The sequence below is a fragment of the Ranitomeya imitator genome, chromosome 4 (assembly GCF_032444005.1).
Source record: "Ranitomeya imitator isolate aRanImi1 chromosome 4, aRanImi1.pri, whole genome shotgun sequence".
NCBI classification, from domain to species: Eukaryota; Metazoa; Chordata; class Amphibia; order Anura; family Dendrobatidae; genus Ranitomeya; species Ranitomeya imitator.
Window position 1 is genome coordinate 454,264,915 of NC_091285.1, and position 72,089 is coordinate 454,337,003.

Genomic DNA, 72,089 nt, shown 5'->3' on the forward strand with positions numbered 1-72,089 from the left:
TTTATATCACATGTAATATACTGGCGGCGTTATATAAATGACGTTTTTCTCATTTGGACCGGCGACATTGAGACCCTTCTTGCCTTCCACAAAGATCTCAACTCCAGTTTACCAGGTTTGACATTTTCAATATCCTATGTCCTCACTTCTATGAACTTTTTGGATACCATAGTTATTATTAATGATGATAGAAATATTGAGACTGATCTATATGTCAAACCCACCGATAGAAATAGTCTCTTAATGTATGACAGTTGTCACCCCCAACATGTCAAAAAAGCTCTTCCCATGTTAAGGACTGGCGGAACGCACCAAGTATAGAAGATATGAAACTAGGCGCGTTCGCAGTCCGAGGTCCACCGTGCAGGTAAAAACCCTGCTGCTAGTAAGACGGACTATATGGCGGTACTATAAGTATACACGCACGGGTTAACTTCACCCTGCGTGAAGGAAGCGATCCTGTTGAGTCACAGGACCGCGGTACCGCACATAGAACGCGAGCAAGAAGTCAGCGAACACAACCCCAACACAGGATTGAAGTCCGATTAGACCACTTGCTAGCACAATACCGCAACTGGGTGTGTAAGGAAACTATAAAAATAGAATATAAAGGCACGAGAGTGCATGCAGTGCCGCACTGACGGACGCCACTAACCACCCAGGCTTGGGTAAGGAAAGCGCAGAGGAAGCGCACGGCGCCGTACAGGCGGTCACAGCAACTAGACACTGTTATGTGTGTAACGTGCTGTTGGATAAGTCGGGCGCTAGATAGCAAACCTACACCTTCCGCGAACAGTCATCCAATAGGGAGGGTACTTTAAAGAGCGACTCTCACTCACAACACACACACATATTATCAAGACAATACTAGCGCATGGCCGTGCTGTCATGCGCAGTTTATATAGTTGCAGCACAGGAAACAGCTACAGAAGTTTTGCCCTTTCAGGACCTGCCAAAAGGACCAATGGGATGTGCTGCAGTACCTGAGCATGTGACCCTCGATCTCCAATGGGAGATCTTGCCCTGGGCATGCTCAGTGTGTGCAAATAAGGACTTAGTCCCAGGGAAGCCCGCTCGCCGCAGATCAGTGCAGGGTACAACAGGAGAGCCGGAAAAGGCAGCAGTAACCCTTTGCACAGAATCAGTCCCAGTGAGACGCTGGGAGCGACGCCTCTGCTGAGCAGAGCCCACTGCGGCTGAAGCAGAATGGGAGATCGCAGCAGACACGGATCAAGATTCCCCCTGTGCAGCAGAGGAAACTCGACTCCTAACATCACCCCCCCTCCTTGGGCCTCGCTACGTTCGAAGGCAGCAATAAGCTGCGGAGCCCGAATGTGCTCAGCAGGCTCCCAGGACCTATCCTCAGGGCCGTAACCCTTCCAGTCCACCCCAAAAAATTTTTTGCCACGTACCACCTTGCACCCCAAGATAGCGTTCACCTCGAAATCGTCCGTAGACAAACCCGATGTCTCGGCAGATGACTCAGAAAACCGGGACATGTATACGGGCTTAAGGAGGGACACATGAAAGGTGTCGGTGATACCAAGGCATGGAGGAAGGGCCAGACGGTAGACCACAGGATTAACCTGTTCGAGGACCTTGAAGGGACCCAAGTAGCGAGGAGCAAACTTAGTGGACTCAACTCGCAGCCTGATGTTACGGGAGGAGAGCCACACCAAGTCGCCAGGAGCAAAGGTCGGAGCGGTGCGCCGATGAGCATCGGCGGAGGACCTCATTCTCTCCTTAGAGGCCCGAATGGCATCCTGAGTGCGGTCCCAAATATCCCGTGCCTCCACAGCCCAGTCTGCCACCCTGGAGTCTGCGGAAGACACGGGCATAGGCACAGGTACCCGTGGATGCTGACCATAGTTGAGAAGGAATGGGGTTTGTCCAGTGGAGTCGGCTACGGCGTTGTTCAGCGCAAACTCTGCCCACAATAGCAAGGATGCCCAGTCATCCTGCCTGGCTGAAACAAAATGTCGCAGGTATGTGACCAAGGTCTGGTTGGCCCTCTCTACCAACCCATTCGTCTCGGGATGATAAGCGGAAAAGAGATTCAACTCAATACTGAGAAGACGACAAAGCTCTCTCCAGAACCGAGACGCAAACTGGGGACCCCGGTCACTGACAATTTTGTCAGGCATACCATGTAGGCGGAAGATGTGTTTAATGAACAACGCTGCCAAGGCCCGTGCAGAAGGTAACCGTGGTAGCGGCACCAAATGCACCATTTTTGAGAAATGATCGGTGATGACCCAAATGATGGTACAGCCGCAAGATTTGGGTAAACCCACGACAAAGTCCATCCCGACCATCTCCCAGGGCCTATCTGCCTACGGCAAGGGATAGACGAACCCAGCTGGCCTTTGCCGCGGAGATTTATTTTTGGCGCAGGAGACACACGCCAGAATATAATGCCTGACATCCCGGACCATATGCGGCCACCAGTACGTCCTCGCCAGTAGTTCAGATGTCCTCTTTGTCCCAAAGTGTCCACCCACCCTGGACGAATGAGCCCAAGAGAGAACCTCCGGTCGCAAATTAATGGGCACAAAAGTCTTGCCCGGAGGCACAGACTCCAGCGAAACCGGCGCTACGGATTTCGGGCTCTCAGAAGGGACAATAAGCCGAGGCTCCTCTTCCTCCTCTTCAGTTGACATAAGGGAGCGAGAGAGAGCGTCAGCACGAATATTCTTCTCCCCGGCGAGAAAATGAAGGGAAAAGTGGAACCGGGAAAAGAACAAGGACCATCTGGCTTGGCGAGAATTTAGCCGCTGGGCTGTTTGCAAGTAGACCACAGTAGACCGTGTAAACTTGGAAGGGAAACCGCGCACCTTCCAGAAGGTGTCTCCACTCTGAAAAGGCCAATTTCATTGCTAGCAACTCCCTATCCCCGATGGAGTAGTTTCTCTCCGCTGGCGTGAAGGTCTTAGAGAAGAAGAAGCATGGATGCTTCCGACCTTGAGCATCCTTTTGATAGAGGACTGCTTCAGCACCAACGGATGAGGCATCCACCTCCATTAGGAATGGCTTATCCACATCAGGACGATGTAAGATGGGAGCGCTAGCAAAGTGGGACTTAATAGAAGTGAAGGCCTTGGAGACCTCTTCCGACCACAATTTGGGATTTGCTCCCTTCTTGGTGAGGGCTACCAAGGGAGCTACCAGAGTTGAGAAGTGGGGAATTTAACTGGCGGTAATAGTTAATGAACCCCATAAAGCGCTGCACCGCTTTAAGAGAATGGGGCTCTTGCCAGTCCATCACAGCCTGTAGTTTGGCAGGATCCATAGCCAATCCCTGGGCGGAGATGATATAGCCCAGGAACGGTAAAGACTCCTGCTCAAACATACACTTCTCCAACTTAGCATAAAGAGAGTTTGCCCGTAGGAGGTCGAAGACTCTGCCAACATCTCTCCGGTGGGAGTCTATATCTGGAGAAAAGATGAGAATATCATCCAGATAGACTACAACTGAGGTGGAAAGCATATCCCGGAAGATGTCGTTGACAAAGTCTTGGAAAACGGCTGGGGCATTACAGAGCCCGAAGGGCATCACCAGATACTCATAGTGCCCATCTCTGGTGTTAAACGCCGTTTTCCATTCGTCCCCCTCACGGATGCGAATCAGGTTATAAGCACCCCGCGGATCTAATTTAGTAAACACTCTAGCTCCCCAAAGCCTATCGAAGAGCTCGGATATCAAGGGCAAAGGATACTTGTTCTTAACGGTGATAGCGTTAAGACCCCTGTAGTCTATGCATGGACGTAGTTCCCCATTCTTCTTCTGCACGAAGAAGAACCCTGCCCCAGCAGGTGACACTGACTTCCTGATAAACCCTCTTGCCAGATTCTCTTGAATGTACTGAGACATGGCCTCCGTCTCCGGGAGAGATAATGGATAGACTCGACCCCGGGGAGGCTCCGCACCAGGCAAGAGATCGATAGGACAGTCATAGGGGCGATGGGGCGGAAGGGTCTCCGCCGCCTTTTTGGAGAACACGTCTGCGTAAGACCAATATTGCTTGGGGAGAGAGGATAGATCTGCGGGTACCTCAGTAGTAGCAACCTGAACGCACTCTCGGTGACACCTACCCCCACATGATTCACCCCATCCCAGAATTCTGCCTGAGGACCACTCAATGTGAGGAGAGTGGTACCGTAACCAAGGTATCCCCAACAGGACCTCATCAATCCCCTCAGGAATGATGAGCAGAGATATAATCTCCTGATGGGATGGTGACATGGACAGAGTAAAAGGGATGGTCTGATGTGTTATCTGTGCGGGGAGTGTCGACCCATTCACCACTCGTACCGTTACTGGTTGAGGTAGCATAACCAGGGGTATTGCGTGACGTTGGGCGAAAGCAGAAGACATAAAATTGCCCTCCGCCCCAGAATCCACGCAGAGCTCTACCAAGTGGGAGGATGAGCCAAAAGTAATTGTCCCCTTAAAGGACAATTTGGAGGCAAACGTCGCAGTGTCTAGTGCACCTCCACCTACTACCACTAGACGCTGACGTTTCCTCGACCGCTGATGACATCTGGTGGCAAGATGTCCTGACTGTTGGCATACATGGCAAACCTGGGATGCACGAGCGGTCCGGGACTTAGATCCCGCTCGTGACACTACCTTAGGTTCATGGGGCTCAGGAGCCTGGACTGGAGATTCCAAAGGTTTGGCGAAGGTGGGAGCCAGCCGAAACCTCTGCCTACACTGGGCTCGCTCTAACCTCCGCTCGTGAAAACGGAGGTCAATACGAGTAGATACTGTTATTAATTCTTCCAGTGTGGCGGGAATCTCCCTAGTGGCCAGGGCGTCCTTAACGTGGTCAGCCAGCCCCCTCCAAAATATAGGGATAAGGGCTTTATCCGACCACTCCAGCTCAGATGCTATAGTGCAGAAGTGGACGGCAAAAAGGCTGACCATGGATGAGCCCTGAGTCAATGCCAACAGTTGGAGCGACCATATCATGGGTGACACGAGGTCCTAAAAAGACCTGTTTCAGAGTGCTTAGGAATAACGGAGCACTCTGCACCACATGATCGCCACGCTCCCACAGCGGCGTAGCCCACTGCAACGCCCTGTCCGACAATAAGGATATGATAAAGCCCACCTTAGCCCGCTCTGTAGGGAAACGAGAGGCCAGAAGCTCGAGATGTATTGAGCACTGACTCACGAAACCCCTACAGGACTTACTGTCACCAGAAAATTTCTCGGGTAGCGGGAGGCGAGATAGTGTCGGTACAGGGGCGGCGGTGGACAAGGTAGCTGCAGCCACACTTGCAGCCTGAACAGCAACAGCAGTAACATCCACAGCTGAGGTTGAACGCTCTAGAGCCGCCAACCTTCCCTCCAGCTGCTGGATGTACCGCTGTAAACGCTGATCGTCCATCATTACTAGCCAGACCTTGGCACTAGTATTATGTTAAGGACTGGCGGAACGCACCAAGTATAGAAGATATGAAACTAGGTGCGTTCGCAGTCCGAGGTCCACCGTGCAGGTAGAAACCCTGCTGCTAGTAAGACGGACTATATGGCGGTACTATAAGTATACACGCACGGGTTAACTTCACCCTGCGTGAAGGAAGCGATCCTGTTGAGTCACAGGACCGCGGTACCGCACATAGAACGCGAGCAAGAAGTCAGCGAACACAACCCCAACACAGGATTGAAGTCCGATTAGACCACTTGCTGGCACAACACCGGAACTGGGTGTGTAAGGAAACTATAAAAATAGTATATAAAGGCACGAGAATGCATGCAGTGCCGCACTGACGGACGCCACTAACCACCCAGGCTTGGGTAAGGAAAGCGCAGAGGAAGCGCACGGCGCCGTACAGGCGGTCACAGCAACTAGACGCTGTTATGTGTGTAACGTGCTGTTGGATAAGTCGGGCGCTAGATAGCAAACATACACCTTCCGCGAACAGTCATCCAATAGGGAGGGTACTTTAAAGAGCGACTCTCACTCACAACACACACACATATTATCAAGACAATACTAGCGCATGGCCGTGCGGTCATGCGCAGTTTATATAGTTGCAGCACAGGAAACAGCTACAGAAGTTTTGCCCTTTCAGGACCTGCCAAAAGGACCAATGGGATGTGCTGCAGTACCTAAGCATGTGATCCTCGATCTCCAACGGGAGATCTTGCCCTGGGCATGCTCAGTGTGTGCAAATAAGGACTTAGTCCCAGGGAAGCCCGCTCGCCGCAGATCAGTGCAGGGTACAACAGGAGAGCCGGAAAAGGCAGCAGTAACCCTTTGCACAGAATCAGTCCCAGTGAGACGCTGGGAGCGACGCCTCTGCTGAGCAGAGCCCACTGCGGCTGAAGCAGAATGGGAGACCGCAGCAGACACGGATCGAGATTCCCCCTGTGCAGCAGAGGAAACTCGACTCCTAACATTCCCAAATCCCAACACGAGTAGATAGAATAGTTTCCAATCCTAATACAGGCCATATCAGACATCAAGAAATGAACACTAAGTTTCAGAATAGAGGATACACTAATCATATTCTTTTCGCAAAGGGAGACACAGCAAGGTCTAACACATGCCAGAAAATACCCCGCTTGGCCTTTGTCAACACATTTCACCCCTTTAACTATCTTATTAACAAATGTGTTCTTCAACATTGGGACATCATTAAGAAAGCGTATCCACAGGTCATAGAGTTTACCTCTAAACCAATCATTTGCAACAAGAGGTGTCCAAATATTAGGGATCATCTAGTTAGGTTTGATGTGGGCCCCTGTTGTGAATTCTGTTGTCGAACTCCCTCCTGTGGTCATGAATGGTACTTCGGCGAGTTCTGTCTATGGGCTCCCTCTGGTGGCTGTGAGTGAAGCTGCTGCTTCTGAGGTTCCTTACACAGGTGACGTGGTTTATCCTTTGGTTGACTGCTCTATTTAACTCCTCTCAGATCGTTACTCCATGCCAGCTGTCAATGTTTTTGCATTGGTTCAGTTCGCTCCTGGATCTCTCTGGTGACCTGCCTTCTCCTGCAGAAGTTAAGTTCCTGATAGTCATTATTTGTTCATTGTTTTCTTGTCCAGCTGGTTTTCATGATTTTGTCTTGCTAGCTGGAAGCTCTGGGATGCAGAGTGGCCCCTCCGCACCGTGAGTCGGTGCGGAGGTCTTTTTTGCACACTCTGCGTGGTCTTTTGTAGGTTTTTGTACTGATCGCAAAGTTACCTTTCCTATCCTCTGTCTATTTAGTAAGTCTGGCCTCTCTTTGCTGAAACCTGTTTCATTTCTGCGTTTGTGACTTTCATCTTTACTCACAGTCAATATATGTGGGGGGCTTCCTTTACCTTTGGGGAATTTCTCTGAGGCAAGGTAGGCTTTATTTTCTATCTCTAGGGCTAGATAGTTCTTAGGCTGTGATGAGGCGCCTAGGTCTGGTCAGGAGCGCTCCACGGCTATTTCTAGTGTGTGTGATAGGATTAGGGCTTGCGGTCAGCAGAGCTCCCACATTCCAGAGCTCGTCCTGTATGAGGTTTAACTATCAGGTCATTCCTGGTGCTCCTAACCACCAGGTCATAACAGTACAGCTGGCCCAAAGTATTAATGCATCTCAATAGAGGGATAAGAGAACTTCTGAGACCATTTTTTTTTCTTTGCACTGTGTTTTGTCTTTCTTTTCCCCTAGACCTTTGGGTGGTTCAGGACACAGGTGTAGATATGGACATTCAAGGTCTGTCCTCTTGTATGGATCATCTCTCTGCAAGGGTACAAAACATTCAAGATTTTGTGGTTCAGAATCCTATGTTAGAGCCTAAAATTCCTATTCCTGACTTATTTTCTGGGGATAGATATAGGTTCTTGAATTTCAAGAATAATTGTAAACTGTTTCTAGCTTTGAAACCCCGCTCCTCTGGTGACCCCGTTCAACAGGTAAAAATCATTATTTCTTTGTTGCGTGGTGACCCTCAAGACTGGGCATTTTACCTTGCGCCAGGAGATTCGGCATTGCGTGATGTTGATGCATTTTTTTCTGGCGCTTGGATTGCTTTATGATGAACCAAATTCAGTGGATCAGGCAGAGAAAATCTTGCTGGCTTTGTGTCAGGGTCAGGATGAAGCGGAGGTGTACTGTCAGAAGTTTAGAAAGTGGTCTGTGCTTACTCAGTGGAATGAATGTGCCCTGGCGGCAATTTTCAGAAAGGGTCTTTCTGAAGCCCTTAAGAATGCCATGGTGGGATTTCCCACGCCTGCTGGTCTGAATGAGTCTATGTCTTTGGCCATTCAGATCGATCGGCGCATGCGTGAGCGCAAAGCTGTGCACCATCTGGCGGTATTCTCTGAGCATAGGCCTGAGCCTATGCAGTGTGATAGGACTTTGACCAGAGCTGAATGGCAAGAACACAGACGTCGGAATGGGCTGTGTTTTTGCTGTGGTGAATCCACTCATCCTATCTCCGATTGTCCTAAGCGCACTAAGCGGTTCGCTAGGTCTGCCACCATTGGTACGGTACAGTCTAAATTTCTTTTGTCCATTACTCTGATTTGCTCTCTGTCGTCCTATTCTGTAATGGCATTTGTGGATTCAGGCGCTGCCCTGAATTTGATGGACTTGGAGTTTGCCAGGCGCTGTGGTTTTTTCTTGGAGCCCTTGCAGTATCCTATTCCATTGAGAGGAATTGATGCTACGCCTTTGGCCAAGAATAAGCCTCCGTACTGGACTCAATTGACCATGTGCATGGCTACTGCACATCAGGAGGTTATTCGCTTTTTGGTGTTGCATAATCTGCATGATGTGGTCAATTGGTCCTCTGCGGCTGTAGATGCTTTTCAGGAGTTGAAGCGTCATTTTGCTTCTGCCCCTGTGTTGTGCCAGCCAGATGTTTCGCTCCCTTTTCAGGTGGAGGTTGATGCTTCTGAAATTGGAGCAGGGGCTGTTTTGTCGCAAAGAAGTTCTGATGGCTCGGTGATGAAACCCTGTGCCTTCTTTTCTAGAAAATTCTCGCCTGCTGAGCGCAATTATGATGTGGGCAATCGGGAGTTGTTGGCCATGAAGTGGGCATTCGAGGAGTGGCGACATTGGCTTGAAGGAGCTAAACATCGCGTGGTGGTCTTGACGGATCACAAGAATTTAACTTATCTTGAGTCTGCCAAACGGTTGAATCCTAGACAGGCTCGATGGTCGCTCTTTTTCTCCCGTTTTGATTTTGTGGTTTCGTACCTTCCGGGATCTAAGAATGTGAAGGCTGATGCCCTGTCAAGGAGTTTTGTGCCTGACTCTCCGGGTGTTCCGGAGCCGGTGGGTATTCTTAAAGAAGGGGTAATTTTGTCTGCCATTTCCCCTGATATGCTGCATGTGCTGCAAAAGTTTCAGGCTGATAGACCTGACCGTTGTCCTACGGAGAAACTGTTTGTCCCTGATAGATGGACTAGTAGAGTTATCTCGGAGATTCATTGCTCAGTATTGGCTGGTCATCCTGGAATCTTTGGTACCAGAGATTTAGTGGCTAGATCCTTTTGGTGGCCTTCTTTGTCACGGGATGTGCGTTCTTTTGTGCAGTCCTGTGGGATTTGTGCTCGGGCTAAGCCCTGCTGTTCTCGTGCCAGTGGGTTGCTTTTGCCCTTGCCGATCCCGAAGAGGCCCTGGACGCATATTTCCATGGATTTTATGTCTGATCTCCCTGTTTCTCAAAAGATGTCGGTCATTTGGGTGGTTTGTGATCGCTTCTCTAAGATGGTCCATTTGGTACCCTTATCTAACCTGCCTTCTTCCTCTGATTTGGTGCCATTGTTTTTCAAGCATGTGGTTCGTTTGCATGGCATTCCAGAGAACATCGTCTCGGACAGAGGTTCCCAGTTTGTTTCGAGGTTTTGGCGGTCCTTTTGCGCTAAGATGGGCATTGATTTGTCTTTTTCTTCGGCTTTCCATCCTCAGACTAATGGCCAAACCGAACGAACTAATCAGACTTTGGAAACATATCTGAGATGCTTTGTTTCTGCTGATCAGGATGATTGGGTGTCCTTCTTGCCTTTGGCTGAGTTCGCCCTTAATAATCGGGCCAGCTCGGCTACTTTAGTTTCTCCTTTTTTCTGTAATTCTGGTTTCCATCCTCGTTTCTCTTCAGGGCAGGTTGAGCCTTCGGACTGTCCTGGTGTGGATGCGGTGGTGGACAGGTTCCAGCAGATTTGGACTCATGTGGTGGACAATTTGACATTGTCCCAGGAGAAGGCTCAACGTTTCGCTAACCGCCGGCGTTGTGTTGGTCCCCGACTTCGTGTTGGGGATTTGGTTTGATTGTCATCTCGTCACGTTCCTATGAAGGTTTCATCTCCTAAGTTTAAGCCTCGTTTCATTGGACCATATAAGATTTCTGAGGTTCTTAATCCTGTGTCATTTCGTTTGGATCTTCCAGCTTCTTTTGCCATCCATAATGTGTTCCATAGGTCGTTGTTGCGGAGATACGTGGCGCCTATGGTTCCCTCCGTTGATCCTCCTGCCCCGGTGTTGGTCGAGGGGGAGTTGGAGTATGTGGTGGAGAAGATTTTGGATTCTCGTGTTTCGAGACGGAAACTCCAGTACCTGGTCAAGTGGAAGGGTTATGGTCAGGAAGATAATTCCTGGGTTTTTGCCTCTGATGTTCATGCTGCCGATCTTGTTCGTGCCTTTCATTTGGCTCATCCTGATCGGCCTGGGGGCTCTGGTGAGGGTTCGGTGACCCCTCCTCAAGGGGGGGGTACTGTTGTGAATTCTGTTGTCGAACTCCCTCCTGTGGTCGTGAATGGTACTTTGGCGAGTTCTGTCTATGGGCTCCCTCTGATGGCTGTGAGTGAAGCTGCTACTTCTGAGGTTCCTTACACAGGTGACGTGGTTTATCCTTTGGTTGACTGCTCTATTTAACTCCTCTCAGATCGTTACTCCATGCCAGCTGTCAATGTTTTTGCATTGGTTCAGTTTGCTCCTGGATCTCTCTGGTGACCTGCCTTCTCCTGCAGAAGTTAAGTTCCTGATAGTCATTATTTGTTCATTGTTTTCTTGTCCAGCTGGTTTTCATGATTTTGTCTTGCTAGCTGGAAACTCTGGGATGCAGAGTGGCCCCTCCGCACCGTGAGTCGGTGCGGAGGTCTTTTTTGCACACTCTGCGTGGTCTTTTGTAGGTTTTTGTGCTGATCGCAAAGTTACCTTTCCTATCCTCTGTCTATTTAGTAAGTCTGGTCTCCCTTTGCTGAAACCTGTTTCATTTCTGCATTTGTGACTTTCATCTTTACTCACAGTCAATATATGTGGGGGGCTTCCTTTACTTTTGGGAAATTTCTCTGAGGCAAGGTAGGCTTTATTTTCTATCTCTAGGGCTAGATAGTTCTTAGGCTGTGACGAGGCGCCTAGGTCTGGTCAGGAGCGCTCCACGGCTATTTCTAGTGTGTGTGATAGGATTAGGGCTTGCAGTCAGCAGAGCTCCCACATCCCAGAGCTCGTCCTGTATGAGGTTTAACTATCAGGTCATTCCTGGTGCTCCTAACCACCAGGTCATAACAGGCCCCACTAACAGAGGACCAATACAAAGAGTTTTTTCTACACCCCGTAATGGGACATTTCCTTGCTTGAGTTGTCTCCAATGTTCCAATATATCCAAGGGACATTCCTTCACACATCCACGTTCAGGCAAAACGTTCCCAATTAAGGGACATTTTACGTGTAATTCTTCCTTTGTCGTGTATTTAATAAAGTGTCCTTGCGGTCTCGGGTATGTTGGAGAGACCACCCAACATATCTGAGATCGCATATCTCAGCACAAATCCACCATCAGGTGTGGAATTACACTTCTTCCAATACCAGCTCATTTTTTACAGAATAATCATAAGGTTGCCCAACTTAAGTACCAGATTATAGATCATGTCCCTATTGCTAGAAGGAGAGGTGATAGGGTCAAAAAATTGAAGGTGCGTGAATCCTTTTGGATCCACACGCTCCAAACCCTCTCTGTTGTGAATTCTGCTCTTGGGCTCCCTCCGGTGGTTATGAGTGGTAGTGCTGCGGTAGTTGGATCGAAGCATTTATCAGGTGTATCTATTTTTTGCAATTTGGGCTGGGCTATATAGCCTTGCTTGATCTTTTAGTCAGTGCCAGTTGTCCATTGCTTTTGGAGGATTCACATCCCTTCTGGTCTCTCCTGTTTGCTGTGCTTTTCTTCAAAGATAAACACCTGAATAAATTTTCACCTCAGCAAAAGTTGACTGATTTTGACGTGTGCAGTGATTCGTTTTCTTCAAGTATTGGGGGTCATCCGACTCCTTTCACTTGCACCGTCTACATCCCTTCCACAGTCGAGTGCTAGCTCTTTGTTTATTCTACTTTTCTTCAAAGATAAGTCCTGGGCCTGGCTTTGTTTTTGCTGTCCACCTGCTGTGGACCTTATAGTTCTGTGCATTTTCATGTTTTTGTCTTGTCCAGCTTAGTCTGTGAAGGATTTTTTGCAGCCAAGCTGTGTCTCTGGAGATGCAGATATACCCTCCATGTCTTTAGTCAGATGTGGTGTTTTGTATTTTCTGTGGTGGATATTTTCTAGAATTTTAATACTGACCGCATAGTACTCTGTTCTATTTTTTCTTTTTAGCTAGTATGGCCTCCTATGCTAAATCCTGATTTCATTTCTGCGTATGTTATTTCCCTCTCCTCTCACAGTCAATATTTATGGGGGGCTGTCTTTCCTTTGGGGATTTTCTCTGAGGCAAGATAGGTTTCCTGTTTCTGTCTTTAGGGGTAGTTAGTTCTTAGGCTGTGTCGAGGGGTCTAGGGAGTGTTAGGTACCCCCCACGGCTACTTCTAGTTGTGCTGTTAAGTTCAGGGTTTGCGGCCAGTACAGGTTCCACCTTCTCCAGAGTACGTCTCATGCTGCTCCAAGGCCACCAGATCATAACACCTCTCTCCATTAGGTCTCAACCGAGAATATGAGGTCTCGTATTAGGCAGATTCAACTCTCCTGTCATATCCATAGTCTAATTTATTGGAATAAGTATTGGTAATGGTATTGGATAAAACTCTTGATTATGTTATACCAAATTATATACTTTGGGAATCAAAAGTCGGACTGTTTACTCCTCTATGTATACTTTAACCTTTTGGTCGGCTATATCTGCTACTATCAATTCACCGCAGAAGTCCTCTTTTAGATATTATAGATATTGCCTATAAACCAACACTCATATTTAGTTTGCCCCCGTATATATTCATTCAGAATATATAGATAGTTTACGGTTATAAATCCACAGCATGTTACTGATGCACCATTCTTTTCTTGATTGTCTCCTCCCCCTTTTTTTCAACAGCACACAGGCGGACACTAAAGTTGGAGCATTTTATTAACTGCGCATGCGCTCGCTTATGGTATCGGCTTTTTCCGGCATTCTCTGTCTTTTCCCGGACTTCACGAGCGCTTCACATCACATGCTCGTTCTTCAACTCTTACCCGGAAGCACCAACGCGGGCACGAGCACCGGAAGAGTGTAAAAAGCTGACACCACGTTTCTTTTTTCACATGCTCTCCTGCCAGCGGTCACAAGTCCTCTTCCGGACCTCCTCACCGGACACGTGTGCGGCATTTCCAGTTACTTTCACTAAGGTATATCAAATGCGCTGTGTGCGGCATTTCTAGCTACTTTCACTAAGGTATATCACATGCGCCGTGTGGGACATTTCCAGCTACTTTCACTAAGGTATATCACATGCGCTGTGTGCGGCATTTCCAGCTACTTTCACTAAGGTATATCACATGCACCCGTGTGCGGCATTTCCAGCTACTTTCACTAAGGTATATTACATGCGCCGTGTGTGGCATTTACCAGCTACTTTCACTAAGGTATATTACATGCGCCGTGTGTGGCATTTACCAGCTACTTTCACTAAGGCATATTATATGCACCGCTAGCTGGGTATAAAGACTTTTTGAATGTGGAGACTTTTTAATGTGCGGATTTTTTAATATACAACATACAAATAACTTGTATTTGTCCCAACAGTGGGTTCTCCACCTTCTGCTCATCATACTCGCAAGTAAAGTAACCCTTCCCTTCTATTCTTTCCACAAGGGTGATTAAATATAATGTTATTCACAAACTGCACAGGTTGATTGAATCCACTTAACTTCATTTACTGTTAATTTTAGGGGCTTTTTTGAGTGTTTTTGAGACTTGGTGTCCCTGTTTTCTTGAACCCTTTATGGGTTATATAATATTTCGTTATACCACAAGGACTCTAAGGACGTGTTTTCTCAGATTGCCGCTAGTTCATTTCAGAGTTATGTGTTAATGTTCAATGTTTTGATGCTTCTCTAATTCATGACACACGAGTATCTTCCTGCTTGTTTAATTAATATTTGTTTAATTAATATTTGTTATTATACATACGGTGGGTTGCATCCTAATTGTTTGATATATCATACATGATGAAATATGCCACATTGATAATATTCCCTTTGTTGTATGATGTATTTTTGTATTTTTCTATGTCTATTTTTTTCTATGGTTATTCTTTTTGTTAATTTTGTCTAAGCTTTATTTATTTATGTACATTACAGAAAGACAGAAGTCTCTTGAAAAAGGCTAATACGCCGAAACGTTGAGAAAACTTAATACATGTCTGTTATAGAATCTGCAGAATTTTTCCATGTGGAATCCCACCGTTATGTTTTTCATGGAATAAAACAGTAATCAACTACTATAACATTTTTAGTGTGCCGGAGTTCTTTATTCATATTATATTAGATATGAATCTGTTCACACTTGCAGTAAGCACACAAATGGATGATGGATTAAAATACCCTGAGCAAAGCTTGCTAGATATGAATCTATTCACACTTGCAGTCAGCACACAAATGGATGATGGATTAAAATACCTGTGTGAAGAAGAGAAGAGAGGAACATCAACTTCAATGCCATTGTATAACTGCCAAGCACTTTATACTATTGCACTTAATATCTGTTGCACACGCGAACCTGCACGCGTCCTATCCCAGCCCGTTGGTGGATTGTGCGAGACATGATGTCCCAGATGTGTTCAATTAGATTCAGGTCTGGGGAACGGGTGCGCCAGTCCATAGCTTCAATGCCTTCATCTTGCAGGAACTGCTGACACACTCCAGCCATATGAGGTCTATCATTGTCCTGCATTATGAGGAACCCAGGGCCAACCACACCAGCATATGGTCTCACAAGGGGACTGAGGATCTCATCTCGGTGCCTAATGGCAGCCAGGCTACCTCTGGCAAGCACATGGAGGCTGTGCGGCCCTCCAAGAAATGCCACCCCACACCATTACTGACCCACTGCCAAACCGGTCATGCTGAAGGATGTTGCAGGCAGCAGATCACTCTCTACGGCATCTCCAGACTCTATCACGTCTGTCACATTTGCTCAGTGGGAACCTGCTTTCATCTGTGAAGAGCACAGGGCGCCTGTGGTGAATTTGCCAATCCTGGTTTTCTTTGGCAAATGCCAAGCATCCTGCACGGTGTTGGGCTGTGAGCACAACCTCCATCTGTGGATGTCGGGCTCTCAGACCATCCTCATGGAGTCACTTTCTAACTGTTTTTGCAGACACATGCACATTTGTGGCCTCCTGGAGGTTATTTTGCAGGGCTCTGGCAGTGCTCCTCGTGTTCCTCCTTGCACAAAGGCTGAGGTAGCGGTCCTGCTGCTGGGTTGTTGCCCTCCTACGGCCACCTCCACATCTCCTGGTGTACTGGCCTGTCTCCTGGTAGTGCCTCCAGCCTCTGGACACTACGCTGACAAACACAGCAAACCTTCTTGCCACAGCTCGCATTGATGTGCCACCCTGGATGAGCTGCACTACCTGAGCCACTTTTGTGGGTTGTAGAGTCTGTCTCATGCTACCACGAGTGTGAAAGCACAACCAACATTCAAAAGTGACCAAAACATCATCCAGAAAGCATTGGCACTGAGATGTGGTCTGTGGTCCCCACCTGCAGAACCACTCCTTCATTGAGTGTGTCATGATAACTGCCAATAATTTCCATCTGTATATATATATATATATATATATATATATATATATATATATATATATTAACATTTTTTCACTTTTTTAAACTTTTTTTTATTTTTTTAACTATGTCCCACTATGGGACTTTGACTTTTTGCAGTAAATACCCCCACACACAGTAAATACGCAATCCAGTAAATACACCCATACAATCCAGTAAATACCTCTGCACAATCCAGTAAATATCCCAACACTAAATCCCCACCCCCACCCCTATTGACAGTGGGGAAAGGCCGGGGAATAGCAGGGGGCAGGTGGATTAGTCGGGCAGTAGAGTTTAGAATAGATTGGAGGGGTGTGAGAGCGTTCGAGGGGAGGCTACATAGCAGGAGGTTGCAGTAGTCGAGGCGGGAGATGATTAGGGCATGGACTAGGGTTTTTGCAAATTTGCGTGAAATATAGCTCTGATAAAGACGCAGTGTGAGCGTTCAAAAAGCATTGCTGTGTTTATTCAAGATCATGTATCAATTTTACTGTAGCTATTTGGATTAAAGTTTGGAAATCGATAAAGCTGGAATCCTTCCTTTTTTCTTATTGTATATTGTTCTTTGAGTGCCCTTAAAAAGTTATGATGTCTCCTGAGTATCCCATTAGCAATTAATAATAATATTTCATAATAAAAACAATAATGAATAGTAATAATTAATTCTAGGGGCTGAACTGACTGTACAGGTCAGCTGCAATATTTTGATAGTGACCTTACAGGGAGGTGAAGGAGCTGACCCTTTGTATCTTTCCGAACCCTTTCACAGAACATGGCTGCATCCTCTCCCACAAAGAGCCACTGACAATCGAGAGGATGCTTTTCTTGCTTCTATAGTGGCCACTATTTAATCAATAATTTGAAGCTAAAACATGGAGACCAGATGTGAATCTTTCAATAATAATTTCTCTCTGTGCAGGTTCCACTCCTGATTTTGGCTTAGAAATAATGTTGCAAAATTTTGCAGCACAAAAGTACCGAGGCCTTATTTAGACACCCCTTTTTTGGCATGTAAAAAAACAAATGGACTATATTACGACAGTGTGCCTATCATTCATTTTTGGTCCTCGTCTCCATTTTTTTTTAATGCCACAATCAGGCTGCACTTAGTTGACATATTGGTTGCATCTCATTATCATGGATCTCATTATTTTTGAACAGGCAAATTTAATCAGTGACTTAGACATTCCATTGTTTTTGTATTAGGGAAATTCTGTCCAGAAAAAAAGGACATGCCCCCAAAACTATAATGAGTACGTAATTCTATCTAGGCACCATTTGGCAGGCAAACATAAATGGGGCCATGACCCATGGGCCAGTGCTGTATGCTCTAGGCTAAAATTACACAGCCAGCCCTGACCTCTCTTACCACATGGCATCAGTCTCTTCAGTGTCAGATCACTATGCAGTATGACCAGGCACGGTGCCGGGAATCTATTGGACATGTCGGTCCGCCACTGAAAGTGAGCCATCATTCTAACCACAAGATCAGCAAGGGCACTACTACAGATGAAAATGTAATGTACAATTACATGACACCATTCTTAATTTATGTGCAATATACTGCTACTTCTTTTCACTTGCTCTATTGAGTTTTGAACACTATTTACACAAGACAACCCCTTTAAGGATCACTGCTTAATAGCACTACAAACCCCTGACGTGACTCCATACCTTAAAGGGGTATCCTCATGTTATAAAATGAGAGCGTATTGGTATAATATGCCATCAATTTAGGATTGTTTGGGGTCCATCTACTGGAATCCCCATGGTTTCTGAGAATAAAGGACCACATCAAGTTTGCTTATGCATCTTTTTTTTAATTCATCACAAATGTACAAAGAAATAAATGTAGCCGTGTATTGAAAAGCATTAAGGAAGATTCATTACAGGTACTGTAGCTGCGATTACAAGGATTTGCTTTATGGTATGTCAAATAGATCTGATCAATCTTTTTTTTAGACATTAGCGTGTCAAGTCCACAGAGGAAGAATGTGATGCTATACCACACACATTCACATTGCGCCTCATCTTCACATAACCTTTATCACCCCAGTCTTCACCCCAGCTGTAGGAAAAACAGTGAAAGGAAGACATTAGAAAAAGTCTACATTTAGGCAAGCAAACTAATCCAAATCTCCAGTCTCTGCTGATAACACAATTATCTAAACATAAAGCTGACTACTAAGATGCTAGAAACAACTACATGTCTACGTCTCGAGGTCTGGAAAGATGTCAAATAATGCACAATATCTCAGAACTTGGAAGCTTTATAGTGAATTCCTACACTGCAGATATTGTTGAAAAAATTTCTGTGACTGAAAATTGTTCCACTCATATGAATAGGGTTGCTTGAGATGAATGCAGAACTTTCCGCAACACAATCTTCCGCAATGGCCTTGATTTATCAAAGGAATTTTACCAGAATTCTGACATAAATTGCTTTGAAAAGTTTTGTGACTTTTGGTAGAGATTGGGTGGGACCAGGGGTGCGGTAGATACATGACGCTATAGCTCATCTAATTCATGACAATCTCTGCTGTTACTTACTCAATGACTGAAGTAACATTTCTGGTGTGGAGCATGAAGGTGCATGTCACTTGTCACATGCTGCTGATTTCTGACTCCTACATGCGCCCTCATCAAAACTGGTGAGAAAATTGCTGGTCTTGATGATTCAGGGCCAATGTGTGAACATATTCTGTGGCCCCAGAAATGTTACTCCAATCACAGGTTGGAGTAGCATTTCCCATCTAAAGTATGCCATGTCTGCTAATGAATTAGATGGTGGGGCATTGCCAAGCCAGCACCACCCATTTTTTTGGCGTTGGCTGGGAAATTCATAGAAACACCAAACATTGAAAAAATATAGGCAACTTCACACTGTGCAAAAATTTGGCGACTCTTCAATGTCTTCTCGTAAAAACTATTATGTAAGGGCTGCCTAGAGCACAGATTTTACATTGGAACCCAGGTGCTGTAATCTACACCTATACATTTACCCTGAAAGCTTTATTACTAAATTAACTTGCTTTTACAATGCCGTAATCTACATTTTAATCTTACATATCCTTACATTCATTAGTTCTTAAAATATAAAGACACTGCTTGATCCTGTATGGCCTCTGTGAAAGCATTTACCTGTTCCTTACTATCCAGTAATCTATATCTTCATTGGACTTCTGATCATGTTCTGTACCATATCCCACAATAATAACGGCATGATTTGGATATGGACTACAATCACCTTCAAAAATGCCTAAAATCATAATATAAGTTATTGTTTATTTCACAAGGATTATTCTATTGATATACAGAATAGTTTACACTCACAGAAAACATTCCTAAGTATTTCATCAATTTATGATGTGAAAAGCTTAATGCAAACTGAAAGTTTACAGATTTGTGCTATTTTAATTATAAGTTGTTAGAGGCGGTTGATTTTGATTTCTTTTACCAGATCTCACTTACCATTACAATATAGCTGAAAGTCATGACTTGCATCAATCCCAACTGCTATTGGTCCATTAAATCCAACTGCCAGCGCCATATTGTCTTCTCCAGGCAGCAAGAAATATTTGCTCACATTGAAGTTGACAGCATTATCAGGCTTGTATAAACATTGATGTTGCTGGACAATATAGAAACAGATTTGGTTGGCTGGTTATAGATGTGATTCGTTTAGCACAATGAATTATTGGGATACTCTGTTCTCTTAGAATTACAGGCTTCTTTTCTACTTTGCTAGATCATTATAAACATGGACTGCATTGGATAATATTTGTAAGTACAAGGATGTATGAATCCAGTGCAATGGGCAAGCAGTCTTCTTTTAATCAAGCAAGTATAAACTAAAGGATATGTGGTAAAAATTCATGTTAGAGCAGGGAAAAGATCAACACGTTTCAGGTGCTTGGAGCATGCTTATTCATGATGCATCCTTCCTTTTCATACTATTGCACTGTGGCAGAATCGCTATCCATGCTCCAGACTGCAGAGGAAAAATTAACGATGAGCTGGATACTTTCCTATTCAATAATATTTGTAAACTCCTTTTGCCAGGAGCATTTAACTGCCAAATTTAAGCATAAACTACTGCTAACCTGGGCAAGCTGTGGCCCGCAGGCCGCATCTGGCCCTTTGGCTGCTCCTATCTCACCGCCCTCTCAATGCATCCACCCTTTCCGCCTCAATCTGACAACTCGATTACACATGTATTTGTATTGCTTGGGGTGCAGATACTGATGAATAGAATGGTGGAGGATGGAACCGTTGGGTGTGGAGGATGGATGATGTCATTAGATCGTGGTTACCTCTATATTTCTCTTATAGAGAAAACATAATTGTGCAGCTCAAGAAGTGCTTCCGTGTATGGGAGAGACAGACGAGATTTTTGCTGGCTGATTAATCGGTTGAACCATCATCTGGCCGACAACCATCCAATGTTTATGTTGGGCTCTACAATGCATGTGCAAGGTTAACCCTGGCCTGGAAATCCCCTTTAAATTGTGGGGATGATCTGATATTAATTCTCCTGACTTCTCAACACAGGGGCCCCATGGTTTTTCTTAGCTGTGTGGTCTCCAGTGTCTAAATCCACCTAGAGTATGTTCAAACAATAGACCCTTTGTTTTCCATAATCAACAATCTTCATAGTTTTAACAAGAATCTATAAAATATAGAAAAGCTTACCTTCTCTGAATATTCATACTCTTTGGCTTGCATGACACCACGACTTGTAATATATGCCATTGCTTTCTCTGGTAATCCTCCACAGCAGCCACTATTTCCAGGGTCACAGTCTACAAGCTGCTGCTCACTGAATTCAACCAACTCTTTGGTCTTGATACAATGATGTGTCTCAAATACACCCACCTTAAACATAAAAAGTAATATCAAAGGCTTTGTTGCCCTATGGCAGTTCCAATATGTATTTAATTTTTTTTTAAAGCTCAGTGTTAGAATTTGTAGACAGATACTCATATTTCTACTACAGATGTGCTATTGATGTATACCACATTAGCACATACTATAGCCCTATCATCACTAAAAATGTGTAAGCTTATTAGAACACCAATTCAAACATAGTTGGGAACCCATGTAAAATGTAAAGAAAACAAGAATGCAATGATTTGAAAATCTCCTATAATCATATTTTAATTACTACAAGATGTTTAAGCTGCTCCATGCCGTAGGCACTTATGCAACCCCATACCATCAGAGATGCAGGTTTTTGATCTGTGAGCTGATAACAAGCTGGATGGTCCCTCTTCTCTTGAGTCTGCAGTACACGGTATACATGATTTGCATAAATAGTTTTAAAGTTTGATTCATATGACTACAAACAGTTTTCCATTGTTACTCAAGGCATTTTATATGGGCTTTGGCCCAAATATGACGGCAGCTTTTCTGGATTGTGTTGATAAACGGCTACTTGTATGCATGCTAGAGATTTCTGGAAGCATTCCTGAGCCCAGGCAGTGATTTGTCCTACCAAATTGTGCCTGTTTTTAATGCAGATTGCCCATAACTCACAAGATCCAATGATGACATTCGGCCTAGTCCCTTGTACATGTGGATTTCTCCAGAATCGTTGAATCTTTTGATGATCTCATGTACTATAGTTAAATGCTCCACAACTTTTAGATGCAGTTGTTCTCAGATTGGTGAACCTCTGCCCACTGGCGGACACAGGAAGAAGAGGGCCCCTGTGCAAGAATAATATAGGGGCCCTTTGCAGCCCAAAAGCTCCTAAAAATGCAAAATTGCACCTGCTTTGGGTGTAGAAATGGGCCCCATTACCTTTTGAGCCCCTGTGCGGCTGCACAGGTTGCAGCAATGATATGTCCGCCCCTGCCTCTGCCCATCTTTGCTTATGAGAGACTCTGCCTCCTCTCTAACATGCTATTTTAGTACACAATCATGTGACTTAATAGAAAATCAACCCTCTAGCTGTTTTCATTAGCATCACTTAATTTTCCAACCTTTGGTTTACCATGTCCCAAACTCTTTGAGATTTGTTGTTGCTGTCAATTTCTCAATTAGTTAATTTTATTAAATGAAATGGAAAAATGTCTAACTTTCAAGTTCTGATTTGTGTTCTATGTTCTGTTATGTATAAAATATTGCTATATGAGATTTCCAAATCATTGCATTGTTGTTTTCTTTACATCTGACACAACATCCCAACTATTTGGAATTGATGTATTTTTGTGAATGATTTTTTTCAATGACGCTGACAAAAATATATTGTAGGACATGTTGTCACTTTTTAACCATGCTTGCTTTTTTATAGTCTAGCCCATTGTGAAGTGTCTTTAATACACACAATAACTCTGGTTCAAAATATTAAAATATTCACACAAGTTTTTGGCACATAATCCTGTAACATTTAGGTTTTTAAACCCTTTACAACATACGACGTATAGGTATGTCATAGGACGCTTCCCAAGCTTTGATACTTTCTCCGGCGCTGAGCCCGCATGTTTTCAGGCATCTGACAGCTGATCTGATCAGCCGTCATGTGCCTCTAACGCCATCCATGGCAGTTAACCAGTTAAATGTCGCTGTCAATCTCCGACAGCGGCATTTTACATGATTGCGACAGAAGTGCTTTATTAGCCCCACCCATCAGCTCCCCTTGTCACATGATCTTGGGGCGCCGATGGGTTGTCATGGCAACCTGGGGGTGCAGGGCACCCCTGTGGTTGACATTGACGATCTGCTATGAGTGCCGCCGCGTGACCGACGTTCATAGCAGATGATCAATTCTGCTACACATAGCAGAGCTGAAGCCCTTCTATGTGTAGCACAAGTGAGCAGAACATCACAACTTCAAGTCTCCTATGGAGACTATTGAAGCAGGTAACAAGTGTAAAAAAAGTTTTAAAAAATATTTAAAAAGTAAGAAATTTTAAAGTTCAAATCACCCCTTTTACACATATTTGGTATCGCTGCATTCAGAAACGCCCAATCTATCAAACTATAAAAAGAATTAATCAGATTGTTAAATGGCTTAACGAGGAAAAAAATCAGAACTCCTGATCTACGTTTTTTTGGTCACCACAAAATTGCAATAAAATGCAATAGCAGGCTATGAAAACATTGTATCAATAAAAACATGGTATCAATAGAAATGTCAGCTCGCTGCACAAAAATTAAGTGCTCACCAGCCCCAGATCATGAAAAATGGAGATGCTATGGGTCTCGGAAAATGGTGCCTTTTTTTTTTTTTTTACAAACTTTGGATTTTTTTTCACCACCTAAATAAAAAAGGATCTATACATGTTTGGTATTTGCGAACTCATAGTGACCTAGAAAATCATAATAGCAGGTCAGTTAAAAAATTAAGGAATTGCACTTTTTTTGAAATTCCAATGCATTTGGAATTTATTTCCCATTTTCCAGTACACTATATGGTAAAATCAATGGTATCAAAGGAATAACTCGTCCCACAAAAAACAAGCCCTCACATGGCCAAATTGATTAAAAAATAAAAAAATTATGGCTGTGAGAAGAAGTGGAGCAAAAAAATGTGCAAAAGGCGAAAAATCCCAAGGTCAAGAAGGGGTTAAAACTGTCTAAAAAAAAATCATGTTACGTTAAGCTATAGTCTGATAGTACATTAAAAAGTTTTCTTACAGTGGCAAATGCCCAGCAGGATCCACAAAGACCTTGATTTTTTACATGACCCACACATTTTGAATCTCTCCAGTCAACTGTCTCTGGTATGTTGAGATTTCTGGAAAAATCCTGCACAGGGACATAGTTCTGGGACTTTTCATTTGAAAGAAAACATTTCCTAGAAGACCGTTCTTCTGGTGTCTGAAATGAGAAAATTTATATGACTGTACCAAAATTATTCTATACAGTAGGAACAAAATAATTAAAAACAACAAGTGTTACACACGCAGGTGGCGCACGTGGTTCATGGACCCACTGTACCATGGGGCCAGTCTTTCCTAGGGGAGGTGTAGCTAAGCGGCTACCTGGAGTTCACTGGAGTTAGGCTTGAGCTGCGGGTAGCCACCAGGAACTACTCCTAGGCAGTTGCTAGTACTGCAGCTGCTGACCCCAGGGGTCAAATACGCAGACACGGATAGGACTCGGGCTCTGTTCACTTCTTATGACTCCACTGTCCCCAACAAACCAGTTCTTGGGATCTCCAGACTAGAATGGGAACTCGGGTTCTCTGCTTCGGACAACCTAAGGAAAGTGGATGGAATAAACCAGACAGCACATGAAGGTGATCTTCTCCATATGTAATGCTCCTATCTGGACCTCAGGTTGTTTAGAAATAACTTGACTGTTTTTTGGTAAAGCTCATCCTTCACCTTACAACACCCTCACCAGATTCTGGAGCTGTCGGATAAGAATCTTACACCGACTCTTCATGGCTTGTGGTAATAACTGTCCCACCGAAACAAAGCCTCCACTTGCCACGAATACAGCCACAGCCACAGGTGGAGAGGGAATAGTCCCGCCAGGAACACTCTCTCCTACTGGCCCTAGGCTTTGGAATTTTTTAGAATTTAGCATTCTCTATACAAAGACCGTCAGAATGTTCCACACAACCACAGCGATATCGCAATCCCTTCTCATGACTTAGTTCCGGCTGCTGCTCAGCCAGATAACTACTGTCAACCTTAATGGATTCCATACGGGTAGCTGCCTCTACAGGCTGAGGAACAGGTGGATTCTGGAAAGATGGATCCAGATGTGATGGTCTCCTCACACGCATCACCTGTCTGGTCTGTTCCTATAAACTGGGAAGTTTTCGCAGAAGATTCTAGATTCAGTTCATCGAAGATCTTTTGGAAGGCCACCAGGAATGCCTGCAGGTCCGAGGTGACAGAATCCCTTCTCTCCCATAGGGAGTTGAGCCAGGCTAGGGCATGTCTTGCTAGGTAGGTCATTAGGAATCCCATCTTGACCCGATCTGAAGAAAATTGATGGCCCAAAACTTCCTAATGCCGCATGCACTGCTCTAGGAACCCACAACACTGCTTTTCATCCCCATAGTACTGAGGCGGATCAGACACAATGGGTCCCACTCCAGAAGTATAAGCTTCAGATTGAATAGGCATAGTCGTAGGTACTGCAACTTTGGCTGCCTCAACAGACGTTAGGGCTTCCAATCGGGCATCTAGTGTCTGCAGATGAAACAAAATCTTATCCTGGTTCTTTTGCTAGAGGATCAACTGCCAATACAGCCCTTTGCATAGAGAGGTCTGGGAATCAGTGAGGCCCATAGCCAAAGCAAACTGTTATGCATGCAGATGGTATACATGGTTCATGGACCCACGGTGCCACAGAGCCTGGCTTGACTAAGATCAGTGTAGTTAAGGTGCTACCTGGTATTCACTGGAGCTCCTGATGATGGAGTCAGATTTTAGCTGCAGGTAGCCACCAGGTACTAACTCTTAGGCAGTCCCCAATACTGCAGCTGCTTACCTTAAGGGGCAGACACGGATAGGACTTGGGCTCAGTTCAGTCTACTAGGTTCTGAATCCTCTGCAGAACTGTTATGGACATGGACTCTGGCTGATTCGGAGACAGGATTTAGCAGTCTGGATACACGGAATACGCGGATAGGCACACATCCAGATGCACGGGTGTTGGTACCTCTGGAGTGGCCAGGGTTCAGGAATAGCGACACAAGGGCCAGGGACTTTGGGTTCAGGACTGGCCACATTAGGATCACGGACTTCAGGTTCAGGATTGACCCTACAAGGATCAAGGACTATGGATTCAGAACTGGTCACACAAAAACCAGGGACTTCAGGTTCAGAACACTGGTCACACCAGGACCAGTGAACATCACTACTCACTAGGAGAGCACCTAACTTACTAATTTATTTATTTACTTTGTTCAATTATATGTCGCCATTAACTCCATATCGCTATACAAACATTATTGCACTGTCCCCATTGGGGCTCACAATCTAGAATGATACATATTGCTCTTAGCCCCTCCCTACAGGGGAGGGGGCCTTTTATACAGGATGGCTCCTGTCATGATCCCAATGGCAGGGGATCACAAAAGGACAAGCACAAAAACAAAACAAGCTCTAGGGTGATGGAACCTGAGCTGACCGCGATCCTGAACCTAAACACACAACTAGCAGTAGCCGGGGAACGTGCCTACGATGATTCCTAGACGTCTCGCGCCAGCCGAAGGATTAACTTCCCCTATTAGAAGAAACACAGACCTCACTTGCCTCCAGAGAAACACCCCACAGAAATAGCAGCCCCCCACATGTAATAACGGTGAAATGAGAGGAAAGCACATACGTAGTTATGAAAATAGAATCAGCAAAAATGAGGCCCGCTAAAGCTAGATAGCAGAGGATACAAAAGTGAACTGCGCGGTCAGCGAAAAACCCTTCAAAAAACCATCCTGAAATTACTTGAACTCATGTGCCAACTCATGGAACATGAGTAATTTCAGCCCACTAGAGCAACCAGCAGCAAGGAATCACATATCAGCAAGCTGGACTAAGACAAAAATAAAGCAAAACGTGGAACAGGAAAATCAAAACTTAGCTTGTCCTGAAGATAACAGACGCAGGGAGCAGAGGTAAAAAGACACGCTGATTACATTGATAGCCGGCGAGGAAATGACAAAAAGGCCAGGTTAAATAGGAAACTCCCATAACCTGATGGAACAGGTGGACACCAGAGACCGCAGAGAACACAAGTCACCCAGTACCATCAGTAACCACCAGAGGGAGCCCAAAAACAGAACTCACAACAGTACCCCCCCTTGAGGAGGGGTCACCGAACCCTCACGAGAACCACCAGGGCGACCAGGATGAGCCCTATGAAAAGCACGGACCAAATCGGCAGCATGAACATCAGAGGCAATCACCCAAGAATTATCCTCCTGACCATAACCCTTCCACTTGACCAAATACTGGAGTTTCCGTCTGGAAACACGAGAATCCAAGATCTTCTCCACAACATACTCCAATTCACCCTCCACCAGCACCGGAGCAGGAGGCTCAGGCGAAGGAACAACAGGTACCTCATACTTCCGCAACAACGACCGATGGAACACATTATGAATAGCAAACGATGCCGGGAGATCCAAACGAAATGACACAGGGTTAAGAATTTCCAAGATCCCATAGGGACCGATGAACCGAGGCTTGAACTTAGGAGAAGAGACCTTCATAGGAACAAAACGAGAAGACAACCACACCAAGTCCCCAACAAGAAGTCGAGGACCCACGCGGCGACGGCGATTAGCAAACTGCTGAGCCCTCTCCTGGGACAACTTCAAATTGTCCACCACATGACTCCAAATCCGATGCAACCTATCCACCACCATGTCCACTCCATGACAATCAGAAGGCTCCACCTGACCAGAGGAAAAATGAGGATGAAACCCCGAATTACAAAAGAAAGGAGAAACCAAGGTAGCAGAACTAGCCCGATTATTAAGGGCAAACTCGGCAAGCGGCAAAAAGGAAACCCAGTCATCTTGATCAGCAGAAACAAAAACCTTAAATAAGTTTCTAAAGTCTGATTAGTTCGTTCCGTCTGGCCATTCGTCTGGGGATGGAATGCAGACGAAAAGGACAAATCAATGCCCATCTTAGCACAGAACGTCCACCAAAATCTAGACACAAACTGGGATCCCCTGTCAGAAACGATGTTCTCCGGAATGCCATACAAACGGACCACGTTTTGAAAAAACAGAGGGACCAACTCAAAGGAGGAAGGTAACTTAGGCAAGGGTACCAGATGAACCATCTTAGAAAAGCGGTCACACACAACCCATATGACGGACATTTTTTGAGAGACAGGGAGATCCGAAATAAAGTCCATGGAAATGTGCGTCCAAGGCCTCTTCGGGATAGGCAAAGGTGACAACAATCCACTGGCTCGAGAACAGCAAGGCTTAGCCCGAGCGCAAACTCCACAAGGCTGCACGAAAGAACGCACATCCCTCGACAAGGAAGGCCACCAAAAAGACCTGGCCACCAAGTCTCTAGTACCAAATATTCCAGGATGACCTGCCAACACAGAAGAATGGACCTCGGAGATGACTCTACTGGTCCAATTATCCGGAACAAACAGTCTTTCCGGCGGACAACGATCAGGTTTATCCGCCTGAAACTCCTGCAAAGCACGTCGCAAGTCTGGGGAGACAGCCGACAAAATCACCCCATCCCTAAGGATACCAGTGGGCTCAGAATTTCCAGGGGAGTCAGGCACAAAACTCCTAGAAAGAGCATCCGCCTTCACATTCTTTGAACCTGGCAGGTATGAAACCACAAAATTGAAACGGGAGAAAAACAGTGACCAACGAGCCTGTCTAGGATTCAGACGCTTGGCAGACTCAAGGTACATCAAATTTTTGTGATCAGTCAAGACCAGCACACGATGTCTAGCACCCTCAAGCCAATGACGCCACTCCTCAAATGCCCACTTCATGGCCAAAAGCTCCCGATTACCAACATCATAATTCCGTTCAGCGGGCGAAAATTTTCTAGAAAAGAACGCACATGGCTTCATCACTGAGCCATCGGAGCTTCTCTGTGACAAAACCGCCCCCGCTCCGATCTCGGAAGCATTAACCTCAACCTGAAAAGGAAGCGACGTATCTGGCTGACGCAACACAGGAGCAGAAGAAAACCGGCGCTTAAGTTCCTGAAAGGCCTCCACAGCCGCAGGAGACCAATCAGTAACATCAGCACCCTTCTTAGTCAAATCCGTCAAAGGCTTAACAACACTAGAAAAATTAGTTATGAAGCGACCATAAAAATTAGCAAAGCCCAAGAACTTCTGTAGACTCTGTAGACTCTTAAGAGATGTAGGCTGCGTCCAGTCACAAATAGCCTGAAGCTTGACGGGATCCATCTCAATAGTAGAAGGGGAAAAAATATACCCCAAAAAGGAAATCTTCTGGACTCCAAAGAGACATTTAGAACCCTTTACAAACAAAGAATTGGCCCGCAGGACCTAAAACACCTTCCTGACCTGCTGAACATGAGACTCCCAGTCATCAGAAAAAACCAAAACATCATCCAAATACATGATAATAAATTTATCCAGATATTCACGGAAAATATCGTGCATAAAAGACTGGAAGACAGAAGGAGCATTAGAAAGTCCAAAAGGCATCACCAAATACTCGAAATGGCCCTCAGGCGTATTAAATGCGGTTTTCCACTCATCACCCTGCCTTATCCGCACAAGATTATACGCACCCCGAAGATCAATCTTAGTGAACCATTTAGCCCCCTTAATGCGAGCGAACAAATCAGTCAACAATGGCAAAGGATACTAATATTTGACTGTAATCTTATTCAAAAGACGATAATCTATGCAAGGCCTCAAGGAACCATCTTTTTTGGCCACGAAAAAAAAACCTGCTCCCAAAGGGGACGAAGATGGACGGATATGTCCCTTTTCCAAGGACTCCTTAACATAATTCCGCATAGCAGTATGCTCTGGCACTGACAGATTGAACAAACGACATTTAGGGAATTTACTGCCAGGAATCAAATCTATAGCACAATCGCAATCCCTGTGAGGAGGAAGCGAACTGAGCTTAGGCTCCTAAAAAAACCTCCCGATAATCATACAAAAATACCGGAACCTCAGAAGGAGTAGATGAAGCGATAGAAATCGGAGATGCATCATCATGAACCCCCTGACATCCCCAGCTTAACACAGACATTGTTTTCCAGTCTAGGACTGGGTTATGAGTTTGTAACCATGGCAGACCAAGCACTAAGACATCATGTAAATTATACAGTACCAGGAAGCGAATCACCTCCTGATGAACGGGAGTCATACGCATGGTCACTTGTGTCCAGTACTGAGGTTTATTCATAGCCAAAGGTGTAGAGTCAATTCCTTTCAAAGGAATAGGAACTTCCAGAGGTTCCAGACTAAACCCACAGTGATTGGCAAATGACCAATCCATAAGATTAAGGGCAGCGCCTGAATCCACATAGGCATCGACGGAAATGGATGATAATGAACAAATCAGAGTCACAGACAGAATGATCTTAGACTGTAAAGTACCAATGGCAACAGACTTATCAACCTTTTTTGTGCGTTTAGAGCATGCTGATATAACATGAGCTGAATCACCACAATAAAAACACAATCCATTTTTCCGCCTATAATTTTGCCGTTCACTTCTGGACTGAATTCTATCACATTGCATTATCTCAGGTGCCTGTTCAGAAGACACCGCCAAATGGTGCACAGGTTTGCGCTCCCGTAAACGCCGATCAATCTGAATAGCCATAGTCATGGACTCATTCAGACCTGTAGGCGCCGGGAACCCCACCATAACATCTTTAATGGCCTCAGAAAGGCCATCTCTAAATTTTGCAGCCAGAGCGCACTCATTCCACTGAGTAAGCACCGACCATTTCCGAAATTTCTGACAATATATTTCTGCTTCATCTTGCCCCTGAGAGAGAGCCAATAAAGCTTTTTCAGCCTGAATCTCTAGGTTAGGTTCCTCATAGAGCAAACCCAATGCCAGAAAAAACGCATCCACATTGAGCAACGCAGGATCCCCTGGTGCCAATGCAAATGCCCAATTCTGAGGGTCACCCCGCAGGAAAGATATAACAATCTTGACCTGCTGAGCAGGGTCTCCAGAGGAGCGAGATTTCAAAGAAAGAAACAACTTGCAATTGTTCCTAAAATTCAGAAAACTAGATCTATCTCCAGAAAAAAACTCTGGGATAGGAATTCTAGGTTCAGACATAGGCGTATGTACAACAAAATCTTGTATATTTTGAACCTTAGCAGCAAGATTATTCAGGCTGGAAGCCAAACTCTGGACGTTCATGATAAACAGCTGAGGTCAGAGCCATTCAAGGATTAAGAGGAGGAAAAAAAACAGCCAAGCTGCAATTAAGGCTAGGCAGCAAACACTGAGGAGGGGAAAACAAAAAAAAAAAAAAAAACTTCCTCAGACTACTTTTCCTCCTGCTTCAGCCAAAACGATGACCAATTCTTTATGGCCGGCTATACTGTCATGATCCCAATGGCAGGGGATCACAAAAGGACAAGCACAAAAACAAAACAAGCTCTAGGGTATTGGAACCTGAGCTGACCGCGATCCTGAACCTAAACACACAACTAGCAGTAGCCGGGGAACGTGCCTACGATGATTCCTAGACGTCTCGCGCCAGCCGAAGGATTAACTTCCCCTATTAGAGGAAACACAGACCTCACTTGCCTCCAGAGAAACACCCCACAGAAATAGCAGCCCCCCACATGTAATAAACGGTGAAATGAGAGGAAAGCACATACGTAGTTATGAAAATAGAATCAGCAAAAATGAGGCCCGCTAAAGCTAGATAGCAGAGGATACAAAAGTGAACTGCGCGGTCAGCGAAAAACCCTTCAAAAAACCATCCTGAAATTACTTGAACTCATGTGCCAACTCATGGAACATGAGGAGTAATTTCAGCCCACTAGAGCAGCCAGCAGCAAGGAATCACATATCAGCAAGCTGGACTAAGACAAAAATAAAGCAAAACGTGGAACAGGAAAATCAAAACTTAGCTTGTCCTGAAGATAACAGACGCAGGGAGCAGAGGTAAAAAGACACGCTGATTACATTGATAGCCGGCGAGGAAATGACAAAAAGGCCAGGTTAAATAGGAAACTCCCATAACCTGATGGAACAGGTGGACACCAGAGACCGCAGAGAACACAAGTCACCCAGTACCATCAGTAACCACCAGAGGGAGCCCGAAAACAGAACTCACAACAGGCTCCCAGCTATTGGGTGGGAGCTATCTTGTAGGTGCGTGTGCTGGCCCTTTAGGAACAGGGAAGCAGGTGTGCGCCGCTGGGAACACAGAGACCCAGGGAGCACACCAGATGACACCCCGTTTGGCCGGAGCGGTAAGCATGTCAGTGTACCTGCATAGAGAAGTAAGGGAATCCATGCAGAAATGCCAGCAGCAGCGTTCAGGAACTGTTACACTCTACTCTAATATGGGCACACATTCTATAGACTTTCTATTAGCATTCACCAGGAGGAAAAGCTATATCTCGTCTCCAGGTACTTACCTACACGCAACCTCTGATCCTCACAAGATCTCCTTCTCTACTCCCCTCTTATCTCCGCTTCCCACAATCGTATACAAGATTTCTCTCGCGTATCACCCCTACTCTGGAACCCTCTACCACAATATATCAGACTATTGCCTACCATCGAAACCTTCAAAAAGAACCTGAAGACCCACCTCTTCCGACAAGCCTACAACCTGCAGTAACCACCGATCAACCAAACCTCTGCATGACCAGCACTATCCTCACCTACTGCATCCTCACCCATCCCTTGTAGATTGTGAGCCCTCGCGGTCAGGGTCCTCTCTCCTCCTGTACCAGTTATGACTTGTATTGTTTAAGATTATTGTACTTGTTTTTATTATGTATACCCCTCCTTACGTGTAAAGCACCATGGAATAAACGACGCTATAAAAATAAATAATAATAATAATATGTGCAAGTTTATGACTAGGTAAAGTTCCTAGGCAAACTGTAAGCCAGGCAACATAAGGTCATAAGTGCATAGTTCTGTAAATTCTATGCTTCTTCTTTATCTACTTAAATGAGATTTTCAGGGCTTAGATATTTATGACCAAAGGGTGAGTCATCAATATCAGACTTGTGGAGGTCTAACGCAGCTCTCAAGACGGTTGGATGTACATAAACAGATCAACAACAACACTGCTCTCTGCAGTGTGTATTGGCCATTGTGTTGTACTGCAGCTGTTTGCAGCCACTACACATTGTATGGACCTGTGCAGTTCAGGCACTATACAATATATCCTGTATATCTAGCTGCCACAGTAACTGCATAAAGCTGATCTCTGGAGGTATCAGCCAGGCTGCTAATGATCTGATACTGATGACCAACCTAAAAAAAACCTTTTAATACGTTTTACATTGTTTTAGGCTACTTTTATAAACTCACCATGTCAGCAAACTTATTCATGGCCATTCTGTATCTGGATAATCCCTGATCGGCCAGTTGATTGTGTTTCTGTACTTTCTGCCATGTTGCCTCCCACGCTTTCCTCCTGAATATCTCATCTCGAAAATTACTGTACTCCTTGTCTATTTTGAATTTATGAAATAAAATCAGTAATTAGATAATTTATTGTGTGAATATATGGATTAATACAAATTGCACATGTAACATAATATTACAATTAAAACTGGTCAATACAATATATAAAGAAATCTTCTCTTCGTGTGTCAGGTTCTCAACCAGGCTCCCAACCCTTCCCCCCCACTGACCTGTGCCTGGCAGTAAGACAACTGGCTGCAGCCGAAGCCTCCCATTCTGTGCCCGAAATTAAAACATTGATAAGTCTCACACTACGACTAGGAGCGCTGCATTGATCTCCGTTTGTTTGTGTCAACACTTGATCATACCTATCAGTTAAATGTTTAATATGTACTGTATGAATGTAAGTCAGCAGAGCGTAAGTCCGCAAGGACAGGGTCCTCTCCCCTCTGTACCGGTCTGTCACTGTAAATTTGTTTACTGTAAATGATATCTATAACTCTGTACGTAACCCAGGGGTGTCAAACTGCATTCCTCGAGGGCCGCAAACAGGTCATGTTTTCAGGATTTCCTTGTATTGCACAGGTGATAATTTAATCACCTGCAGAGAATGATTCCAGCACCTTGTGTAATGCAAAGGAAATCTTGAAAACACGCATGGTCTGAGGCCCTAGAGGAATGCAGTTTGACACCCCTGACGTAACCCCTTTCTCATGTACACCACCATGGAATTAATGGTGCTATATAAATAAATAATAATAATATGAAGGTGCCTGACAGTAGGATGAGGCATGTGGGATTTCAAAATGTTGGAAGGGAATTTGTCACGTTAACAAGCAGTCTGATCTGTCAGCTATATGTTATAGACTAGGAGAAGCTGCCTGTCATATTCATTTCTTACCTTAAATCCCTGCCCATTCTAGGTTTGTAGCTCATTTGGGTGGTCTCAATCTGTGAATGACAGCCATCTATGTATGGATGTGCATACAGGGAAGACTGTCAATCATTTATTAGCCTACTCACTGGACCTTTGAGCCTCAGTCTCTCCACAGTACACAGTAAAAGTTGCTGGACTGTAATAACGCCTGGATTTATATATACCAGTTATCAGCCATCACTTGTTATGTTCAATAGCCTGCTAGTTTTTTTTTCATATCAGATCAGCTGAGCAGTTCTAACTTTCTCTCCTAACCCAAGACTTGGCATTGTGTTCTGTGTCCCTTATCACCGATAATCCTCTTGCCCTCTGATATCCCCCCTTTTCTGTGCTCACAGTAAACACTCACTGTAAGGGCTCATGCACAGGACTGATGTTCTATCAAACAGCACAGAAGGAATCCTCCAGCGATGATGGATTAGTCTAACCTATGCTTTTCGATGTAATACCTCATTCATGATAACATGAATAAGGCATTACACCGAAAGGCGTAGGTTAGACTAATCGCCGTGGATTTGCCTGCATTTCCCTGCTTTTAGCATGCTGGAAAAACATCAAGTTTTATACTCACCCATCATTGCTGAAGGATTTCTTCTTTGCTGTTCAGTTGCATCAGCCCTGACCAGAGTGTCTCTTGCGATGCTTCTCAGTCGCAGGCTCACGAGAACACTACTTTGGACTATCCCTTGGTGTTTGACTATGATAGTCTGTGGGGCCAAGTGTTACATGGGAAAAATCAGAGACATGTCTGATTTTCATCTGAATGTTGGATCAAAATTGGCAAAGCATGTCTATGGGTCTTTGAAAAAAATCAGACTGCACTAGGATGACATCCGAGTGTGGTTCATTTTCACGGACTGACAGCATGGAGAAGATGGAGAAACTTTTTTACCTTCTCTTGACGTTCGAGAAAAAATGTTGCCACTCTGATCAATCAATCAATCAAAGTCTGATCAGAGTACTCGGACTGTTGTTCGCTAGTGGTCCAATTACTCTTAGCAGACTTAAGTGAAAGGTAAGCAGAAGTGTGTACTGTGGGTAAATAGTATAATGCAGTGCATTTTGGGAAATAATGGAAAAATAGGCATAAGTAAATACTGCTGACAAGCTCAGGGAGAACAGGACATGCCCGCTGCTCTTTAGACAAATGTAAAAAGCGTTTCCTGTGGGTTAGGCTACAAGGAGCAAAGACTGGAATAGCACAGGTGTCAGGTACTATATAGAAATGTGCATTTTAATTACATGAGTTAATTACCAAATAAACCTGTTCCAACAATACTACAGCTCTGGCAAAAATTAAGAGACCATTGCAAAATTTTCAGTTTGCCTGATTTTTCTCGTTATAGGTACCGTATATACTCGAGTATAAGCTGACCTGAGTATAAGCCGACCCCCTAATTTTGCCACAAAAAACTGGGAAAACTTAGTAACTCGAGTATAAGCCTAGGGTGGAAAATGCAGCCGCTACTGGTAAATTTCAAAAATAAAAATAGATACCAATGAAAGTAAAATTAATTGAGACATCAGTAGTTTAAAGGGAACCTGTCACCCCGTTTTTTCAAGATGAGATAAAAATAGCGTTAAATAAGGGCAGAGCTGTGCTTTATATTAGTGTATTTTTGGAGCCTTTATTCCCCACCTGTGCTGCCGAAATACCTTTGTAAAGTCGCCGTTTTGGGCTGTCACTCACGCTGGTCTGGTCATATGGGCGTGGTGACAGCGCTGTTTCTCCCCCAGATCTCCGTTGGTGGCGTAGTGGTGTGCGCATGTCCAACTGGCGAATCCACTGCGCAGCTTGAAGGAAAATAGCGCGATCTGCGCTATTTAGCCGTTTATCGGTGGGCGCGGCCATCTTTGTGAGGCCGTGTGTGCGCAGATGGTTCTTCTCGGCTTCAGGAATATGGCCGCGGGATGCCGCGCGTGCGCAGATGGCGATCGCAGCGGCCATTTTCCTGCAGCCGAGATGCGAACTCGGCTTCAGGAAAATGGCCGCCGAGATCTCCATGTGCGCACGCGCGGCATCCCACGGCCATTTTCCTGAAGCCCCGGGAAGCCGAGAAGAACCATCTGCGCACGCGCGGCATCACAAAGATGGCCGCACCCACCGATACACGCTGAATAGCGCAGATCGCGCTATTTTGCTTCAAGCTGCGCAGTGGATTCGCCAGTTCGACATGCGCACACCACTATGCCACCAACGGAGATCTGGGGGAGAAACAGCGCTGTCACCACGCCCATATGACCAGACCAGCGTGAGTGACAGCCCAAAACGGCGACTTTACAAAGGTATTTCGGCAGCATAGGTGGAGAATAAAGGCTCACAAAATACACTAATGTAAAGCACAGCTCTGCCCCTATTTAACGCTATTCTTAGCTCATCTTGAAAAAACGGGGTGACAGGTTCCCTTTAAGTGTTTTTGAATATCTATATTGAATCAGGAGCCCCATATAATGCTCCATACAGTTTATGATGGGCTCCATAAGATGCTCCATATAAAAATATGCCCCATATAATGCTGCACAAATGTTGATTATGACCCCATAAGATGCTCCATACAGACATTTGCCCCGTATAATGCTCCACAAATGTGGATTATGGCCCCATAAGATGCTCCATACAGATATTTGCCCCATATAATGCTGCACATGGCCACATAAGATGCCCCATACAGATATTTGCCCCCATATCATGCTGCACATGGCCCCATACAAATGCCCCATACAGATATTTGCCCCCATATAATGCTACACATGGCCACATAAGATGCCCCTTACAGATATTTTCCCCCATATCATGCTGCACATGGCCACATAAGATGCCTCATACAGATATTTTCCCCCCTATCATGCTGCACATGGCCCCATAAGATGCTCCATACAGATATTTGCCCCCATATAATGCTGCACATGGCCCCATACAGGTATTTGCCCCCATATAATACTGCACATGGCCACATAAGATGCCCCATACAGATACAGTTAGGGTCAGAAATATTTGGACAGTGACACAAGTTTTGTTATTTTAGCTGTTTACAAAAACATGTTCAGAAATACAATCATATATGTAATATGGGCTGAAAGTGCACACTCCCAGCTGCAATATGATAGTTTCCACATCCAAATCGGAGAAAGGGTTTAGGAATCATAGCTCTGTAATGCATAGCGTCCTCTTTTTCAAGGGACCAAAAGTAATTGGACAATGGACTCTAAGGGCTGCAATTAACTCTGAAGGCGTCTCCCTCGTTAACCTGTAATCAATGAAGTAGTTAAAAGGTCAGGGGTGGATTCCAGGTGTGTGGTTTTGCATTTGGAAGCTGTTGCTGTGAGCAGACAACATGCGGTCAAAGGAACTCTCAATTGAGGTGAAGCAGAACATCCTGAGGCTGAAAAAAAAGAAAAAATCCATCAGAGAGATAGCAGACATGCTTGGAGTAGCAAAATCAACAGTTGGGTACATTCTGAGAAAAAAGGAATTGACTGGTGAGCTTGGGAACTCAAAAAGGCCTGGGCGTCCACGGATGACAACAGTGGTGGATGATCGCCGCATACTTAATTTGGTGAAGAAGAACCCGTTCACAACATCAACTGAAGTCCAGAACACTCTCAGTGAAGTAGGTGTATCTGTCTCTAAGTCAACAGTAAAGAGAAAACTCCATGACAGTAAATACAAAGGGTTCACATCTAGATGCAAACCATTCATCAATAACAAAAATAGACAGGCCAGAGTTAAATTTGCAGAAAAACACCTCAAGAAGCCAGCTCAGTTCTGGAAAAGTATTCTATGGACAGATGAGACAAAGATCAACCTGTACCAGAATGATGGGAAGAAAAAAGTTTGGAGAAGAAAGGGAACGGCACATGATCCAAGGCACACCACATCCTCTGTAAAACATGGTGGAGGCAACGTGATGGCATGGGCATGCATGGCTTTCAATGGCACTGGGTCACTTGTGTTTATTGATGACATAAGAGCAGACAAGAGTAGCCGGATGAATTCTGAAGTGTACCGGGATATACTTTCAGCCCAGATTCAGCCAAATGCTGCAAAGTTGATTGGACGGCGCTTCATAGTACAGATGGACAATGACCCCAAGCATACAGCCAAAGCTACCCAGGAGTTCATGAGTGCCAAAAAGTGGAACATTCTGCAATGGCCAAGTCAATCTCCAGATCTAAACCCAATTGAGCCTGCATTTCACTTGCTCAAATCCAGATTTAAGACGGAACGACCCACAAACAAGCAAGACCTGAAGGCTGCGGCTGTAAAGGCCTGGCAAAGCATTAAGAAGGAGTAAACCCAGCGTTTGGTGATGTCCATGGGTTCCAGACTTAAGGCAGTGATTGCCTTCAAAGGATTTGCAACAAAATATTGAAAATAAAAATATTTTGTTTGGGTTATGTTTACTTGTCCAATTACTTTTGACCTCCTAAAATGTGGAGTGTTTGTAAAGAAATGTGTACAATTCCTACATTTTCTATCAGATATTTTTGTTCAACCCTTCAAATTAAACGTTACAATCTGCACTTGAATTCTGTTGTAGAGGTTTCATTTCAAATCCAATGTGGTGGCATGCAGAGCCCAACTCGCGAAAATTGTGTCACTGTCCAAATATTTCTGGCCCTAACTGTATTTTCCCCCATATCATGGTGCACATGGCCCCATCAGATGCTCCATACAGATATTTGCCCCATTTGCTGTTGATGCGATTAAAAAAATTAAACAATTACATACTCACCTCTCTGGCCCCCGACACTTGCTATAGTCACCTGCTCCCCATTCCACCGCTGACCGCCGCTGTGTCTTCCCCATCCTCTGCACCAACGTTCAGGCAGAGGGCAGCACGCACTAATCGCGTCACCACGCCCTCTGACATAAGTGTCACTGCGGAAGACACAGCGGCGCCGACGAAGGGACGAGGAGCAGGTGAATATCACGCACTGCCCCGTCATACTTACCTGCTCCTGGCACCATCGCTGCACGTCTGTTCCCCGGCGCCGCATTTTTTTCCTGTAGTGAGCGGTCAGCCGTTACCGCGCATTACAGTAATGAATATACGGCTCCACCCCTATGGGAGGTGGAGCCGCATATTCATTACTGTAATGAGCGGTACCATGTGACCGCTCACTACAGTAAGAAGCTGCAGCGTAGGTGAGTATAATTAGACAGCCCCCGCTCCCCCTCCCCTGCCGACCCCTCGGTATGACTCGAGTATAAGCTGAGAGGGGGACTTTCAGCCCAACAAAGTGGGCTGAAAATCTCTGCTTATACTCGAGTATATACGGTATATTTTTGAGTAAAATGTAAATTGTTCTTTTATTCTATAAACTACTGACAACATGTCTCCAAAGTTCCAAGCAATACATTTTGTATTTATTTTCTGAAAATGAGAAATAGTCGAAATAACAAAAAAATGTATTGCTTGCAGACCTCAAATAATGCAAAAAAACATGTTCAGAATCATTTAGTAACAACAATACTAATGTTTTAACTCAGGAAGAGTTCAAAAATCAATATTTTGTGGAATAACCATGATTTTTAATCACAGCTTTCATGCTTCTTGGCATGATTTCCACCAGTCTTTCATATTGTTTTTGGGTGACCTTATGCCACTCCTGGTACAAAAATGTAAGCAGTTCTTCTTTGTTTGATAGCTTGTGACTATCCATCTTCCTCTTAATTACATTCCAGAGGTTTTTAATGGGGTTCAGGTCTGGAGATTGGGCTGACCATGACAAGGATTTGATGTGGTGGTCCTTCATCCACACCTTGACTGACCTAGCTGTGTGGCATGGCGCATTGTTCTGCTGGAAAAAACCAGTCCTCGGAGTTGGGGAACATTGCCTGAGCAGTAGGCATCAACCGTTTTTTCCATGATAACCTTGTATAAGGCTTGATTCATATGTCCTTCGCAAACAATAATCTGCCAATTCCAGCCTTGCTGAAGCATCCCCAGATCATCACCGATCCTCCACCGAATTCCACAGTGGGTGCAAGCACTGTGCCTTGTACGCCTCTCCAGGTCTCCGTCTAACCATCAGACGACCAGGTGTTGGGCAAAGCTGAAAACTAGACTTATCAAAGAAAATTACCTTACTCCAGTCCTCTATGGTTAAATCCTTATAGTCATTGGCAAACTTCAGCCTGGCTCTCCTTTGCTTCTCATTGATGAAAGGCTTTTTTCTAACTTTACATGACTTGAGTCCTGTCTCTAGGAGCCTGTTACGAATTGTTCTTCCTGTGCACTTCACCCCAGCTGCCATTTGCCCTTTCTATTGTAGGTCGCTTGATGTCATCCGCTGGTTGCTGAGTGACATTTGAATAAGATGACGGTCATCTCGGTCAGTGGAGAGTCGTTTTCACCCTCTGCCAGTCTGCAGCTTTGTTGTCCCCATTGTCTGCTGCTTGACCTTGTTATAATGGACTGCTGTCTTAGAAATTTAAGGATGGAGGCAACATGATGCTCACTGTGTCCCTCCGCTTGAGAAGCCAGAATTGAGGCCTTCTTTTCCTCACTCAAGACTTTTATTTTCCACTCCTTTGGCATGGTTAAAAGTTATTTTTTCATTCCTATTACTTTTGGGATATTACTAGCACTTTTTTTGTCATCCAGCTTGTCCTATTGCAAGAGGATTGTGAACACCACAGCAGTGTTTTTTTTTATATACTTTCCTTCATTAAATAAGATTTGGTTCAGGTGATCACCTAATCAGAAGCACATTAAGTAGAATGAGGTGTACTCTGGTTGGAATTAAACTGACATTGGAATGGAATGGAAGTCAGACATGAAGCTGATTTTTGTAAAACTGTGCAGTGGTCTCTTAATTTTTGCCAGAGCTGTATATATCAGTCTGTACAGTTCCTCATGCTCTATAACATAATGCCTGAATGTTGGAGAACATTTTCATACTCCCTTTAATCACTTGTTCCACATATACAGTAAATAAGATGATGGCGATCCTACAGAACTAAGCAGCACTATCTAAGCTTTTCCGTTGATAGGGTTGTAAGAGGAGATGGCTGTTTGTAAAACATGAATTTAACTGACAGATATCTTATGAGGATAGCCAGCTTTAACTCTCTCCCCAACCAGGTGAAATACCATTTTTTAAGCTTTTGTTTTTTCCTCCTCTTCTTCCAAGAACCACACTTTTTTTATTTTTCTGTTGTGAATATAAAACGTCTACACACCCCTTTTAAAATATTACGTTTTTATCATGTAAAAAGTCATACCAAAAAGAATTATATCAGAATTTTTTTAACCTTTAATGTCTGCCATAATCTGTACAAATCCATTGAGAAATAACTGAAATAATTTTGAAGTTAGAAAACCCTCTCATAATTATAATAAGAAGACAATTGGTCATTGAGGCTGCCAAAAGGCCTACCGTACCAGGAATTGCTGCAGGAATTTCTGGCAAGTACTAATAGTGGACTACATGTGAAAACATTTTCCCATATTTTTCATATATCTGGCCTGTGTGGAAGAGTGACAAGACAGAAGCCTTTTCTAAGAATACAAACATCCAGGCTACGCTTTACCAAAACTTCCATCAAGTCTGCCAAAAGCATGTGGGAAATTGTGTTGTGGCCTGATGAGACCCAGAGTTGAACTTTTTGGGAATATCTCCAAAAAATTTGCTTGGTGTAAAATCAATGTGGTGCGCCACTGAAAGAGCACCATACCCCCAGTGAAGCATGGTGGATATAGTATAATGCTTTTGAGCTCTTCCTCGGTTGCTGAATCCGGAGCTTTAGTAAAGGTGGAGAACAGTATGAATAGTTCTTAATATATGTCAATTTCGCAATAAAACATTCAGCTTGATGCTAAAAAGCTGAAAATAAAGAGAAATTTCATGATAACGACCCTAAGCATGCCTCCAGATCAACAAAACCCAGCTAAATATTTATGTATATACAGTATATATTTATTTATACTTTATATATTGTTGCATGATGTTTATCCACTATATATACTATATATACATATATGTATATATACAGTATATATATATATATATATATATATATATATATATATATATATATATATATATATATATATATTTATATATACCTTTGTGGTTAAAGGGAACTAGTCATTAGCTTCATGCTACCCAAAGCACAGACAGCATGAATCAGACCCTGGCTTTGCTATTATAACCAGATGTGTTTCATTCTGAAATTCTACAGTGCCCCTGTAATTTGAATTGGTCATTTCTCAGTATTTTTTTCCAGGAATCAGTAGGGGACTAATGTGGTGACTAAGGATGTGGCTTTGCATCAATCTGCTTGCAAATGTAAACAAATATTTGATTAAAGTTTAGTTACTCTTTAAACTATAGGAGAACAATTTGAGATTTTTTTTGCGTGGATTGCTTAGTAATATTTTTTTCTTTTGGGAGGGGGCACCATTTAAATTTTTGCGTCAGTTGTCAGAAATGCTAGAATTGGGCTTGCAGTGTATCATTTAGCTTTATTTTACCTAACTGTAGCTTTACCATATCTAACTAATAAACAATCCACAATAATTTGTGCGTAGGATTAAGTTCCTCTATATCTCCACATATTCTGTTGGTATATGCAAAGATTTGACAGGCTGAAATGTGTGCTTGTATAGATTTGCTCAAGCCAATAGGTGATGGTTGGGCACAGGGCCGTATTTAGAGTTTCTGCTGCCCTAGGCACTTTTAGTGCTGCCTCCCCCCTTGGTGAGTATGACACTATCGGCAGTGACTTTGGCAAGAATCGCTGTTGTTTGCAGCAGATCGGGCAGTTTTTTTGCATCTGCAGCGTAATGTATCATTTACGGCAACACTGCGTTTGGCCTCATTCATTCCCTATGGGATTTGCGGCACTTGCCGTGATCTGGTAAATGCGGTACCATACCTCCCAACTCTTGAAGGGAAAGAGGTATAAAGGTTGCGGCACACGTAGTGCGCCGGGGCAAATTTTAGGCCACGCCTCTGACCACACCCATTTCACAACTAGTCACACCCATATTCAAGTCCCAACCACACCCATTTAGCACTGCTGATCACACTGTTTCATATACAATAATTATAACAAAAAAAAAAATATGGCCACACAATGCTCCATACTGTATAATGGCCACACATGATGCTCCATATTGTATAATGGCCACACATGATGCTCCATATTGTATAATGGCCACACATGATGCTCCATATTGTATAATGGCCACACATGATGCTCCATACTGTATAATGGCCACACATGATGCTCCATACTGTATAATGGCCACACATGATGCTCCATACTGTATAATAGCCACATAGTGCTCCATACTGTATAATGGCCACACATGATGCTCCATACTGTATAATAGCCACATATGATGCTCCATACTGTATAATGGGCGGCCACACATGATGCTCAATACTGTATAATAGTCACATGATGCTCAATACTGTATAATGGCCGCACATGATGCTCAATACTGTATAATGGCCACATGATGCTCCATGCATACTGTATAATGGGCACACATGATGCTCCATACTGTATAAAGACCACACATGATGTTCCTTACTGTATAATGGCCACACATGATGCTCAATTCTGTATAATGAGTGACCACATATGATGCTCAATACTGTATAATGGCCACATATGATGCTCCATGCATACTGTATAATGGCCACATGATGCTCCATAGTGTATAATGACCGCACATGATGCTCCATACTGTATGATGGCGACACATGATGCTTCATACTGTATAATGACCACATATGATGCTCCATGCATACTGTATAATGGCCAACCCCCACCTCCCATCATGTATGCATGGCTCATCTCCCCCTCCCTGTATGCATAGGTGGCTCATCTTCCCCCCCCCCCCCCGTATGCATGCATGTGATGGGTGGCTCATCTCCCCCCCCCCCTATGCATGCATGTGATGGGTGGCTCATCTCCCCCCCCCCCCCGTATGCATGCATGTGATGGGTGGCTCATCTCCCCCCCCCCCTATGCATGCATGTGATGGGTGGCTCATCTCCCCCCCCCCTATGCATGCATGTGATGGGTGGCTCATCTCCCCCCCCCCCGTATGCATGCATGTGATGGGTGGCTCATCTCCCCCCCCCCCCCGTATGCATGCATGTGATGGGTGGCTCATCTCCCCCCCCCCCGTATGCATGCATGTGATGGGTGGCTCATGAGTCATCTCCCCCCCCCCCTATGCATGCATGTGATGGGTGGCTCATCTCCCCCCCCCCTATGCATGCATGTGATGGGTGGCTCATCTCCCCCCCCCCGTATGCATGCATGTGATGGGTGGCTCATCTCCCCCCCCCCCCGTATGCATGCATGTGATGGGTGGCTCATCTCCCCCCCCCCCCCGTATGCATGCATGTGATGGGTGGCTCATGAGTCATCTCCCCCCCCCCCCTATGCATGCATGTGATGGGTGGCTCATCTCCCCCCCCCCCCCTATGCGTGCACTGGCTCACTTCCCATCCCATCCCCCCCCCCCCCCCGGGCACCGCCGTATGCTTGGCTCGTCATCTTCCCCCCTGGGCCTGGCTGTATGCGTGGGTGGCTGAGGCTCCATCATCGGCTCCCCGACGCGACGCTCCCATCTCTTGTGGCTCGCCTCGTCCACCACGGTCCTCCACCTTCATCCTCCCGAGTCCCCGGCTCCCCCCGTCCTCCTGGCTGTCTCAGCAGTAAGTTTTACCTCACACGCCGCGGACCGCGCAGAGGAACGGAATCCTCGCTCCACCTCTGTGCTCTGTCCCACTCCCTGCGCAGCACTGTCCCTCGCCCTGTGTGAGCGCCGCGGTCAGGTGGTACCGCCTGATTAAGGTGATGAATATGCATGCATATTCATCACCTTAATCAGGTGAGGCGGTACCATGTGACAGCGGCTCACTCAGGGCGAGTTGCAGTCGCTGAGAGCAGACCAGCCGCGCCGGCACCGCTGGAGCAGGTGAGGTGAGTATGATGACAGACAGTGAGTCAATACTGTCTTGTCTTGAAGGGGGGGGGCTGGGCCAGCCAGCAAGGATGCATCAGCGGCGCCGGGGGGCGGGGGGGGGGTTGATGGGGGCGGGGTCTTAGGGCCAAACCGGACTTTATAATAATAAAAAAAAAAAAAAAAAAAACCTGCTCAGGTGCCGCCCCCCCCGCATCTCCCCGCCCTAGGCACGTGCCCTCGAGTGCCTAGTGGCAAATACGGCCCTGGCCACACATGATGCTCCATACTGTATAATGGCCACACATGATGCTCCATACTGTATAATGGCCACACATGATGCTCCATACTGTATAATGGCCACACATGATGCTCCATACTGTATAATAGCCACATAGTGCTCCATACTGTATAATGGCCACACATGATGCTCCATACTGTATAATAGCCACATATGATGCTCCATACTGTATAATGGGCGGCCACACATGATGCTCAATACTGTATAATAGTCACATGATGCTCAATACTGTATAATGGCCACACATGATGCTCAATACTGTATAATGGCCACATGATGCTCCATGCATACTGTATAATGGGCACACATGATGCTCCATACTGTATAAAGACCACACATGATGTTCCTTACTGTATAATGGCCACACATGATGCTCAATTCTGTATAATGAGTGACCACATATGATGCTCAATACTGTATAATGGCCACATATGATGCTCCATGCATACTGTATAATGGCCACATGATGCTCCATAGTGTATAATGACCGCACATGATGCTCCATACTGTATGATGGCGACACATGATGCTTCATACTGTATAATGACCACATATGATGCTCCATGCATACTGTATAATGGCCAACCCCCACCTCCCATCATGTATGCATGGCTCATCTCCCCCTCCCTGTATGCATAGGTGGCTCATCTTCCCCCCCCCCCCCGTATGCATGCATGTGATGGGTGGCTCATCTCCCCCCCCCCCCTATGCATGCATGTGATGGGTGGCTCATCTCCCCCCCCCCCCCCGTATGCATGCATGTGATGGGTGGCTCATCTCCCCCCCCCCCCTATGCATGCATGTGATGGGTGGCTCATCTCCCCCCCCCCTATGCATGCATGTGATGGGTGGCTCATCTCCCCCCCCCCCGTATGCATGCATATGATGGGTGGCTCATCTCCCCCCCCCCCCGTATGCATGCATGTGATGGGTGGCTCATCTCCCCCCCCCCCCGTATGCATGCATGTGATGGGTGGCTCATGAGTCATCTCCCCCCCCCCCTATGCATGCATGTGATGGGTGGCTCATCTCCCCCCCCCCTATGCATGCATGTGATGGGTGGCTCATCTCCCCCCCCCCCGTATGCATGCATGTGATGGGTGGCTCATCTCCCCCCCCCCCGTATGCATGCATGTGATGGGTGGCTCATCTCCCCCCCCCCCCCCCCGTATGCATGCATGTGATGGGTGGCTCATGAGTCATCTCCCCCCCCCCTATGCATGCATGTGATGGGTGGCTCATCTCCCCCCCCCCCCCTATGCGTGCACTGGCTCATTTCCCATCCCATCCCCCCCCCCCCCCCGGGCACCGCCGTATGCTTGGCTCGTCATCTTCCCCCCTGGGCCTGGCTGTATGCGTGGGTGGCTGAGGCTCCATCATCGGCTCCCCGACGCGACGCTCCCATCTCTTGTGGCTCGCCTCGTCCACCACGGTCCTCCACCTTCATCCTCCCGAGTCCCCGGCTCCCCCCGTCCTCCTGGCTGTCTCAGCAGTAAGTTTTACCTCACACGCCGCGGACCGCGCAGAGGAACGGAATCCTCGCTCCACCTCTGTGCTCTGTCCCACTCCCTGCGCAGCACTGTCCCTCGCCCTGTGTGAGCGCCGCGGTCAGGTGGTACCGCCTGATTAAGGTGATGAATATGCATGCATATTCATCACCTTAATCAGGTGAGGCGGTACCATGTGACAGCGGCTCACTCAGGGCGAGTTGCAGTCGCTGAGAGCAGACCAGCCGCGCCGGCACCGCTGGAGCAGGTGAGGTGAGTATGATGACAGACAGTGAGTCAATACTGTCTTGTCTTGAAGGGGGGGGGGCTGGGCCAGCCAGCAAGGATGCATCAGCGGCGCCGGGGGGCGGGGGGGGGGGGTTGATGGGGGCGGGGTCTTAGGGCCAAACCGGACTTTATAATAATAAAAAAAAAAAAAAAAAAAACCTGCTCAGGTGCCGCCCCCCCCGCATCTCCCCGCCCTAGGCACGTGCCCTCGAGTGCCTAGTGGCAAATACGGCCCTGGTTGGGCACAGAACAATTGTCAGATCCTGAACTGGAAGAACTATATCATACCATGTTTGGCTTTCCATGCTTTCCATTCCTGGTCAAGAAACTCTGAAGAAAAAACACAAGCGATGACAGCACACAAAACCAGGAGAAATTTCTCTGCTTGCATCCTAGGAAAAAGGATTCGTAAACTTTAATTTTATATGAAGACTACTTGTATGTATATAATTGTCTACTTTAGAAATAAATTATCAATATATTGATAATAGTTGTCATAAATAAAAGACACAAAAACTGTGTTCACAATTTTCATACTAAATGTAGTCTAATAAAACAAATAAGTTATGTAATTTTTATACTTTAATATAATAATTGATGAAAATCAATACTAAACTACTGTAAAAGAGCAGATTAGCTGATTTTTTAATGATACACTCTAGGTGAGAGCTTTTTGTGGCCTCTTTTTGTCACTGGTATTCTATTCTGCATGTGTTAGTTTTCTGTTTTTAAAATAAAGGAAAATTATTTTGGAGCTATAATATTATATGTAGCCACAAGGTGGCACTTTCCAATTACAATTACAATACAAAGCAAGACATGAATCTACATTTTTAGTAATTAATACCAGGTTCATACATTTTTATAACGCAGTCTGAGTACCGTGTGATAGCACGGATCTCCTGACACAAACCTGACAGCCTCTTATATGCCTGTGTGTTTGAATCTGGCCTATTATGAAAGAATACAGATAGAGACTTAGCTGTCAATTGAATTTTTTTCCTTTTAATTTACTACATAGTGAAATATATGTGCTTAGGATATCAAGATTTTGCAGTTTACTCATAGTATTAATAATGTGATTACTACTACTACTATTAAAAAAAGCATATTAACCCAATAATGCAATTTGACATGTTTAGCTTAAATTAATACACCCCAACAGATTTGTCAAAAAAACATTTAGTTTCCTTTCAGAATCAAGGATACTATACTACAAAATACACACACAAATGTGAACCAATTAGCGCAAACAATATTTGTTATTTTTGTCACCCCACAAATTAGTTTTTTTAACAAAATCATTCAAGGCATATCGAAAAAATCAGAATACCCCAATGAAAGCCTTAGGGGCAAAGCTAAAGTTGACTACAAAATTTTAACAAGAATTTCACCACAGGTAAGACTAATTATTCATTAAACAGGTGTTCAGCAGACAGTTTACTATAAAACCGTAATGCTCAACAAAGAAAACTCCTTCCCATTTCATACTGTCAGAAATGGCACCACGTGGAAGAGAAATGTCCCAAGATATAAAAAAGAAAATAATTTTTTTACACAAGAAAGGTGAAGGATACAAGAAGATCAGCAACTCGATACTTATCAGTCAGAATACTGTAGTAAAAGTAATACAAACTGCAACCATCTCACAGAGATGTCCAGGCCAACCACGGAAGTTAAACATGTTGGTGGCATTGTCCTCATTAATGAGTGCTGCTGGTGTCTGCATGAGTGCAGCTGTTTATGTATTTACAAATGATACCTATGAAAACTACAGCCTGTCTTGCAAAAAATAAGCCCTCACAAAAACTCTGTCAATGAAAATAAAAAGTTTTAAATATCAGAAAATGGCAACCGTCCAAAAATATATATTTTTTATGTTTTTACATAAAAATATATACATTTAGTATCATCATTATCATGTCAACTTGCAGGATAGCATTAACATGTCAATTAAATTGATAAGTGTAGAAAAATAATTTCCAGAATTGCTTTTTCATTTTTTTTCATTCCACTTCCCAAAAAGTGCAATAAAATGTGATAAAAAAAATTATAATTTACCACAAGTGGTGCCACTGAAAATTAAATCTTGTCACACAAAATATGACACCAGATATAGTTCCATTGAAGGATAAATATAACATTTATGGCTTTCAGAAAATGGTGACCCAAAAATCAAATCATTGTTTTTTCAAACAATGTATTTATTGTTCAAACGTAAAAAAAAGTAAATAAAAACTGTAAATTTGCTATGGCCATAATCGCAATGTAACGCCGATTAAAGTTAACTCTTCATTTCTACAGCTTGTGAATAGAATAAAACTTAAAATGTCAAAAAACATAACCATTGCTATATTATTTATATTTCTCCCTATAAAGATTTACGATAATAAAAAGTGATGTAATAAATTATACAATTCATCCGACAAAAAAAGAAGCCCTCGTACTGCTATGTTTATGAAATTTTTTAATATAATATGTCTCCTCGAATGCAACAATAAATTAAGAAAAAGTTTTGTGATTAAACCCCATCGCTCAGTACAACTTAGTAGACGACTAGAAATAGTGGTACTGTGCTGTAAAACCACAATAATGATATTATTGTATTCGGTCGTATTAATGGTACTTTTATCTGGGAAAACATTAAAAGCACTGAAGCAGAAACCTTAACTCCACAACAAATTTTGGGCCATCCTCTATGTACATCTGAATATCACGTAATAATAATAATTACTTTTATTACCTCCTATACTATCACTAAGCATTGTATTAAATACATATAGCCAAATGGATGATTGTATGAGGTTAGGAAAAAGTATGTTAAATACTTTTTAGACAATGTGTTTGAAAAAAATGGCAAAGAAAGAAGTGTCTAGTAACACCAGAATATTTCTTACATTAATGTTACCTCTAGGCAAAAAATGTAAAAAAATTGTAAATCATTCTATATCTTACAATTGCTTATTAAACATTTTACTGCAGAATTGCTGCCAGGTACCAAGGCAAAGATTTATATTGCTGCATTACCCTCTGTATTAATGCCATGTCCAACTGGTCCCCGGCATTCAGCATCCAAGCACTCACCCCCTCCCCCACAATATGAACATAAAGACATAAAATATTAATGCCAATTCATTGCAGCACTCACTTGAATGATGTGTGGAAGATAGCAGTGACATATTTACTAAGTATATATACATTATCTGATATTCTCATCGATGATATTATCAGCTTCACATGATAAGTAAAGTCACTGTTTGGTCCGTTAATTAGCCTGATAACTGGTAACAGTTGAATTGTGGTGATAAGATATGAGTTGTACGTGCTTCACTTTCAAACTCAAATAGGAATGTAAATATATAATTGATGAAAGTAGGAAAATGTAAGGGCTTAATATAGCTTAATTACTTTCATGAATTTAACTAGTATAGTTAATTATATTTATTGGTGGACACATATTGAACCCGTTTTTGTCTTTTTTTCTGTTTTTGGAGCTTTTGTAGGTTGATAAAGCCAGTTTCACACATTTATGAAAAACAGATCATGGTTGGATTGGAAAAACCGGCCTCACCGCTGCCAGGTCTCCTGACCTGAGCTCACTACTACATAAGACAGATTAACAGGCTTGGTATACTGAACTGAGCATATTCCATGTTTCAACGGCCTAATATGCCAATTACCTATGCACAGAGGAAGAGAGCAGGGACTCTGTCACCTGTTGGAAGTAGCAATCCTTAAATTAATATTAATTTAGGATACACAATAAAACCAAAAATTACACTTAAAGAAATGTGTTTTGGGGGTTTTGGTCCACATAAATGCAATGAAGAAAAACTGGTTGGCTTGGTTAGATGCCTAAATCGTGTTCTAAGGCAGTGTTTCCCAACTCCAGTCCTCAAGACCCACCAACAGGCCAAGTTTTCAGGATTTCCATAGGTGATGGAGTTGGTGGGTCTTGAGGACCGGAGTTAAGAAACACTGTTCTAAGGGTTAATGTTTTACCTTGTGAAGAGCGCAAAGTTGAGGTATTGAGACTTGAAGGCCATGCAAAAGAACTATAGTCCTTGCTTTTTTAAATGCAGAGGCTATTTCCATATTCAGCTTCTCAGTGGAGAAATAAGGGGCTTGTAAGTCTCTGTGTGCCAATCTGGTGCTCTCAAGAAGGAGAAACTTTAACCCTTAAACCAATCTAAGTGACATATTTAATGTGCAAATGTTGTTTAACCTCTTAGTGACAGAGCCAATTTGGTACTTAATGACCAAGCCAATTTTTACAATTCAGACCACTGTCAGTTTATGAGGTTAAAGCTCTGGAACGCTTCAATGTATCCCATTGATTCTGAGAATGTTTTTTCTTGATATATTGTACTTCATGATAGTGGTAAAATTTCTTCTATATAACTTGCGTTTATTTATGAAAAAAATGGAAATTTTGCAATTTTCAAACTTGCTAATTTTTTCGTGACATATTGTACTTCATTATAGTGGTAACATTTATTCGATATAACTTGCATTTATTTTGCAATTTTCAAACTTTTAATTTTTGTACACTTAAATAAGAGTTTGGTGCCACACAAAATAGTTAATAACATTTCCCCCATGTCAACTTTACAACAGCACAATTTTGGAAACATACATTTTTTCTGTTAGGATGTTATGAGGGTTAAAATTTGACCAGTGATTTCTCATTTTTCCAGCAAAATTTACAAAACTAATGTTTTAGGGACCACCTCACATTTGAAGTGAGTTTGTGGGGGTCAATATAACAGAAAATACCCAAAAGTTACACCATTCTAAAATCTGCACCCCTCATGGTGTTCAAAACCACATTCAAGAAGTTTATTAACCCTTCAGTTGCTTCAGGAGAACTAAATAAATTTGGAAGGAAAAAATTAACATTTTACTTTTTTCACACAAAAATGACTTTGGAACCGTTTCTTTTATTTTCACAAGAATATCAGGAGAAAATGGACCACAAAATATGTTGTGCAATTTCTCCTGCGTATGCCGATAACCCATATGGGGGAAAAGCCACTGTTTGGGTGCATGGCAGGGCTCAGAAGGGAGGGTAAACCATTTCACTTTTTGAATGCAAAATTGTCTGGAATCAGTGGTTGCGCCATGTCGCGTTTGGAGACCCCATGATGTACCTAAACAGTGGAAATGCCCCAATTCTAACTCCACCACTAACCCCTACACATCTCTAGCCCTAATCCCAACCCTAACCATTACTCTAACCACAACCCTAAACCCAACACACTGTTAACACTAATCCCAACCCTAACCATAGCCCTAACCATAAACCTAACCCCAACACACCCCTATCCCTCATCCCAACCATAACCCTAACCACAAACTTAACCCTAACACACCCCTAAACCTAATCCCAACCCTAACAATAATCCCACCATAACAACAACCAAAACCCCTGCCAAACCCTAACACTAACCATAACCCAACCCTAACTTTAGCCCAACCCTAACCCTAACTTTTGCCCAGCTCACTTTAGGCCAACACTAACTCTGCCTTTTTCCCAACTCACTTTAGCCCAACCCTAACCCTAACATTATCCTAACTCACTTTAGCCAACCTTTACCCTAACTTTAGCCCAATTCACTTTAGCCCAACTCACTTTAGCCCAAAACCCTAACTTTTGCCCAAGTCACTTTAGCACAACTCCAACCCTAACTTTAGCCCAACTCACTTTAGCCCAACTCATTTTAGCCTAACTTTAACCCTAATGGATGGAAAAAGGAAATAAATTAATGTTTTTATTTTATTATTTTTAGCTAACTAAGGGGGTGAAAAGAAGAGGATTGATTTACTATTTTTTTATTTTGATCACTGTGATAGGCTCTATTACAGTACTCAAAAGGAATCAATAGGAAAAATTTCCTATTGTTGCCGGGTGCCGGCCAGCAGATCTCGGCGGGTGCACTGCGCATGTGCCCACCATTTTCTCCCATAAGTAAACACAGGCGGCCCAGGGAACTTCACGGGGGGTTGCATGGACAACGGAGGTACCGGGGGGATCGTGGGACCCTATTTCTCTCTCCTCTAATGTGTGATCACATCAGAGGAGAGAGAAATTAAATGGAAAATTTAACTTTGTTTTGTTTTTGCAGTTGCCGTTATTCCATTAATAAAGGTGATCGCAACACCGGGGCTGGTAAAAACTGACCCAAATTATTCAGTTATAAAAAAAAACGACCTGAATCATGTTCTCTGGGGTCTCAGCTATCACTAGTAGCCAAGACCCCGGAGAAATTCTGACTCTGAGGGGGCACTATACACTTATTCCTCAGCGCCATTAAAAAGCAGCACTGTCGTTTAAGTACCCTTAACTGCTGCCGTGAAAAGGCACATTGGCGGTCGTTAAGGGGTTAAAATTCTTTGCATGTCATAGAGGCATTTCATAAGTTTTGATGGTGGGTTTCCAAATGTTGAGTCCACTAGAGATCACTAGAACCAAGTAGGACAAATGTTCAGCTGAGCCCTGCTCTCTTCTGATGCTGCTTTTAAGACTTTGTGTAAAGCCCTTCTTCAGAGTTGGAGGAAAGCAGTGCTTTACTGAGTGCTTCTGTTCCTTAGTTTTAGCGAGCAGCAGGGGTCTCAACATCTGGAACACCATTAGTGAAAACTTTTGAAATGTTTACTTTTCGAAAGTAAATTATCTCAATTATCAAAATATTAATCCTGTACAAAAATGGCTTGTGTATATACCATAGCAGTAATTACAAAACAATACATTTTATTTTATTGATTCTACAAATGAGATTAAAATAGGTCACACAATGAAAAAGGACAGTGTGACACTAATCACTACTCACAGACAAGTCTTGAGTCTTGGGCAGTCAAAAGGTCCCGGGGTCAGATACCAAGCGGGTTCGTCATATACAAGGGGGTAAGGCAAAGGCATAGTCAGTTCACAGTCCAGGGTCAGAATTCCATAAAGGTTGCAAATCAAGACAAAATGGCAAGGCAAAAGGATGATCAAAGGCAAGGTCCAAAGTTGGCCAACAAAGATCAATTACAAGAACACAAAGTGAAGAGCAAGCGCACACCATTTGAGCTAAACTACAACTGGTACTAATTGGAGGCAGAGAGCCAGCTAAATAACCAGGTAATCACTCGAATAGCAGACACATGGAGAAAGCCCTGGCATGTCTTGGCCCTGATTGGAAATCTGAATTGTCACTCAACACACTGACAGTTCAGCATGTCCCAGCCTCTAGTTGGACTGCTTAGCCGTCTATCACAATACAGACAGCTCAGCACGTCCTTGTTCAGATTGGACAGCTAAACTGTCACTCCCTGCTTCCAGACACACGGATAGGAGGAATCATGAGAGTACCCTCTCTTCTAGGGGGGTGCACTGGACCCCCAGGTTTCCCAGGAAACCTCTGATTAAAGGCCCTGACCAGATGATCAGCCTTCATGGAATGATCCGAAACCCAGGATCTCTCTCTTCAGGAATCCATAAACAACATATTGGGGATAATTTCAGATCCTCCAAGATCCTCTCTACCTTGTACTCCAAACCTCAATTGACACAAATAGAATGATGCGCAGATGATGCAGACAAGACAGACAAGATAAACTGTTTCAACAAGAATCTGTAAAACACATTTGGGATGTGAAAAGATAGGAGAAGTCTTAATCTGAAGGCCACCGGGTTAACTACCTCCAGAATCTCATATGGGCCAATAAATTTAAAAGACAACTATGCTTATGTTACTTTCAGCTTAATATTTTTTTAAGATAACCAAACTGTATCATCTACTTTGAAGATGGTACCTGCCGAACATTTCTGATCTGCCTTCCATTTTTCGCGAAGCTGGACCACCCCAATATTCTTCTGAACCTCTCTCCAGACGTCTCCAAGTTTTTGTATGGCAAACTTTATTTCAGGACACGTAGAACTCATCCTAGAAAATTTACCAAAATGAGGATGAAAACTATAATTGCAAAAAACAAGGTTCCAGGGGGCTGATTGCCCCGACTATTAAAGGTGAATTCAACCTGAGCTAAAATTGAGGACCAGTCCTCCTGCTGAGCCGGAGCGAAAGACCATAAAATTTGTTCCAACAATTAATTTGTCTTTTCTGTCTAACTGTTGGTTTCATGCTCGTAAGCAGAGCAAAATGACAACTCAATCCCCAAATACCTGCAAAATAATCTCTAGAATTTGTAGACAAATTGCACCCCACTATTAGATACAATGTTCAGAGGTATTCCATGCAATCACCACGATTGATAAACAACCTGGAAAGTTTTTCAGCAATCAGTAAGCCAGATAACGGAATAAAATTATACAAAACCCATAGAAAAATGGAGTTCAGGTCCAAAATATTATAAAAGTGAAAATCATTTTTATTTGTAACACATATAAATTCTTTACATAAGATCTCCAAGAAATTTATAGTTTTTAAACATGCTCAGCAAGGGAACAACTGGTACCAGACCTGTGTGACCTACCACACCTGCTCAATATGTAAAGTAAAGTGCTCTGTGCCTATGTCAAAGATATCATGGGACCCAGAATCCCCTAGGACCAAGTACACATATCACATATCCCATAGTCAGAGGTGTCTCCTTTATAAATTAGTCCACATTTAGTAATATGTCCTAGGTATGATTCCTTACCCATGTGGCAGATGTAAAACGATCACATAGTACAGCCCCCCGGAATAAAATTAGTCTGTTTATTGAATCGGTAATCTACCACCCAAATAACAGTTTTTGCTCCAGACAAAGGCAAATCAGTAATGAAATCCATGGATAAATGCGATAATGGTCTTCCTAGAATTGGCAATGAGCCAATTCCCAGGTGGTCAATTATGACAGACTTTAGCGTGTATACAAACTTCACAAGCGGATGCAAGTTCTTTAATATCATTAAGTATGGATGGTTACCAAATGAGTCTAGAGTGTAGAGTAATAGCTTTCTGCATAGCTGTGCCCCAAAGATGACCACTCAAGACAGAATCATCAAATTCCTGCAACAACAGTAATTGTAAATACACAGGCATAAATTATTTTGACTCTGTAGTAGTGGTAGGAGTTAACAACTGGACTCTATGTATATCCTCTTCCTTCTCTGAGGATACCATAGAAACACAATACCTTGAGGAATAATGGAGGATGGGAGTTCTGGAGGAATAGCTGAATCCATGCTACATGATAAGGTGTCAGTCCTCACATTCTTGGACCCCAGCTTGAACGGGATAGGAAAATTGAATATACAAAAAAAAAGGACACCTGGCCTGTCTTGTGGTTAGCCGTTTAGCTAATTCAATATAAGCTAAATTTTTATGATCTGTCACCGTAGCAACCTGATGGATTGCCCTCTCCAAAAAATGTCTCCTTTCTTCAAAAGCTAATTTGACAGCAAGCAGCACATGATTCCCAAATCATAATTTGTCTTAGCAGACAAAAATTTCCTAGAGAAAAATGCACATAACCGCAAGTTGGTCACAGTTTTGGAACCTTAAGATAATACAGCCCCTACCCCGAACCTCTGAAGCATCCGCCTTCACAATGAACAGTTTCTGGAGATCGGGTTGAATTAAAACTGGAGCGTACATAAAATACTCTTTTAATTTATTAAAGGCCCCAATAGCATCTGGCGACCAAACCTTAAGATCTTCCCCCTTACTTGTGAGGTCATGATCTGTGAAAAACTCCTAATAAAAATTTCTATAGTAATTGACAAATCCTAGAAAATGCTGCAATGCTTTAAGGTTGAACCCAAACAGTTATGATCTGTACCTTCCCATGATCCATGTTAAACACCTCAGCCAATACAATGAATCACAGGAAAGATATTTCTGGAGCAGAAAAAGTAAATTTATCCAATTTAGCCAACAAATAATTTTCTCTAAGCTTTTGTAAAACAAAACAGACCTGCTCATAGTGCAAATCCAGATCAGGCAAAAAGCTCAGAATATCATCAAAGTGATATTGATACATTCGACTTTTATGAATGCAGCGATACCAAATATGTGTATTTTTTATAATTGTTTTATTTTCAAAAGGGCAAAAGGGGGGTTGATTTGAACTTTTGTGTTTTTTACTTTTTCATATCTTTAAAATATTTATGTTTTACTTTTTTTGCTTTATTTAATAGTCCCCTTTGGATACTTGAAGCTGCGATCATCCAAACGCCTGTGCTATACATAGCAGTGCTTTAGCAAGAAAGAGCGATTTTGTACAATTTACTTAAATTTATTCTGCAATGACCCTAAAAAAAGAACTATCTTCAGAAAAAAACATACCTGTAAAAGGTAATGTTCCAAAACACACACATAGAGATATATATATATATATATATATATATATATATATATATATATATATTTTTTTTTCTTATTTATTTATTTTTTTCTGCACTCATAAGTTATAAATGAATATACATTGTGGTAACTTCTAGTATATAGGTCCATCATTGGCTGTCACAGTGTATGTGCTTCATAGTATGCTTTACAAACTTTTCTAACTAATCAGATAAGTGGTAACCGTTGAACACATGATGACAAGATATAAAAACATATTTAGGACACATCAAAAAAATGTTTTATAATCATTGACCATTTCATGTTTGTGCAGCATTGGGCAGTAAGATGTGGCAACACCAGAATACTTTACCAAAGAAATAAATAAAACTTTGTGCCAACTTTGGCCAAGCAACCCCTTTTTAAAAGTAATTAAAGGCTTTCTATCAAGTTGGCTGCAGTGCACATTAGTTTGTGCACTTATTGTAGCTGAAAGTATATGCAGCCAGATTTGTCTGGTGTATAGTTTATAGTTTATTATATTTGAAATCCATTTATCAGATGTAGGCTAATATGTGTGTTATTTTAGTTTGTGTACGACAAGTATGTGTCCACATAACATTTATTTAATTAATCAGGGAAGGACATCAGACTATGCCTTCACATATAGTGCGTTGCTCAAAAAAACTATACCAGGCATGGTGTTTACATTTCTCTGTAATGGGCCCTTACTGCGGGCAGATGCTTGGAAGAGTAAAGTGAATCTCCCAAAATGTTAATTCTGGAAAATTCATTTTTCATTGATTACATTTGATGCATCACTAAAGTGCCCTGAATATCTATTTTATACTGAGGTCTAGTGTTGAGCATTCCGATACTGCAAGTATCGGGTATTGGCCGATATTTGCTGAATCGAAATTCCGATACCGAGTTCCGATATTTTTGTGATATCGGAAATCGGAATCGGAAGTTCCTATAAGTTCCCAGTCATCTTTCGCGTGTGCGGTGCATATGGTTCCCAGGGTCTGGAGGAGAGGAAACTCTCCTTCAGGCCCTGGGATCCATATTCATGTAAAAAATATGGATATACTCACCCCTCCGGCGAACCCTGGCTGTCACCGCTGCAAGCGTCTGCCTCCGTTCCTGAGAATGCAGAGAGTGAAGGACATTCGATGACATCGCGGTCACGTGAGCCTAAGTCCAGAAATCACCCTACTGAGCATGCTCATGAGGTGGCGACCTCCCATTGGTGGTCGGTCGTCAGCTGCTCAGTTGACGTGGCAGCTCCGGATTGGTTGCAAAAGGTTTCCTGGAGCGTGCATCGGCATGTTAAGATCATTTATGTTTTATGAGTATGTGGAACTTAACGGTAGTGTGAACTTGTCTGCGTGTGCTCAGGGCAGGCGTATAGCCTTTAGAATGCCGGCACCTCCAGAGAGGAGTTTGAGTGAATTCAGGGCAGGTGTAAAGCCTTTATAATTCCAGCACCTCCGGAGAGGAGTTCTTGTGCGTGCACATGCTGTTTTTGTGTCCATTACCTGTTCTCTTGCCCGAGTGAAGGCAGAGTTCTCATGTGAATTTAACAGGGTTCGTGTTTAGCGCCATACCTGTTCGGCTGCTGTGTGCGACTGACACAGCTCTACTGCAGAGCATCTTTTCTGTTGCTGTGTGCAATTAACACAGCCTCGTGTGCTATACATTGAGTGACATTTAACTCAGTGCGAGCTAACTATCGCGTGCTGTGTTTTTTCGGCCATTGTTCATATTAGCTGCAGTTTTCCATCTCTGAATGATGGACCACGGGTTGCGATCGCACTTCATCTTAATTTATATTTAGTGCAATCTGCCAACCCTAACAGTGTGTCCCGCTGATCTCTGACCTACTCACCTTAAAAACCCATCCCTTTTCATGGCCGATAAAACCCTTCAGCACATAGCATGCTGGAGAGAAACTTACGGGTTTCGAGATCATGGAAGAAAACAATCTTCGTAACACATATCTCTCCTAACATACAGTGCCAGTGATCATGTCACACCGTGCAGTCACATGATCCAGATCTTAACCATGTCTTTATGTCTTGATACAACCCTTTGTTTTTGTTATTTTAAAACCTCATTAAGTCATACAAAAAAGACAGTTTTTTCATCAATTTGATGAATCTACTTTTCATCCATTTTTGGCCCATGTCAATTTTTACCATCAGTGTAAAACTTGTTTTTCTCGTATGCAAAAGTATTTTTTCAATATTAACCTCTTAACGACCACTGATACACCTTTTAATGGCGGCAGTTAAGGGTACTTATGCCTCAGCACCATTTTTTAATGGCGCTGAGATACAGTCATGGCCAAAAGTATTGACACCCCTGCAATTCTGTCAGATAATACTCATTTTCTTCCTGAAAATGATTGCAAACACAAATTATTTGGTATTATTATTTTCATTTAATTTGTCTTAAGTGAAAAAACACAAAAGAGAATGAAGCAAAAAGCAAAATATTGATCATTTCACACAAAACTCCAAAAATGGGCCAGACAAAAGTATTGGCACCCTCAGCCTAATACTTGGTTGCACAACCTTTAACCAAAATAACTGCGACCAACCGCTTCCGGTAACCATCAATGAGTTTCTTACAATGCTCTGCCGGAATTTTAGACAATTCTTCTTTGTAAAACTGCTCCAGGTCCCTGATATATGAAGGGTGCCTTCTCCAAACTGCCATTTTTAGATCTCTCCACAGGTATTCTATGGGATTCAGGTCTGGACTCATTGCTGGCCACCTTAGAAGTCTCCAGTGCTTTCTCTCAAACCATTTTCTAGTGCTTTTTGAAGTGTGTTTTGGGTCATTGTCCTGCTGGAAGACCCATGACCTCTGAGGGAGACCCAGCTTTTTCACACTGGGCCCTACATTATGCTGCAAAAATTTGTTGGTAGTCTTCAGACTTCATAATGCCATGCACATGGTCAAGCAGTCCAGTGCCAGAGGCAGCAAAGCAACCCCAAAACATTAGGGAACCTCAGCCATGTTTGGCTGTAGGGACCGTGTTCTTTTCTTTGAATGCATCATTTTTTTCTCCTGTAAACTCTATGTTGATGCCTTTGCCCAAAAAGCTCTACTTTTGTCTCATCTGACCAGAGAACATTCTTCCAAAACGTTTTAGGCTTTTTCAGGTAAGTTTTGGCAAACTCCAGCCTGGCTTTTTTATGACTTTTATGTACAGCCCCCTTTTCATTCAAATGCCGACGGATAATACGGGTTGACACTGTTGTACCCTCGGACTGCAGGGCAGCTTAAACTTGTTTGGATGTGTTAGGGTTGGCGGAATGCACCGAATATATTTATTTAATTAGATAGGTGCGTTCTCAACCCGGGATCCACCGTGCAGGAAAGAACCTGCTGCTAAGCAAGGTGGTGAAGCAAATTAGTACAAACGAACTCTGTTACTTCACAGAGCCCATAGTAAAGAGAACGCTGTGCCCTGTTTAGCTCACAGGGGACACAGCTACTGTGTAGAGCTGACAGTGGTCATGCAGTCCAACCAACATATAAACTCCTCGCCGGAGGTGCCAGCATTCTAGGGGCTTATTTCAGCCGGGTCCCTGACTGCATACACAAAACTCCTCGCCGGAGGTGCCAGCATTCTAGGGGCTTTTTTCAGCCGGGTCCCTGACCACACTGGCGCTGAGCTCGTACATATTTGATACTAGCGCATGGCCATGCGGTCATCAGAACCTTTTATAGCTGTAGCACCTACAGGACCTTCCTAGAAGGACCAATGGAAGGCTGCCACAGAACTTGATCAGATACGAGACCTTCCTGTAGGACCAATGGAAGTTACTGCAGTACCTGAGCATGTGACCCTTGATCTCCACTGAGAGATCTTACCCTGGGCATGCTCAGTGTATGCAAAGCAGGACTTAGTCCCAGAAAAGCCTGCTTGCCGCAGACCAGTGCAGGGTACAATAGTAGAGCCTGGAGAGGCAGCAGTAACCCTTTGCACATAATCAGATTCAGTGAGACGCTGAGACCGACGTCTCCACTGAGCAGGCTCCACTGCGGCCGATGCAGAATGGGAGACGGCAGCAGACATGGTTCGAGATTCCCCCTGTGCAGCGGCGGGAACTCAACTCCTAACAGGATGTTAGTCGAGGTTCTTTATCCAACATCTGCACAATCTTGCATTGAAATCTCTTGTCAATTTTTCTTTTCCGTCCACATCTAGGGAGGTTAGCCACAGTGCCATGGGCTTTAAACTTCTTGATGACACTGCGCACAGTAGACACAGGAAGATTCAGGTCTTTGGAGATGGACTTGTAGCCTTGAGATTGCTCATGCTTCCTCACAATTTGGTTTCTCAAGTCCTCAGACAGTTCTTTGGTCTTCTTTCTTTTCTCCATGCTCAATGTGGTACACACAAGGACACAGGACAGAGGTTGAGTCAACTTTAATCCATGTCAACTGGCTGCAAATGTGATTTAGTTATTTCCAACACCTGTTAGGTGCCACAGGTAAGTTACAGGTGCTGTTAATTACACAAATTAGAGAAGCATCACATGATCTTTCGAACAGTGCCAATACTTTTGTCCACCCCCTTTTTTATGTTTGGTGTGGAATTATATCCAATTTGGCTTTAGGACAATTCTCTTTGTGTTTTTTCATTTAAGGCAAATTAAATGAAGATAATAATAGCAATTTGTGTTTTCAATCATTTTCAGGAAGAAAATTAGTATTATCTGACAGAATTGCAGGGGTGTCAATACTTTTGGCCATGACTGTATAAGTGTATAGCCACCCCAGAGTCAGAATTTTTCCAGGATCCCAGGTTTTCCAGGAGACCCCAGAGATTATGATTCAGGTCAGTTTTTACTAACCCCAGTTTTGAGATCGCTATTATTAATGGAATAACAGTGACCGTAAAAAAAACTCAGATTTTGCATTTAATTTCTCTCTCCTCTGAAGTTATAGTAAATCAACCCCCCCTTTAACACCCCCTTAGTTAGGTAAAAATAATAAAATAAAAAAAGTATTTATTTTCATTTTTCCATTAAGATTAGAGTTGGGCTAAAATTAGGGTTGGGCAAAAGTTAGGGTTAGAATTGGGCTAAAGTTAGGGTTCGAATAAAGTTAGGGTTAGGTTTTGGGCTAAAGCTACGGTTGGGCTAGGGTTAGGGTTGGGATTATGGTTAGAGATGGGATTAGGGTTAGGGTTAGGAGTGTGTTAGGGTTAGGCTTGTGGTTAGGGTTGGGATTAGGGTTAGGGGTGTGTTGGGTTAGGGTTGGAGTTAGAATTGGGGGGATTTTCACTGTTTAGGTACATCAGGTGGTCTCCAAATGGGATATGACTCCATCATTGATTTCAGCCAATTTTGCGATTAAAAAGTCAAACGTTGCTTGTTACCTTCTGAGCCCTGCTATGCACCCAAACAGTAACTTTCCCCCACATATGGGGTATCGGCATACTCAGGAGAAATTGCACAACAAATTTTCTGATCCATTTTCTCCTGATACCCTTGTGAAAATTAAAAATTTGGTTCCAAAGTAAATTTTTTGTGAAAAAAAGTTTAATGTTCATTTTTTCCTTCCACATTGCTTTAGTTCTCGTGAAGCACTTGAAGGGTTAATAAACTTCCTGAATGTGGTTTTGTTCACCTTGAGGGGTGCAGTTTTTAGAATGGTGTTATTTTGGGGTATTTTATATTATATTGACAACCCAAACTCACTTCAAATGTGAGGTGGTCCCTAAAAAAATGGTTTTGTAAATTTTGTTGGAAAAATGAGAAATCGCTTGTCAAATTATAACCCTTATAACGTCCTAACAAAAAAATTATGTATCCAAAATTGTGCTGATGTAAAGTTTACATGCGGGAAATGTTATTTATTAACTATGTTGTGCGATATGTCTCTCTGATTTAAGGGTACAAAAATTAAAAGTTTGAAAATTGCAAAATGTTCTACATTTTTGCCATATTTCCATTATTTTCATAAATAAACACAAGTTATAGCGGAGAAAGTTTACCACTAACATGAAGAACAATATGTCACGAAAAACATTCTCAGAATAAATGTGATGCATTGAAGCGTTCTAGTGCTATAACCTCATGAACTGACAGGACAGTGGTCAGAATTGTAAAAATTGGTTTGGTCATTAAGTACCAAATAGGATCTGTCACTAAGGGGTTAAATTAAATAATACAAAATGAACAGCACTCAGGTGACAAATGGATGAGATCCAAGAGCTATTCGATTTTTTCCATGGATCCATTCTCTTGATTGGGTGAATTTGATCCACAAATCAGATAAAAAAATTTACTTGTGTTCATTTTTTTTAGGACAATTGGTCCACAAAAAATAGTGCATTGCATATGCTCATAGACTATATCAGATACCTGATGTATCCACAGAAAACCCAAATCAAACATGTGCAGTCATAGCCAAAAGTGTTGGCACTGTTAAAATTGTTCCAGAAAATGAAGTATTTTTTCCCGAAAATTGTTGCAAGTACACATTTTGTTATACACGTGTTTATTTCCTTTGTGTGTATTGGAAAAATACAGAAAATAGAGAAAAAAAGGAAAATTTTACAGTGAAGATAATATTTATTTGATCCATTGCTGATTTTGTAAGTTTGCTCACTGAGAAAGACTTGAACAGTCTATTCATTTCAACATAAAATCCGGAAAATCACACTGTATAAATTATTTAAATTTATGTGCATTTTGCAGTAAAAAATAAGTATTTGATCCCTCTGGCAAAAAAGATTTAATAGTTGGTGGCAAAACCCTTGTTGGCAAGCACAGCAATCAGATGTTTTTTGTAGTTGATGATGAGGTTTGCGCACATGTCAGGAGGAATTTTGGGTCCACTCCTTTTCCAACTCTAAATCATTAAGATTTTGAGGCTGTTGCTTGGTAACTCGGAGCTTCAACTCATTCCATAAGTATGCTATGGGATTAAGGTCTGGAGACTGACTGGGCCACTCTATGACCTTAATGTGCTTCTTTTTCATCCATTGATTTGTTGACTTGGCTGTATGTTTTGGGTCATTGTCTTGCTGGAAGACCCAGTCACGACCCATTTTTAATGTCCTCCCGGAGGGAAGGAGGTTGTCACTCAGGATTTTGCGGTACATGGCTCCATCCATTCTCCCATTGATGCAGTGAAGTAGACCTGTGCCCTTAGCAGAGAAACACACCCAAAACATATTGTTTCCACGTCCATGCTTGACAGTGGGGACGGTGATCTTTTGTGTCATAGGGAGCATTTCTCTTCCTTCAAGCATGGCGAGTTGAGTTAATGCCAAAGAGCTAAATTTTTGTCTCATCTGACCACAGCACCTTCTCCCAATCTCTCACAGAATCTTCCAGGCGTTCATTGACAAACTTCAGATGGGCTTACACATGTGCATTCCTGAGCAAGGGGACCTTCCAGGCACTGGAGTATTTTAAACATTTACAGCATAATGTGTTGCCAATGGTTTTCTTGGTAACTGTGGTCCCAGCTGCCTTGAGATCATTAACCATTTCCCCCATGTAGTTTTAGGCTGATGTCTCACCTTCCTATTATCAAGAATACCCCACGAGGTGAAATTTTGCATGGTGCCCCAGATCGATGTCGATTAACAGTCATTTTGTATTGCTTCCATTTTCTTACTATTGCATCAACAGTTGTCTCCTTCTCAACCAGCATCTTACTTATGGTTTTGGAGCCCATTCCAGCATTGTGCAGGTCTATGAATTTGTTCCTGACCTCCTTATAAAGCTCTTTGGTCTTGTTCATGTTGTAGAGTTTAGAGTCAGACTGATTAATTGAGTCTGTGGACAGGAGTCTTTTATAAAAGTGACTATGTTAGACAGCTCTCCTTAATGCAGGTAACGAGTTGATTAGCAACGTATAACTGGTCTGTAGGAGCCAGAACTCTTAATGGTTGGTACGCGATCAAATACTTATTTCTCACTGCAAAATACAAATATATTTATACAGTGTGATTTTCTGGATTTTATTTTTGCTATTCTATTTTTCAATGTTGGAAATTAACCTACCCTTAAAATTATAGACTGTTCATGTCTTTGTCAGTGGGCAAACTTACAAAATCAGCAAGGGATCAAATAATTATTTCCTTCACTGATATAATTTTACAAAAAAAAACAAAAAACAAAATGAGTAGAACAAAATTGTTGGCACCGTCAACATAATATTTGGTTGCATAACCTTTGGAATAAATCAATGCAATTGATCACTTCCTTAAACTATCAACAAGCTTCTTACACCTCTCAACAAGAATTTTAGTCCACTTTTCTTTAGCCATTTGCTCAATGTGTCTCATATTTGAAGGCTGCCATTTCCCAACAGCAATTTTAAGATCCCTCCACAGGTGTTCAATGGGATTTAGATCTGGGCTCATCGCTGGCAACTTCAGAACTCTTCAGCACTTTTTGTCCTTCCAATTCTGAGTGCTTCTTGAAGTATGTTTGGGCTCATTGTATTTGCATCATGGATCATGGGTCTTCCAGCAGTACAGTTTTCTGACACTGTGCACTACATTGCGACCCAAAATCCTTTGATAATCCTCAAATTTAATCATGCTTTGTACACAGTCAAGGCACTCAGTGCCAGAGGCAACAAGACAGTCCAAAAACATATTTTAACCTCCACCATATTTGACAGCAGTTACTGTGTTCTTTTTTTGTAGTCCTAATTCTTTTTGATAAACAGTAGAATTATGTGCCTAACCCAAAAGCTCTATCTGGTCTCATTTGTCCACAAGATGCTTTCCCAAAGGATTTCGGCTTACTCATGTACATTTTGGCTAACTACAGTCTAGCTTTTTATGTCTGTGTCAGCAGTGGGGTCCTCATGGTTCTCCTGCCATAGCATTTTATTTCATTCAAATGTCAATGGCTAACTTGCACTGACGTTAATGCACCCTGAGCCTGTAGGACAACTTCAATTTCTTTGGAACTTGATTGGAGCTGCTTACCCACCATCCAGACTACCCTGCATTGCAAGCTTTATCAATTTTTCTCTGTGCTAAAACCAGGGAGATTAGCTACAATGCCATGGGTTGTCAACTTCTTGATTATCATAGAATCATAGAATTTTACAGTTGGAAGACACATCAAAGGTCATCATGGCTAACCGCCTACTTAACTACTTTACCGCACAGGGTGGTTTGCATGTTAATGATCAGGCCAATTTTTACAATTCCGACCACAGTCCCTTTATGAGGGAATAACTCTGGAGCACTTCAACAGATCCCGGTTATTCTGACATTGTTTTCTCGTGACATATTGTACTTCATGACAGTGGTAAAATTTCTTTGATACAACTTGTGGTTATTTGTGAAAGAAATGGAAATTTGGCAAAAATGTAAATTTTGCAATTTTCCAAAAGTTTGGACACACCTTCTCATTTAAAGATTTTTCTGTATTTTCATGACTATGAAAATTGTAAATTCACACTGAAGGCATCAAAACTATGAATTAACACATGTGGAATTATATACGTAACAAAAAAGTGAAACAACTGAAAATATGTCTTACATTCTAGGTTCTTCAAAGTAGCCACCTTTTGCTTTGATGACTGCTTTGCACACTCTTGGCATTCTCTTGATGGGCTTCAAGAGGTATTCACCGGAAATGGTTTTCACTTCACAGGTGTGCCCTGTCAGGTTTTCTAAGTAGACCATCAGTTGTGTTGAGCCGAAGTCTGGTGGATACACAGCTGATAGCCCTACTGAATAGACTGTTAGAGTTTGTATTATGGCAAGAAAAAAGCAGCTAAGTAAAGAAAAATGAGTGGCCATCATTACTTTAAGAAATGAAGGTCAGTCAGTCTGAAAAATTGGGAAAACTTTGAAAGTGTCCGCAAGTGCAGTTGCAAAAACCATCAAGCACTACAAAGAAACTCGCTCACATGAGGACCGCCCCAGGAAAGGAAGACCAAGAGACACCTCTGCTTCTGAGGGTAAGTTTATCCGAGTCACCAGCCTCAGAAATCACAGGTTAACAGCAGCTCAGATTAGAGGCCAGGTCATTGTCACACAGAGTTCTAGCAACAGACACATCTCTACAACAACTGTTAAGAGGAGACTTTGTGCAGCAGGCCTTCATCGTAAAATAACTGCTAGGAAACCACTGCTAAGGACAGGCAACAAGCAGAAGAGACTTGTTTGGGCTAAAGAACACAAGGAATGGACATTAGACCAGTGGAAATCTGTGCTTTGGTCTGATGAGTCCAAATTTGAGATCTTTGGTTCCAACCACCGTGTCTTTGTGCGACGCAGAAAAGGTGAACGGATGGACTCTACATGCATGGTTCCCACCGTGAAGCATGGAGGAGGAGGTGTAATGGTGTGGGGGTGCTTTGCTGGTGACACTGTTGGGGATTTATTCAAAATTGAAGGCATACTGAACCAGCATGGCTACCACAGCATCTTGCAGCGGTATACTATTCCATCCGGTTTGCGTTTAGTTGGACCATCATTTATTTTTCAACAGGACAATGACCCCAAACACACCTCCAGGTTATGTAAGGGCTATTTGACCAAGGAGGAGAGTGATGGGGTTTTACACCAGATGACCTGGCCTCTACAGTCACCAGCCCTGAACCCAATCGAGATGGTTTGGGGTGAGCTGGACCGCAGAGTGAAGGCAAAAGGGCCAACAAGTGCTAAGCATCTCTTGGAACTCCTTCAAGATTTTTGGAAGACCTTTTCCGGTGACTACCTCTTGACGCTCATCAAGAGAATGCCAAGTGTCATGGGGCTACCACGACAGAGAGGTTCCAGAGAACCGCAGTGCTCTGGGCCTCATTCACACACAGTGAACAGAAGCTCTTCTCCTGTATTCTGACCTGGCTGATTTGTGCCAGCAGTGCAGGAGTTAATCTTGTTGCTGTGAGCTGGGTCTCTCAGCTGAAGGTGATTTTGTAATCTCCTCTTCAATATAGACCCAGCCTTGACTTCAGCTATTGTCAGTGATCAGTTCAGCTGCCTGGCTTGGAGATTGAAGGAGCGTAGTGTTGGAGCTTGGAGGTTTATTTACAGAGATTGGTGTCTGCTGTTTTGGTTGCATGTTAAACCTGTTTTCCTTCCTAGTTTTCTCCTTCTCTTTCCTTCTATGTGATACATCTGTGGTTGTGTGAGCATTTGGTGAGTTTGAGACTTTTAGTTACCTTGTCTGTATACCCTGTCTATTGTTGTATTTATACACTGGTGCAGTCCACCTCCTTTAGGGGGTGAGGGGGCCATTGCTAGGGCCTGCACAGGAGACAGCGACACGCTGGTGGCTCAGGCCTCCTAACTATCATAGGTACCCCTGAGATAAGGGAAATTCAGGGCCCCACTATAGTGGCAGGGACAGGTGTGGGTCCCATTATGCCGTCCTGCCACTTTATCGCCGTTAACGGCGTGACAGTATCACTGACCTTAAAAATTTTCTTGGTCCAATATGGACCCCATTGCTACTTTAGCTGGACAATTTCAGCAGCTCAGTCTAGAGGTGGCTGACCTCCGCTCAGGGGTTGTATAGCACACTTCAGTGGCCACTGCAGGGGTTGCTATACCTCCCCAAGCTTCGCTGGGGCCTAAAATTGCGTTGCCTGGCAGGTTCTCTGGGGGACGCAACAAATTTGTTATATTCAGGGTGGCCTGTAGTTTGCATTTTAGGTTGCGTCCTCACACTTCAGGTTCAGAGGAGCAGAGGGTTGGAATTGTAGTATCGCTCCTACAAGGTGTCCCTCAGCCCTGGGCTTTTTCCCTTCCCGCTGACGCTTTGCCATTACAGACTGTGGAGGAGTTTTTTCAAGCCTTAGTTCAAGTGTATGATGATCCTGACCGTGTCCCCCTTGCTGAGTCCACAATACGCCATCTTACACAGGGAGACCGGCCAGTAGAGGAGTACTGCTCTGAGTTTCGGAGATGGGCTACTAACACATTGTGGAATGACCCTGCACTCCGTAGTCAATTTTATCAGGGCCTATCTGATAAAATACAAGATGCCTTCGCCCTACAGGAGACACCAACCACACTGGAGGCAGCTATGTCTCTTGCGATCCATGTGGACCGCCACCTGCACCAGAGACTTAATGAATCGCTGCTATTCAAGGGTAATTCAGATTTGGACTCACCAGTATCTGAGTCTCTAGGAGAACCTTTGCAGTTGGGTGGCGCATCTCATTCTAAGGGGGCTGCAGTAGTACGGCGTAAGGGCAGTCCCACACGTCCAGATAATTCCGGTACCGGAAAAATCGGTACCGGAGTTATCCGTGTCCGTGTGCCCGTGCGTTTCTGTGGCACATCAGTGTGGCACACGAGCGGCACACGTGTGCCGCCCGTGTGCCGACTGGTTACCACACGCACCGTGCAGGAGACAGCGCTAGAGATAAGCGCTGTCCCCTGCATCTGGTGCTGAAGCTGCCATTCATATCTTCTCTGCAGCAGCGTTGGCTGTAGAGAAGATATGAATAATCTTTTTTTTGTTGTTTCTCGTGTTTATAATAAAGATCCATGTCCAACCCCCCTCCCACCCCCTGTGCGCCCGCCCGCTGTTATTAAAATGCTCACTTGGCTCCCTCGCTGGCGCTGCTTCCTGTCCTGGCCGCACCTTCTACTGTATGAGCGGTCACGTGGGGCCGCCCATTAGAGAAATTAATATCCGGCTCCACCCCTATGGGAGGAGCCGCATATTCATGACTGTAATGGGCGGCCCCACGTGACCGCTCATACAGTAGAAGGTGCGGCCAGGACAGGAAGCAGCGCCAGTGAGGGAGCCGGGTGAGTATTTTAATAACAGCGGGCGGGCGCACAGGGGGTGGGAGGGGGGCGGGGACATGGATCTTTATTATAAACATGAGAAACAAAAAAAAAGGATTATTCATATCTTCTCTACAGCAAATGCTGCTGCAGAGAAGATATGAATTGCGGCTTCAGCACCACGTGAAAGGGGGGGCATGGCGCTTACTGTAGCGCTGTCTCCTGCACGGCACACGGACTGCACACGGACAACTTCCGTGTGCGGTACGTGTTTTATCGTGTAGTCCGTGCGCTCCCACGAACACTGACATGTCTCCGTGTTTTCCAAACGGACACACGGTCCGTGAAAACACGCTGACATGTGCAGACACATTGATTTCAATGTGTCTACGTGAGTCAGTGTCTCCGGTACGTGAGGAAACTGCCACCTCACGTACCGGAGCCACTGACGTGTGAAACCGGCCTAAGGGAGGTGCATGTTTTTTTGTGGCAGAAGCGGTCATTATGTGAATGTGTGTCCTTCTAAAAAAACAACCGCCGGAAAACTATTGAGCCCGGGTTGTGGGGAGGTTGGTAAGGTGTACTAGTTTCCTCCTTAGCTAAATCACAATTTTTTCTACCAGCCGAGATTCATCTTGGGGAAAGTAGGCTCAATATCTCTGCATTTCTGGACTCTGGGGCAGGGTTTAATTTAATTGATGCTGGGTTTGTTCAGGCACATGGGTTTAAGACTCAAGAGTTCTCTAGACCCATACCTATAATCGCTATTGACTCTGCACCTTTGAGCCAAGGGACTTTCACTCAGATCGTCCGTGGGGTGAGCCTACAAATATTGGCGTTGCACTCTGAGTCAATAGATTGTTATGTGTTGGGGGGATTGCCGTCGCCTGTAGAACTTGGTTTACCATGGCTCACGTTACACAACCCGGTGTTAGACTGGCAGACTCGGGAGATTACTAGGTGGAGTGAGTTTTGCCAGGAACATTGCCTGGGCACTCGGTTGGCCGGGTTGAGTTCTGCCAGAGTTCATCTCAGATTTTGAGGATGTATTCTCTGAGGAGGGGAGTCAAGAGTTACCTCCACACCGTCCTTATGATTGTGCCATACGTCTCAATCCTGGTGCTAAACTGTCTAAGAGTAGGCTATACAACATCTCTGCCCCAGAGAGACAGGCCATGAAGAACTATATCACGGAGAGTCTGGCCAAGGGTCATATCATACCCTCGTCATCACCCATTGCTGCTGGGTTCTTCTTTGTAAAGAAGAAGGACGGGGGTTTACGCCCATGCTTAGACTTCCGTGAACTGAATCAAATTACGGTCTGGGATCCTTTCCCGCTCCCTCTTATTCCGGACCTCTTTAATCAAATTGTGGGGGCTAAGTGGTTCTCCAAATTAGACCTCAAGGGGGCATATAATCTCATTCCGATGAAGGAGGGGGATGAATGGAAAACGGCGTTTAATACTCCAGAGGGACATTACGAGAACCTGGTCATGCCTTTTAGGTTGTGTGGTGCTCCTGCGGTGTTCCAATGCTTTGTCAATGATATACAGTTATATGAAAAAGTTTGGGCACCCCTATTAATCTTAAGCTTAATGTTTTATAAAAATTTTATTTTTGCAACAGCTATTTCAGTTTCATATATCTAATAACTGTTGGACACAGTAATGTTTCTGCCTTGAAATGAGGTTTATTGTACTAACAGAAAATGTGCAATCTGCATTCAAACAAAATTTGACAGGTGCATAAGTATGGGCACCCCACCAGAAAAGTGACTTTAATATTTAGTAGATCCTCCTTTTGCAAAAATAACAGCCTCTAGTCACTTCCTGTAGCTTTTAATGAGTTCCTGGATCCTGGATTATGGTATTTTTGACCATTCCTCTTTACAAAACAATTCCAGTTCAGTTAAGTTTGATGGTCGCCGAGCATGGACAGCCCTCTTCAAATGATCCCACAGATGTTCAATGATATTCAGGTCTGGGGACTGGGATGGCCATTCCAGAACCGTGTAATTGTTCCTCTGCATGAATGCCTGAGTAGATT

General features: G+C 43.6%; 1 protein-coding gene across 2 annotated transcripts; it reads right to left on the bottom strand.

The window, feature by feature from the left end:
• Positions 1 to 17,802: 17,802 nt before the first annotated feature.
• Positions 17,803 to 50,180, bottom strand: LOC138676461 (cathepsin L-like proteinase). 2 transcript variants are annotated; one of them, XM_069765782.1, is made up of 8 exons: positions 50,167 to 50,180; positions 47,307 to 47,410; positions 32,973 to 33,115; positions 23,645 to 23,827; positions 20,696 to 20,878; positions 19,475 to 19,634; positions 19,145 to 19,262; positions 17,803 to 18,071 (listed from the first exon to the last, which is right to left on the bottom strand). In XM_069765782.1, exons 2-8 carry the CDS (start codon positions 47,407 to 47,409, stop codon positions 17,969 to 17,971), a joined length of 993 nt encoding a protein of 330 aa, XP_069621883.1. In that variant the 5' UTR covers position 47,410; positions 50,167 to 50,180; the 3' UTR covers positions 17,803 to 17,968. The 2 variants fall into 2 exon arrangements, with proteins under 2 accessions (XP_069621883.1, XP_069621884.1); XM_069765783.1 differs by having other exon boundaries at positions 50,046 to 50,179.
• Positions 50,181 to 72,089: the final 21,909 nt, after the last annotated feature.

What these genes read in the sequence shown, in the direction of transcription:
- LOC138676461 (XM_069765782.1), bottom strand. Translation starts at nt 47,409, where the DNA reads ATGCAAGCAGAGAAATTTCTCCTGGTTTTGTGTGCTGTCATCGCTTGT. An exon ending in TGAATAAGTTTGCTGACATG is followed by an intron (nt 23,828 to 32,972) that starts GTGAGTTTATAA and finishes TTCTCATTTCAG; the next exon opens with ACACCAGAAGAACGGTCTTC. An exon ending in CTTTCAGCTATATTGTAATG is followed by an intron (nt 19,263 to 19,474) that starts GTAAGTGAGATC and finishes TTATGATTTTAG; the next exon opens with GCATTTTTGAAGGTGATTGT.